The sequence below is a fragment of the Parasteatoda tepidariorum genome, chromosome 6 (genome assembly GCF_982258835.1).
Source record: "Parasteatoda tepidariorum strain Cologne lab strain chromosome 6, Ptep-v5.0, whole genome shotgun sequence".
NCBI lineage: Eukaryota > Metazoa > Arthropoda > Arachnida > Araneae > Theridiidae > Parasteatoda > Parasteatoda tepidariorum.
In genome coordinates this window covers 115,426,346-115,498,434 of record NC_141760.1, presented here as the reverse complement: position 1 = coordinate 115,498,434, position 72,089 = coordinate 115,426,346, and the positions used below count along the sequence as shown (strand labels likewise).

At 29.1% G+C, this 72,089-nt stretch overlaps 2 protein-coding genes across 8 annotated transcripts; one reads left to right on the top strand and one right to left on the bottom strand.

Annotated features, from left to right (window-relative positions):
• Nucleotides 1-20,221: 20,221 nt before the first annotated feature.
• LOC107437940 (USP6 N-terminal-like protein) lies at nt 20,222-51,323 on the bottom strand. Of its 6 annotated transcripts, none has more exons than XM_016050087.4 (14): nt 51,217-51,323; nt 48,701-48,797; nt 45,933-46,083; nt 44,383-44,425; nt 42,134-42,214; nt 39,937-40,044; nt 35,978-36,087; nt 34,669-34,717; nt 33,537-33,602; nt 31,097-31,151; nt 28,936-29,096; nt 28,761-28,860; nt 24,507-24,775; nt 20,222-22,139 (listed from the first exon to the last, which is right to left on the bottom strand). In XM_016050087.4, exons 2-14 carry the CDS (start codon nt 48,702-48,704, stop codon nt 21,624-21,626), a joined length of 1,713 nt encoding a protein of 570 aa, XP_015905573.1. In that variant the 5' UTR covers nt 48,705-48,797; nt 51,217-51,323; the 3' UTR covers nt 20,222-21,623. The 6 variants fall into 6 exon arrangements, with proteins under 6 accessions (XP_015905573.1, XP_087022628.1, XP_015905574.1 ...); XM_087166502.1 differs by having other exon boundaries at nt 51,281-51,321; XM_016050088.4 differs by having other exon boundaries at nt 50,777-51,317.
• Nucleotides 51,324-51,450: 127 nt separating this feature from the next.
• On the top strand, nt 51,451-57,342 carry RpL35 (Ribosomal protein L35). Of its 2 annotated transcripts, none has more exons than XM_016050092.4 (3): nt 51,451-51,524; nt 54,289-54,425; nt 57,091-57,342. In XM_016050092.4, the coding sequence occupies exons 1-3, from the start codon at nt 51,522-51,524 to the stop codon at nt 57,320-57,322; spliced, it is 372 nt and encodes a 123-aa protein (XP_015905578.1). In that variant the 5' UTR covers nt 51,451-51,521; the 3' UTR covers nt 57,323-57,342. The 2 variants fall into 2 exon arrangements, with proteins under 2 accessions (XP_015905578.1, XP_042907732.1); XM_043051798.3 differs by having other exon boundaries at nt 51,451-51,677.
• The last annotated feature ends 14,747 nt before the right edge of the window (nt 57,343-72,089 follow it).

Genomic DNA, 72,089 nt, shown 5'->3' with positions numbered 1-72,089 from the left:
TTGGTCTCTTAAACGGTAATCCATGTCACTGTGGATCAGGTAAGGGAGAATTTTAAGTATAAAAGCCGGGTTTTAAAAAAATTGAGATAAAATGTGCGAGCAAAGAAGGATTACGTACATTACAGGATACGTACATTAATTATGATAATACCATTTAGAAAATACGTAATTGAAAGAATAAATAAATTTTCAAATCGGTTGTGAAATTAGCTTAGTTTTTAAAACTATAGCATTACTGCATTTAATCCAGCCCACCTCAACCCCGGGAACGTGCTTGATCAGTGGCAATTATTTAAAATTTCAAAAGAAAGGAGGTTACAGTTTTGTTTACAAATATACAGAAATATTCATTTAAATATAGTTTAAACAAGAATTTTTTTATAACTATATATGACATAGAAAGTGACAATAAATGAATTTTGAAAAGTAAATTATTAAATAAAAGGTTAATGAAAAATAATTTTTTTTAAATTGTTGATTTCCCTAAGTTTAGATGGTAATGTTGCAGGTAAATAATATTAATTTAAGTTCTCCATTAAAATTCTGATTTCCAGGTATTAAATAATAAAAGAAAGTAATTAAAATGTTGCAATAATAAATAAGAAATTGAATAGAAAAATATATACAATATTTACAACATATAAGTAAGCATTCCTAAATATACATAAATTTTTTTTAATTTAAAATTTTAGAATAGTATCATTATCAGAAAGAAAATTAATAACTAATAATAATTTGGTTTCAAGTGTATTGTTTGTTATGAAATGTTTTTGCAAGATTGGTAGATTAGTAGTAGGTAGTGTCTTGTGAAAAATACTTCATTTAAAGCAAGTAACACTTATTTTAGGTTTTAATGAAATTAATATATTATTCTATTTCATAACTACGGTCATATTTGATTCAACAAATACTTTTTGTTAAAATTCATTGAGAACGAGTATTTATTTTTAAAAAAATATATGTAAATGTACTTCTGTCACATTAAATTGTTCTTTGGTTCCTTCAAAACATTCGTCTTTAACTTATTAGCAGAGTCTTTCCCTCCATCAGTCTTTTTTTTTTTAATTTTTATTTCTGTAATTGAGTTTTTAATTTTTGATCCCATGAAAGCGGCAATTTGTCATCAAAGAAACAAATAAAGAAAATATAATTCTCAAAGAGAACCTTTCAAGTGAAACTAACTCGAAGTTCTTTTTTTTTCTTCTTTTTTTTTTAAGAGGGAATTTTTTTTTTAATACTCTTTCATTCCCTCAGCTGGTTTATTTGAAAAACGAGCAAATTGACCACTGTCATATCTTACTTATGTCTAATAAGAAAGAAAAAAAAACTTTTAAAGAGGAAAGTGAATGCACCAGGCAAAAATATCTATCTATATATATTTCTTTTTAATTTTTAATTTATAAGAAAAAAAATTATGAAGGGAAAAGGTTGTAAAAGGGATCGGTTGGGTGCCGCGCTCCCTAATAACACAGGCCAATTCTATCTTTTTTTGTCTATTGTATCTTTTTAAGATTTTGTCAATTGTATCCTTTTAAGATTCTCTATATTTTACTAATTGTCTGAATTTAAAACTAAATTTAACATAGTAGTGCACTGGAAAAATCAGATTCCCGTTCAGGAAAAAATGGAGGCTTAAATAATTCCCCATTAATTATGTTAGATTTATATACAGCTACTTTATCTCGTAGTATTAAGAACCGCTGGTGTACTTAAGGTGTAGTTTATATATATATATATATATATATATATATATATATATATATATATATATATATATATATATATATATATATATATATATATATATATATATATATATATATATATATATATATATATATATATATATATATATATATATATATATATATATATATATATATATATATATATATATAGCATAATAAATAAATTAAAAAAACACGAAGAAAATTAAGAAAACTACAAGTTTTATTTTTTGCGCATAAGCTGCAAGTAAATAGAGCTCATAAAATAAGTTCAATATTTGATATATTTTGCTTTGGCTATATTGATGCAATATTAGAAAGCACTTTTTTTGCGGATATAATCGTGCGAGCTGATGAAAAGATTATATCTTTTATTTTCCGGATATTTTAAAGTTTTTATACTTAAGGTGTGATGAAGAACATGCACCGAGGCACCTATATTGGGATGGCTAGATTTTTCAATATTGGTCCTAGAATAATCTAGGACCAATATTGAAAAATCTAGATACCTTAATTCTTAGCCAACATTATAAGTCTATAAGGGTCCTACATATAAAATGATATTGGTCCATTATTAAAAGTCATTTTCAGAGTTTGACTAAGGCAGGGGAATACGGTGCAGTTTCCCTGAGCCCCCAAAACAGAGGGGACCCCAAAATCAAATAGAGAAAGTTTATTTTACTTCTCCTTCTTTAATGAATTTTTTATGAACAAGATATCAGTACAGTGTAAAATTCTTCATTACATTATAAATTCTTCATTAATCTATCGTATGAACATGAAAAATCTATGTTTTATAAATCCACTGCTTTCTAGGGCGGTATTGAACTAAATTTTTTCAATAACGATGGACAAATTTGGCCAATCAAAAGCCTGTATTTTTACGCATCGTAAAATGCGATGAATGATACGGACTTCTGATTGGCTTAATTGAGCCACCATAATTGCGAAAATTAAGCATCGTAATTGCAAATTGTAACTGAAGAAGTGACAGATGCCAAGCATTTCTCAATTACAGTCGATTCTACGCCCGATGGATCAGTTAACTTTAATTTTGAGGTATCTTGGTTCTTATCATGAACCTGTTGAAAGGTTCATAAAATTTATAAGAAAAAATTTGTCACAATGCAAAAAATTTAACTAATATTATATAACATGTTTAGGAACAGTTTGGTTTTGACACACAAAATAGCCCTGAGGCAGAATTTTTTCGGGCTTTCTGCAACAAACCTCTCTAGCACTAATATATTTCTGCAAGATACTTTTAATAATAACAAATACACATGTTACTAATTTAAAGTAACAAAATCGTTGTGTTTACAAAACCTACTTGGATAAAATAAATTGCATATAATTTTTTAAATAGAATATGTGATATTTTTTTATTCTGATACTATGGGCGATATTCTTCGTAGGAAAAAAACGCACTAATTAGTTTCTCTTTCGCATTTTGTAAATCATCATCACATTCAAAAAACTAATTAAAAATCGAGAAATTCGTTGCAGTAACTATCGAAAAAATTATCGACGATGAAATTACGCAAATCGAACTCTTTAAAAAGGGGGTTACTCTAATACGCATTTCGTTCCGAGATTCAGTTGTTGTTATAAACATCGTATTAAAGATATAGTATTTTAAAAACTGTGTCAAAAATCAATAATTGTCGAAAATACAATGGAAACTCTACGGCTTTACGATATTATTGGCATAAATTGTGATTTGCATCAGAAAGTGATTATTTAAAAGTGCGATTCAAATTTTTCCCGTAGATATTATATCAGCTGAGAAATAACTCAAATTTTTAAAAAAAAAACGTGGAAATTGGTAGCTATATAGCAATAACTGCCGAAAAGTCGAAAAAAATGATGAAATCGTCGCATTAAAAAAAATTAATTATTAAATAAGCGATGTGAGTTTCGCGTGTGATAAAATTGTTTAAAAAAAACATCAAGGAATTTTTGAAAAGAAATGTGGATATTCGTAGCAATAGCTGTCGAATAAACGATTGAAACACCGTATAGATAAACGATGATAACGGTGCAAACAGTGCGAGTTAAAAAGTGATTTCTTGAATCCGCGATTCCAACTTTGCGTGTCGTAATAATATCAGTATTTTTTGTCTTTTTAAATAATAAATAAATAAAAAAATCACAAGAATATCAGTAATGGTAGATGCGCAATAAAAGACACCGGGATTTATTAAAGAAAAAAAGGGTGGAAATTTGTAGCAATAATAGACGGGAAAAAATGGCCAAAACACTTCATATATTTATTATGAAATCGATGCGAGCTGTGAGTGATAAAATGAAGACCAAAATGCGTGATTTAAAATTTTCCTATGCATAATATATTAAAAATGTTCGACAGATTTTATTCAACCAATTTTATGAAAAAAAAAAAAAGAAACGTATTGCATTGATTCATTCATTCTTTTGCTATAAATCTGAATTGGTAACAAAATATCTAGTTCGCCGTCATAAAATGCAAAAGATGATGTCCTTTAAGAATTAAAAAAAAAATGAAAGGAAAGAACAAGATTTCTAAAATAAACTATATCTTAAACTTTCGTGGTTTTGGAATATATATATTATCCATTTCAAATCTCTCTGACCATTATCGAATTTTTATTTATAAATGCGTGAGAATAATGAGAAGAGAGAAAAATCTTTCTTTTCCTTCCTCATCGCGATAAAGGCATCTTTTGAATATAATTCTGCAGGGGATAAAAATCATTCTAAATTTTTTGCTGAAAAGAAAATCAAAATTTTATACTTTCCAAAAGAAAAATCTTTCTGCTAGAACTCTATTCTACCACGGGACGAAATTGCAGGGGAATAAGTTACTTCCAACTTGTCGGGGAAATATTATCAGGTGTTCAAGCAAGAATTAAAAATATGAATCCGACTTGCAGATTACGTACCATGTTCTGCTCATTCTTTGAATTTAACTGGAATAAATGCTGCAGAATCCTGTACTGAAATTGTACATTTTTTTTCTTTACTACAGGAATTATATAACTTTTTTTTTTCTGTTTCAATAGACCGATGGCACGTGATGATTGAAAATTTCAAAGTAAGTGAACAAAAACTGACTTTAAAAAATTGTTCATGTACATGACACAATGGACCGAAGAAAGAGATTCCCTTTCTCTCGCCGAAAGCACTTCAAAACTGTGACCCCGCACCCCTACTTGAAATAGTCCTACCTCGTTACCATAGTCACAGCCCCAGGTTCAGGCGAATGTCTGGGGGAGTTCTTATTTTAGACAAACTATATATAATATAGATTTACCATGCAAAATTTTTAGTCTCATGACAATGTTATACGTAATTGCAAAATAAAAGTTATATTACTGTACTATTTATAATTTCTCTCTGTTGCATTGAATCTCAAATTATGTATGTTTTTCTTTCTTTATTTTATTTTCATTTCATATCCGTCGTTGAACAACCGACCCAATTTTGGGTTTACGACTACCACTGTTCAACTCCGTAACCTTGTCATTTTGAATCAATCCTGAAGACAAGGAAACTTCTGGATCAGCACCCCCAGAGGTTCTGATTTGTTATGGAAGCATGGAGGACTTATTTAAAAAATTAGATACCCCAATAGTGGCCCTTTATTGTAAATCTATAAAGGTCCTACATAAAAATAAATATTTGGACAGAATATAAAACATTTCTAGGACCTATTATTACAAAACTTATACGCCTCCATCTCGGTCGGATATCGAAAGCCATTCTAAGACCATTGTCTAGAAATATATAAGACCATTACAGGCTTGCAACTAAGGACCAGTTTTGTATTTTCACCTATTAAACCGGGAAAGACTTAAATTATTTTAATAATATCTGTTTTTATAGCTAGCTCCCTAATAAATAATTTACAATACAAACAAACATACCTATAACATGATTTTTCTTTTCTGCTCATGAGTCATTTTTGTTTATTTCACAATATAAAAATTCACCTTTTGAAAGGAATTTTTTTTTCTGTCCATTAAACTTCTGATAGTTCATATAAAATTTTGGTAAAATTATACAGGAGGGAAAGAAAATTTTGTTTAGGATTATTTATTATGAAATAAGAAAATTGCTGCATAAATGCTTTGTCTTAAAACTCTCAGCAGATCCAAATGCCTTGAAATTAATTAATCAATAGAAAAATTAAACCAATTTTTTTGAGAAAAAAAAAATTCAAAAAATCAACATATTTTTTTTATTTCATTAATAAATGCAAGGAACTAATACAAAACATAAGACACAAGTTCTAAGTTGAAATTTTAATTTTTTCGTGTGTAAAAAATATTTAATTTACCATCCGTTTACTATCCCAAATTATCTCGGGTAAACTAAAAAAGATAATATTAGTCTTTGTATATGCTCGCATCTTCATCATCTGCAATACTTTCACTCGCGAAAGCCATATTTCTACTCTTTTTTCTACGTAAATTCATCAACCGTTGTATATACAATTGTACAAAACACGGCCTGCAGTCCCACAAATAGCAAAACACCCAAACAAAAATGGGCAAACTTCCAATCACTGCAGATTACTATTATTTTTGGTTTTGCTTCCGACCGAATAAATACGTGATAAAACAAAACGTATATTGACGCATTCTGCTACTCCCGAGTTTTCTCGGGATAATAAATATTTGCAATATATACATACCCGAGTTAACTCGGGATAATAAATATTTGCAATATATACATCCCCGAGTTAACTCCGGATAATAAATATTTGCAATATATACATTCCCGAGTTAACTCGGGATAATAAATATTTGCAATATATACATCCCCGAGTTAACTCCGGATAATAAATATTTGCAATATATACATCCCCGAGTTAACTCCGGATAATAAATATTTGCAATATATACATCCCCGAGTTAACTCGGGATAATAAATATTTGCAATATATACATCCCCGAGTTAACTCCGGATAATAAATATTTGCAATATATACATCCCCGAGTTAACTCGGGATAATAAATATTTGCAATATATACATCCCCGAGTTAACTCGGGATAATAAATATTTGCAATATATACATCCCCGAGTTAACTCGGGATAATAAATATTTGCAATATATACATCCCCGAGTTTACTCGGGATAATCAGGGAAACGATTAAAAAGGAAAAATGCTATTACTCATTGTACGGCTTTTGAGGGTTATACGATGCGATTTGGCGTAGAAAACTCAGTGATGTAAGAGGTCTTAAAAATTTATTTTTATTCTTGATATTACAGGATGTTAAAAAATAGATTACTTAAGCAGCACTTGAGCTCCATTTAAGAGTGGGCATAGAAGACAAATCGCAAACCGATTAAACTATGTCTTTACAGCATCACTGGAAATGATTTTCACCTTGGTCAAAACGACAAGATTCTGGTCAAAATTTGTGCTTGATGATGCAGGAGTTAAAAATTAGACTGATAAAGCTAGAGAAATGAGCATTTGCGGCTAAAACATTGCTTAGAGCAGGGGTCGTCAAACTTTTTTGATCATCGACCCTTATATAATTTTTGGAAAACTTCATCGACCCCCATAAAAGTAATTTTGGGTTAATTAAAATAAAACTCTATTAGATACGTGTTCGTGCATTTATTTTATGATTTTAAACATTTATTAAAATAATAGTACATTGTGTAACTATAGTTTTATGAAAAATATATTAATGTTGAAATTTAAATACCTTAATATTTATTAAATAAAAAGTAATTTTGAGTAAGTAGAAATAATAAGTAAAGTAACTAAAGATTTATTGCTTATTAATCAATGAGATGGGTGCGCAGGATGTTTTTTTGCAAGGTTCGCTATATTGATTTCAAAATTGGTCAATTTTAAGTTTTGTTGAAATTTGTCAATTTTGTAATTTTCGTAAAAAAATACAAAGAGTGCCATAGTTTTGTGGCGGGATGTATACATTAATTATATATTGCTGCCATATTATTAATGCTTACTTTCTTTTTTTACATGCATTGATAATTAAAATTGATATCTAAACTAAACGAATGGTTTTATCGAAACAATAACTAATTATCCAAAACTATAAAAGTTTTAATAATGACACTGCAAATATTCAACACAGTTTGCAAAGATAGCTGAAACTGCGTATGATATTTGCATTTGTAACGTCAATGCTCGTCACACGTGACATTTGGACAAGCGCACATATGCATATGACTTATAAACCAGAAGTGCAGAGTACGTCCCACTGCGCGCTGGTACGTAAATACTTGTTTCACCCAAATAAATATACGTTTATTAATTTATGTTTTATGAAGAAACTGATATTAAGTCAATTATAAAGAAATTCACAAATTTTACATACTTAGTTAGGTATGTGTGATTGGTGTATAAGGAACTGTTTTTTCTTCAACTCCCAGTCGACCCTTCAGATTCGGATCGACCCCCATTCGACCCCCTGGCTCAGATCGACCCCCATTCGACCCCCTGGCTCAGATCGACCCCCGCTTTTGTTAAATAGACCCCTGGGGGTCTATATAGACCACTTTGGCGACCTCTGGCTTAGAGCATTCGGTTGCCTTTTTTTTTTTTTTTTTTTTTTTTCATCTTTTCACTTTCTCAAAGGTTTCTATTTCGGAAATGTTTTTTAAAATTTTTCGTAGTGAATTTTTGAATTACGTTAAAATTTTTGCAGTAATTTCTTTTTCTATTTTTCATCAAGAATAGTTAGAAATAGTTGGCTAACAGTAATAGTTGGCTAAAAAACTATTCAGGCTATATTAAAATGAGAAAACGTAATTTTTAAAAAATGATATAGCTTCACGTGGTTTACTGAGTGTTGATAAAAAATTTTTCGTTGATTTCATCTTAGTTGCTGTAACTTGCTTTCCGCTATAAAAAAAAATGAATAATAAAAAATAAAGCCCGTTACAACTTATTGCCCATTTGATTTACTTTATTTATCTAGTTATTATTTATTTATTTTCATTCATATATTTTTTATTTATAAATTTTTTTTATTTATTTTACATATTTTTTTCGACAAAAAAGCTGTATATAAAAGGAAAACATGACCCCCCTCTCCTCTAAAAAATGTTCGATTAAATCGTTGAAAATTTCTCTGGCATAGATAACATGAACTATTTCTACCCTGAGCAAAACTATAATCACCTTTTGAAGTTAGAGTTAATAAGTTTTTCACTTTTACCTGAAAACTCAGAGCCGTAATGGCTCAGGGTATAGAGCGTTCGCCTTCCAATGAGATGCGCCGGATTCGAATCCCAGCAATGGCTGGTCAATACGAATTCCGCATCCGGCTTGCACCGACCACTGTGCTGACGTAAAAATAACCTCAGGGGTAGACGGATCCTGGGTTAGAGCCCCCTTGCCGTCAGGCTATCCGTGGGAAGTTTTCGTGGTCTTCCTCTCGATGTAACGCAAATGTGAGTTAATTCAATTAAACCCAAAAATATTGGTTTGGCTGGTCAACGACGGTTATATTGTAATATAATATTATAATACCAGAAAACTCAACTCATAAAAAAAAAATTTAACTGCTTTAAAAAAATGTGTTAAGTTTAGAAATGAAACTATCTAAAAATCAGTGAACATTCATAATAAATAGCGCAAATAATTACCTGTTGTGTTTATGTTGCTTGGTGGTTAATCTTTGTATCTATTTTTTAAATTACTTATTATTAAATCGTCTTTCAGAATTGTGTAAAAGGAAAGAAAGGTTAATTCTAATTCCCTCTTGTTGCAATGTTAGATGAAAAGGACCTGTAGTGCTTTTATATTTGTTGTCTAGTTATAGTATGTACTGTGTCTATCAGAGTAATTGCTAGCACACCAGATATTACTAATCAAGCAAGCATTACTAATCGAACATTAATTAAGCGTTATAAAAGCTTTAGAAAATAAAACGTACAACTTATAAATATCAACGTTGTAAAAAAAGGTATGAAAATAAAGCCATGAAAGAAGCCTACTAAAATTCAATACAAAATAGTAGTCATGTTTTTTTTTTCTTCTTTTTTTTTACGTTTTCTAGGAATGTTTTGTTTAACTGAGTAATTATATTTTTCTAAACATTTTATAACTTATATTTTTTACCTATATTTATATTTTTTCAACATTTTATATCCTGTTTTCACATTAAAATCTTAAACTGTGACGCACTTCATTAACAAATTAGCCTTTCAATTAATTTCTTCTATACGAAAACCATAGCAACCAAAATAAGACAATTAGTCCGCAAACATTTTGCAACTCGTTATTTTAATGAAGATAATTATGTGTTTTTTTTTCTCTCACACTGTATGCAATAATCTTAGTTTGAATGTTTTTGTAGAAATATTTACTGACACACATTAAAACTCTTATGCATAAGTTGTTCGAAATGTTCGAATTCGCGAAACGTTTGGCGAGAGAAAGTGTTTAACCTAAAAATCGTAGCATGGCTCCACTCAGTCTATAGCCAATTAAACGATGTGATTAATAGACATGAGCTTTATTTTCTCCTGCTGTCGTATTGTGGCATGAAATTATGCGGAAAAAGAAGAAGAAAAAAAATAAAGACATAAATGCGGAAACGCTTTTGTTCAGCGGAGTGTGTTAAACTCAATTTAAATGATTATTAGACGCATGCGTTTATGCCATTAGATTCACAATATTCAAAAATTGCTTTTAAGTAACTATTTAAAGATTAGAGAAGTTGTTCTTTTCATCAGTATTATAAGCTCTCTTTTTTTTTTCGTTTATTTAAATCAACGTCCTTAAATGATATCATATGATACAAATTCCTGAATTGTAAAAATAATGTAAATAAATAAAGTTGAGAAAATAATCTATTGACGTCAGTAAATTCGTGTTTGTTCAAAATTGTTTCAAAGCCTATCATGGAATGCCTTACTCACAAAACCTAATGTAAAAAGGAAAAAAAACCTTAATAATGATCTATAATAATAAAATGAAGAGTTTGTGTGTCTGTGCGTGTGTCTATAATATTGGACAGCGGCTGCAAAGGGCAATTTAAGTCTAAAATTTATTCGAAATTTTCAAGTAGTTCGTTCGATAAAGCCGCCTGAAAAATGGATTTTTTTCCCTTCATTTGCTTAAAACTCACCATTGATAGAAATGAGACGGTGCAGACGATTTTTTCTTTCAAGTATTTTAAAAAATATGTCAGTGATATTTGCTAGTTTACAGCTCTCATTGATAAAAAAGGAAGAAAAACAAAGTTGTTTTTTTTGCACGTATTTTAGTTTTTAATTATTTTTTTTATATATTATGTCAAATTAACTAAGGCTCCTAAATCAACACAATGATTAGCACTGGCGGATTACGACACCAAATTTATATTTTTGATATTATTTGAAACCACGTGTTTATTTTGTTTTTAGTTATGCATTTAAAACATGAATCTATGAATTTTTTTTTTTTTTTTTTTTTTTTTTTACGTATTTACTAGCCAGAGTCCGTGTCCACAGCTATGGTGAATTACATGAAAAGAGAAGAGAATCCTATTTAGAAATACCCTCAAGATGTCACTCACACAATAGGGAAGTAAGGAAAGCAGCGAAGTTCATTTCAAAGGAGGGTAGTACTACCTCGCAATCAATACCAAAGCTTCAAAAAGCTTAAGAGTCTTTATTAGATAATATATCCATCAATAAGTCTTGATCAACTTGAGTTGCTTTTGTAAATAAAAGCAATTTTAATTCAATGAAAACTTTTTCAATTCAGATGAAAACGTTTAAACATGAATAAAAGAAACGTTTGTAGTACCAAATGGCTCTGTTAACAAAAATGATTATTAAATATTAATGTCGCAAATATTTTTCATTTAGATCACTTCAATAATGTTCTTTTTTTTCTGCTCAAGAATGGTGGCTGTAATTTCATTAATAACAAGTAATATATAAATAAAAAAAAATTTAAAGTCAATTCCTATCGACAAAGAAAATTTTTATTTTAGTTACTTTTTATTAAATAATGACGATTTCTTCTCCCATATAAAACTAAAATTAATTCATTACATTTAATGAATGAATTAATAGTTGAAAACACTGTATTAACATCATCCACTACAAGTCTTAAAAAAAGAATTTTTTTTGAATTTGAGTGGATGATTAAAAAGTATTTTATTAACGATATTTATTTTATTAACGAAAAATGTGAACAAGATATAGTGTGAACTAATAGTAGCAATTGAAAAAGGGAGTTATTTTAATGCCTATGTAATGATCTACAACATCTTTAAAAATTTATCCCCAGAGGTTCTATTAAATACGATTTTCTCGGGGTTTAAATCATGACGAAATGTCATAAACAGAAAATATAATTAATAACAAAAAAGAAATAATGTTAATGCTATAATGTCAAAGAGGATTCTTGATACGGACGCACAAAGCGTCTCTATAACTTTCCTTTATCAGAAGAAAATCCTTTCAGAATTACGAATAAATAAGTTTTAAAAAAAAAAGTACGTGAGCAAAAAGGACGTTGATTGGGTTTTGCTGAATTTTGTTTGCAAAATAATTATGATCAATGCTTACGTACGATACTAAATTCCCTTTTTCAAAAAAAATTCTTTTAAAATTGCAAAAATAATTAAATAATAATAAAAAGTAATAAAATAAAAAAAGAATTCAGACCGGTGTAGGGAGCTTTGCGTTGGATTTTTGCTTAGATTTGTTCGCAAGGTGTTTATGAGCAATGCTTAAATAACACATAAATCCCTTCATTGAAGAAAAAAATTCCTTTATAATTACAAAGGTAATTCATTTTTAAAAAATTTAAGTATGCCTAAGAGGCACAGATTAAGTTTCTGCTCACTTTGTTATCAAAAGAATTATGAGCAGTGCTTATGTAAAGGTACTAAATTTTCATTTATAAAAAATATCCTTTTAAAATCGCAAAAATAATACAATTTAAAAATAAATTAAAAAAAGAAAGAAAAAGAAAAAAAAAAACTTTGGCAAGAGTGCTGTGTTTTTTGCTAGGTCTTAAGGCCTGTCAGAGAGGATTCTACGGAGAGCGCCATCTGTTGGAGTTTAGAAATACTATTAACAATTCCCCCAGATGAACTCTCATTTCATTACAAATTAAACATTCATCAAAGTTAAATTTTCTAAATGTGAAGTAGCAATATTTTTAAAAAAAAATATTATAGAATTTAAATTTAGATTGCGTCAGCTAAAATATTTGAATTCAAATGTTACACTTTATAGGTAAAAAAGCGGGAATCTCAAATGCATATCGTTCTATCTCTGAACGTATCGTTCTGAAACAAGTTGAAAAGTTAAATCGTTTTTCACCTTAAGAGGAAAGTAGAAATATTGTTCTTTTTTTCCCCTCTCTCTCTCTCTTTTTATTCGAAATAAACAATTTTGTGTTAATTTCGAACAAAATGTTTTGAAAACAAGCTTTCCAATTTAATACAAAATGTCGTTTTACGATGTCGTTGTTTGATACAAATACATTTAGAAATTGAGAATTTGATTGGGGCATTTAGAGTAGAATGATCTAACCACATTGAGTAGGAATGTTCCGTAAGTTTGTAAAAACTCAAAAATTGTATTTTATTCTTCTTTAAGATTTGAACTTTTTTTTATCGGAGTTAAATTTTCTGAAAGAAATATTTAAAAGGTTGATTTACGTGATAATTAAAAAGTTGGATCGATCGATTAATCAACCGCAAAACGATAAACTTCTCAAAAGTTTTCAACTTTTGAGAACTCAACTGAACTTTGAAACTCAACTTTGTACTTCAGACGAAGCACCTTGAATAATTTTTGATCGGACATTCACCTACTAGTATTCAATCTTGGGTTCGAGGGTGACTTTAAATATGGTTATTAGTAACAGCAGACGATAAGCTACGAAATCAGACACAAAAATGTACATTCTCTGATTAAACAAACTTTTTTTTTTGAAGAAGTATGGTTTTTGAAACCCAAAATGCTGCCATCTCTGAAATAGTGTCCCAATAATTGGCTCGGGAGAGCGTTCTAAAGCTTGAACCGCTAAATGATAATTTCACTTTTTGCTTAGTTCGCTATATCTGGAGTACATTTTAAGCAAATTGGAAACATTTTGCACAGAGTTACAAAATTTGTTTATCAAAAAATAATTTATTTAAGAATTACTCGTTAATTTTAATTATTTTATTTAATAATAGTAGAAAATATAATAGATGAAATAGTTTTATTTAATAGTAGTCGAATTATTGCATGATTTTATTGAACGTATTTTTAAATGGCAAGATACAAAATTTGAACGAAATAGGACGAATAGTTCCTGAGAAATCAAATGTTAAATGTTACCTATGACGTTTTTTTTTTTTTTTTTCTCGGCACACAGTACAAAAAAAATTGAAATAGAATGTAGGGAAAAGCTACGGAATGTTTGGATCACTTGGAGTCAGAAATTGCTCTAACAAATATTTAGAGTAAAAAAAAAAAAAAAATCTTTTATATAGCGTTAATGTGAGCCGAGAAGAATAAATTACGTGAATAATACACAAGAGATCGTTCTTTTTAATTTAATTTAGTCTTTTTTTTTTCAATGGTCTGGTCATGAGCTGATACGAACAAATTTACGAAGAGGCAACACAAAGTGGTGGGGGGCAATATGGAGGATTCCGTTGCGGGTATTTTATTTAGTAAAAAATATTACAATAAATGAGTTCGTCCAAACTGACTGACAGCTTCATTTGACTATCATATAATTTTGTAGAAAAATTAGAGTAAGCTACGCTCTGATTTAACGCGTGCCTTTCCTTCCTTTTATTTGAAAATGTATTCTGCTCTGTGGCAGAACCACGACATTGTCACAGAACGTTACCGAGTTAGGTCAGAAAGATTTTTCTTTTGGGAAGAAGAAAAGTTTAGTAATTTTTTCTGCACAAATGTTCGAAAGATTTATCTTTTCTTCAGAATTATATTCAAAAGATGCCTTTATCGCGCATCGGAGTGGAATAATGAAAAATAAGGAATAATAAAGTAAAAAATTTGGTTTTCTTTTCTGCAGAAATTTTCGTTCTAATATTTTTAATGCAGTCGTTACTATTGATTTCCACATAGTTTTTAAAATCCGATATTTTGTATACGATATTATTCGTGACAACAGCCGAATCTCGAAATGGAAACGCGCATTTAGTAAACCCTTTTCATCATCCGGATTCCGTCGTAGATCTTTTTTTTTTTTAATGTGATGATGTTTTACAAAATACGAAAAAGGGAATGAATAATCAGTGTGTTTTCCCCCTATAAAATGCGAGAATATCACCCATACTATTAGAATAAAAAAATATTAAATATTTTGTGTTTTAGTTACTTTGAATTATTAACATGTATATGTGTTATGTTTAAAAGAATCTTCCACAAAGATATCAGTATTAGAAAGGTACGTCGCAGAAAGCTCGAAAAAATTCTGCCACAGGGGCATTGTGCTGTATCATCAAAAGTTTGTTATGAATAAAAAAAAAAAATGATACAAATGTAAATAAAAAAGAATGAAAGAAAAGGGGGGCTGATGAGGAAAGGTCGGAAATAAAAGGCGCACCTTTCTTTAATGGCGGTGCATTGAACCACTTCCTCTTTCTTTATAAAAGAAAGAAAAACGGTGTCTTGAAGGCAGATGAATGACAATGACTCGTGCCTAGCAATACATAACGGTGTGTTCAACGAATCAAAACGTTGACACTCTTCAGTATTAAATAGAATTATTGTTTTTTGAAGGAAAAAGACTCTAACTAATACTCTTTAATAGTTAATTTCTTTTCAGTTAGTTCGTTGCACGTTTAATAGAACACAGTTGTTGCTTTTTTGATAATAAAAAAAAGTTAAGCGAGTTAGTAAAAGTAAAACTAAAATGTAAATTAAGTATTTAGAACAACCATTAATCTTTCATTTTAGGTATCTGTGAAAATGTGTATTCGTTTAATAAAAAGATAGGGAATGATTTCTCGTCGGGTTTTATTTATTTTAATGTACACATCTTGTTCTACACATGAGTGCCCTAGTCGCAATATTTTTTTTTATTTTTTATATTGATTTTATATTTTTTATATTGATTATTGATCACAATATTGATTTCCGAACCATTAAGACACAATCGTAATCAGTCATCTAGTTTTCAGTTCGGGGAATCGAATTTCCAAGCAAGACTTCATATTTTATTTCATAACCGTCGTTGAACAGCCGACCCAATTTTGGGTTTACGACTACTAATGTTCAACTCCGTAGCCTTGTCATTTTGAACACAATTCATAAGACAAGGTAACTCCTGGATCACTAGAGGAACTGATTTGTTATAGGAACGTGGAGGACTTTGAGACTCGACAGATTTAACGTGTACCATTCAATATTTACTACATGGGGAGTCTTCCGCCGGTGGTGATTGTGCCCACGAACTCCTGGACTAAGGTGGCCGTAGAGATTCGATGCATCGGAGTAAGAATGTCGACTCAATGACACATACTCGCAAATCCCTTCTAGCACGTTGGTGGTCGCAATGTTGAACATTGAGCCGTGATGGCTCAGGGGATAGAGTCGGGATATCCTGATGGGTAGGGTGATGGGCTCATGTCCAATAAGTCGTAAGTTCGATTCCCACCGGCCGAAGACTCCCCGCGTAGTACATGGTGACTGGTACACGTTAAATCCATCAGGTAACCAAGTCCTCCATATTCCCCTAATAAATTTTGAGCCGCAGTGGCTCAAGGGACAGAGCGTTCGCCTTCCAGTGAGATGAACCAGGTTTGAATCCCAGCAATGGTGGGTCGTACGAATTCCGCACCCGGCTTGCACCGACAGCAGTGCTGACTTAAAATATCTTCAGTAATAGATGGATCATGGGTTAGAGTCCCCTTGCCATCAGGCTAGTCGTGAGAGATTTTCCTCTCCATGGAACGCAAATGTGGGTGAGTCCCATCAAACAGTTCTAGATGAAGGCAAAATTTCTCCCAATACTTGTCCAAGGAGTTCCCTTGTCTTTTGGAGAGGGTTTAGAAATGCAGGGCTACAGAGTTGAACATAAGCAGTCGTAAACCCAAAAGAATTGGGTCGACTGTTCAACGACGGTCATAAAATAAAATGCTGAACATTTACTGTGTATCATACAAATACGCTGCATTTTAAATTGGAATTTTCCCTATACTTTAAGTTCTGTTTAAAACTTGCAGAATAATATAAAAATAACACATAGTTCATTTAAAAGAAAAACGTGTTTTTTTTAGATTCTTTTATATACAATCTCTCTAAAGAAAAACACATTTAGAGTAGTTGCGTTTTGAAATGAACCAGGACTACAAAGTAAACTAACATTTTTATTTATAAATTATAAACCAATATAAAGTATAGACAACAAAATGACTAAAATTTAGTTGCTTGATTCAGTTTGTTTTGAAATATCGATGCAAATACTTTCGAATGGAGAGTGAATTTTACAAAATGTTGGAGACTATTTCATAATCTCTTTTATTTATCGAGTCTAATGAATTATTCACACTAATTTCACTACCAAGATACATATACATGCATCATCAAGGGTTTTATACCACATACAAAATCCTCCAAAAGTGTTCATTTAATTTTCTTTCTAATTTGAGGAGTTCACACTATTTGTATAGAAGCATACTAATAATTGGCCGCCTTCTTTAAGTAAAGGGGGCAAAATTAGAACATTTTGCTGCTGTTTCACTAATGGCAGCAGTGGCCGCTTTTTCAAAAATAGAACATTTTAATTCATAAAAGAAGGGATGTCTCAAAGTATGGTAAACAATACAAAGATCATTTCAAAAACAATTGTGAAATAAAGTCATCTTTAAAATATTATAAAGTGTTCAGTGATTTATTATTTTTTTCAATGACAAAAATGGCAATTGGCAGATCAGTTTTTTTTATCAACTCCTAATCGCCTCATGACGGGTCTTTATTTTGCCCTATCCTCTTGTTAATTCAGCATTTTTTTTCACTTTTTCAGTTTTTAATTTGTTGAAAGCCAATTTTAATTGGCAAATTTTTTAAGTTTTAAAGACAAAATTAATTATTATCATTCAGTGGGTGGAATTATTTTTAAATCATTCAAATTTTGAATGCCAAAAGTGAAATTTCATTTTCTTTCAAAATTATTAATGAATAGCCTTAAATAAAGCGCTTAAAAAATATATATTACTCTTTATAATGTAAAATGCTTTTGATACGTATCAGTTCTTTTTTTTTTTTTATGCAATAGTTTAAGCCACAGTTAGATCTCTAAAATTGCAATTAAATAACTTTTCACAGAAAATAATAGATCATTAAAAATTATTAAAGAGGAAAGTGAAACGTAAAAATAGTTTAAGATTTTCATCCCCAACCAAAAGAATATTAAATAGTGAATAATTTTTAATTTTTAACCTAAAAAAAGGGAAATTTGAGAGCATTGAGAGCTTTTTGATAATAAATCCATCGTGTATTAAAATTAGATAAATTTTATGCTTATTTTTTATAAAATCTTTTAATTCAATATAGTTAGTTGAAAAATGCACCTCTTTAAAACACTACAGGTTTCTCATCTTTGAGTTTGTAAGCAACACAAAAGTTGTCTGTATTTCTGAGAACACATCAAATAAATAACATTAAAAAAAAAAAAAAAACATAAATGAACTCACACATACATTCAAGTGTAAATGCAGAGAAAAAAAAATCAAAAATTAATAAAAATGCAATGGAAGATAAAAAATAAAACTCTTAGTACACAGCAATGAAGGCAATGTACAAAAAAATGACACTGTCATTCATTTCATAAATAACAAAATACCTAGGAATAGTCATAAAGTCATAATAAGCATTATGCAAGGAATTTTTCCCACATATGATAAATTGGGAAACATATGAATGATTAGAGTAACATAAATTACATTGTAGTAACAGTTATGAGGGAAACAATAAGAGTTCATGACTCAATTGGCAGAAGTCAAAAATAAAAAGATTTTAAAAATACAATAATTGATAGGATTCTTATGAATACTGAAACAATTTTCTTTTTTAAAAAAAATTGACAGAAAAAAAAGTAAGCAGAAACTTTTGAAGCTATCCCCAACAAAGGGGGAAAATACTGAAATCAGTCAGAAACATGACACACATCATTCCTTTGTCAAGATTATTGGCACTAAGTTTTGTATTCTGGCAACACAATGAGACTGACTTATACAAAATGCTCTTAAAACACTACCTTTGAATAATCATAGTGATGCGCTTATTTAATTACATTTATTTTGAAAACAGATCTCGAAACTAATTTGTAAAAAAAAAGTATTCAAAATATAAATCGATTTGAAACAAATATTTATTTTAAAATCAGATTTTAAAAACTAATAAATTAACAAGGTGAAGATCATTGTGCCAACGGTCCATTATAGGACTAATAGATATTAGAAGAACACAATGTAAGGTTTTGATAAGTGAATAAGAAAGATATTTTGATTTTAGCAGGAAAAAAAAAACAAAACAGATGAATCTTAAACAGGTAGCCAGATTTTTCAACAAAAAATAAGCTCTTTTTAAGCATTCAAAAATTTTTTTTAATCACTTTTAAAAAAAATTCATAATTAAGATCTGTGCAGTAATAAATTTTTTTTCTATTGTTTATAGTTCTAAATTTATAAACATAAAATCAATAAAATTCAAAAACATTTTCAAAAACTTTACATAAATTAACTAGTTTCTAGGATAAAATAACTAGTTTCTGATAAATATTTCAGAGAAAATTTTGAAAATTATGCATTTTTTGTAATTTAGAACGACAATTGATACAACAAAAAGAAAGCTCTTTTTAAAAAATTAAGCATTTTTTTTTTACAAACACCAAATCAATAATAATATCAATTTTTGAGCCTCTTCATTGTTCAGAAAAGATGTTTTACAATGTTGAGACTAACATTAGTGAATGTAAATACATCTGCCACATTTTAAATCCACAACTTTTCATGAATAATTCCAAGAATTTTTCATGACGTACCGAGGTTACTACTTTGTCCGACAAAAACACAACAATAAATTTAAAAAAGCATTGTAATAACATTAATAGAAATGACAGGTATAACTGAAACTGTTATATTCTGCAATTTCATTTTTATAGATTTTAAACTTAAAAAAAAAAGAGTAAATAAAGAGTTGAAGCTATAAAATAGCTGAAAAAAATACAAAAGCAGATAACTAAATACAGTCAGATATATCTAGTTTCTTAAAGCTGTCTTATTTCTTCTTATAAGTAAGTAATATAAAAAGTCTAAACTAGAATTTTAAATTAATAAAATTAAAAAAGTAAATATATAAAAAAATTCGGAAATCACAGAAGTTTAAAAGATAATTCACTCTAGAAATGATATTCTTTCTTTTCTTTTTTGAAAGAACACCATAATTTTTAAAGAGCATGATAAAAACATTTGATATTTTAGTAAAATATGACTTTGAGTGGGGATTCTGTTACAAAATCAGATATTCAAACATCAGAACACTGTGATATTGGGGTGGGGGTAAATTCCATTTTAAAAATTAGATTTCTTGGCGACCAAAATCCATGACCTTCCCTGATTTTTTTTAAAAAATAGTTAAAATTATGACTAATTGTGTACTATTGAAATCATAATTTCCAACAATACTGCAGTTAAGATTTTGAATATAGTGAATCATCATTTATTGCTAGGTCCACAGAGTGTTTTTCACCATACAACTGCATATACATAAATTTATATGAAAACAAATATTGAGAGCTGAGATTACCATATTGATTTAAAAAAATACCAGTTCATGTAGCATACGCTATTTTAAAAACATATCTCGGATAAAATCCTAAATTATTGCCTGCATTCATTTGAAAGGAAGTAAAAACAAAAGTAGAACCAAACAGTCAGAGAATTACATATAAATAAAATAAAAAACAAAATTATAAATAATTTTGTTTAATTATTGCTATAAATATTATAATCATTTACATTGTATTCTTACGTCAGTTTCCCCTCACTGACTGGTTGCTTTAATTTTACAAAGTTTAGTTTATACAAGGTAAAATTAAGTTTTCGTTAAAATAAATTAACAAATATAGTAATCTCCATGAAAATATATTAAAAAACACATAATTTTTCTTTAAATAAGGCTTTGGCTGAAAATTATTCATGAACAATAATGACAAGTTATAGACGTACAATCAAAATTTCTTCAATAACACGCCAATAATTAATGAAATAATACGTAATGAAATTCGATAAAATAATAAGCACGAACTATTGTAATGTATATCATACCCAGAGTTACATGTTGACATGTTTGGAATTAAAATTATTTTAAACAATGCTTTGTAAATAAATTACAAATGTGTAAAAATCACTACAAAAATCAAAATAAAATAGACATAAAAAATACATAACAAAAATATTCCATACGTTCAACTAAGAGTTTTTTGGTAAATAAATATTTATAATTTAAATTTTGATTTATAAACAAACGGTAATGGTAAATAATTTTATCTAAATTTGCAAGAACTCAAAATGAAGGCTATATTACTGTCCATACAAAAAAGAAAAATTACTGTTGATATTACATTTTAGCAGGGAGATTTCAATGGTGATTTTGATTTGGACAAAAGTATGTGACAAAAATAGTAGTGATATTTGTAAAAAGCTGAAAATAATAATTAACTTATCCAAATCTAAAAATCATACCTCTTAAAATAACGACGAAGCTACAAGCAACATTTCAAAAAAAAATAATTAAATAATCCCTTAATTATTCATCTCAAAATTCAGATTAAATTTTGAAGATCGTTCGAAATTACTACCTTTTTTTCGTAAAATCACTAAAAATTTTAAAGATGTAAAGCGAAGAGTAAGTAATATAGCCTCGGTTGATTGCCTTGCATACAAACAAACAATTAGGCATTTGGAAGATAATCTAGACTGACATGTATTGTGATTTTGTTTGGATCCTGATTTGTTGGGGTGATGTCGCCGTTTGGAGGAGTGCCGTGGCTGGGGGAGTGATCCAACAGCAATGTGGAGGATGAGGGAGCTTTGGAGAAAGACTCGTAAGGTACGTAAACGCGGATCGCTGCATCGGGGGAATGAGTCCTGGGACCTGCAATGTTGTCGTTCATAGACAAGGTCCGCCTGAGTTCTGAGGGTCGTGTAATTGTTTTCTGCTTAGAGCAGATAATATCACCATGCCTAGTCAAGGTGGTGCTAGGGCTGGAAAACCCTGACAGTGCCGACAGATCGGCAACCGACGTTTGGGATGTTTCTGCCAAAGAATTTCTGGAGCTGAGTGGGTCCACAATTGAACTGCCATTGTCCGTTTCAGCAGCTGCTTTGCTGTTCAATGTGGTCATATTTTCAGAGTCTGATTCATCCCTTCTTTTCCAAACAGGAGATGGAACTTTGTCATTAGTCATCTAAAGAAAAAAATTTGAATAAATGAGTATTTTCAAATCAAAATCATTAAGACAGTTATATTTCACATTAAAAGAGTGATGAATCAGACTCTAGAAATTGTCATATTTTTAGAGTCGATTCATTATATCTCTTATAAATAGGAAATGGACACTTTTGTCATTCATTAGTCCCCTAAAATCATAAAAATAAATGAGTGCTTACAAATCAAAATTTTTTAAACCTTCATCAAAAGTTAGCCAATGTAGATAGATAGTATGAGATATGTAGATGTGTTCAACAAAAAAAAAAAAATTCCATAAGAGTATCTGAGAACTTTCCAATTTTAAAAACATCTCAAACTATAAAGCTTCCCTATACAAAACTTTTGATAAATTGATAAATTTGAATCAGTTTCCTATTTACCACAGCTTTTGAAAATCAACTCAAAAAGTGACTTCAACATGAATTAAAGGTATTTCAGAAGATTTTTAAGAAAGGAAACTAAAAAAACATAACTGAAATAATTTTGGCTTCATAAATCAGATGAATTTACTATATTAATAATCCTATGTATATATATATATATATATATATATATATATATATATATATATATATATATATATATATATATATATATATATATATATATATATATATATATATATATATATATATATATATATTAAAAGAAGTTAGTGTTCTCAAATTCACTGATAAAAAAGATTTCTGTAATAAGCAAGTACCTTTTTCTTTGCATCCCTTGAAAAACTTACTTTCAAAGCAAACAAAATTTGCTTTGTAGAAACTGAGTATAATTTCCCTTTTTTTATTAAATTTCTAATTGGTTGGATTAACGTTGTTATAGTGCAGTATATACTAAGGTATCGGGAGACAACAAACTTGGTAATTTTTTACTGAATTTTTAAAACTTTTTGACGCAATGCAAATTTCTTAATTGAAAACCATTTAGATTCCTAAATAGTAATTGATGCCAAATTAAGAAATGGGAATCTAATTGATGCCAAATTAAGAAATTGCAATGCAAATTTCCTAATGTGTGCCACCAATTAGATTCATAAATATCAAATTTACATCTTTTTATATAAAAAAAACATGAGTAAATTCAAAAAAGTACTAGGCACAGTGTATGGTTTTTTACAAAGCTAAAATATCAATGAAATTAACTTAAATATATATGAAAATATTTATCTGGCCTCCTCTGACCAGTTTTTTTTTAATGAAACTGACAAGAGGGGGGTGGGAGCTTAGGGAACATTTCAGATGCACCAGAGAGACATTATCTTGAGATTTTCAGTTATTTATAAATTACATGGATTCTAAATTTCCAACATAATTTGGGATAACTTTGAATCAATTACCATGTAATATAGTATATTCCTGGGGAAACAGTTTCGACCCACTACTGCGCTATATGTATGGAAACCAAATTACACTCAAAATTTTATTTTGAAATACCATGTATTCCCTGCGGCAGAATTTTTTCGAGCTTTTTGCAACATACCTCTCTAATATTAATATCTTTCTGCAAGACACTTAAAAGTAACAAATATACATGTTATTTATTTAAAGTAACAGAAGCACTAACTTCAAAAAATAAATAATTAAAAAAATCAGATCAAATAAAATAATTATTTTAATTTAATTTTTTTACATTCTAATATTATAGCGATATTCTCACATTTTGTAGGAAGATAACACACTATTTCTTTTTTTGCATTTTGTAATGCATTGCTTTTTTGCAGCAGTAATCACTGAAAAAAAAGAGACAGCGAAATCACTTGAAGCGGACTATTCAAATTGGGTTTCTAAACGCCTGTTTTTATTTTTAGAATCAGTTGTTGCACTAAATAACATCGCATTAAAAATATCAGATTTTAAAAGATATGTGGCAGTCAATAGTAATAATTGCATGAAAAAATAGAACAAAAACGTCTACCGAAAAGAAAAACCAATTTTTTTACTTCATTATTCGTTATTTTTCATTATTCTCAAATGAGAATAGAAAAGGCATTTTTTTTCTACTCCGATGAGCTAAAAAGGCATGTTTTGAATTAAATTTTGAAGTAAAGATAAAAATCTTTCAAAAATTTCTGCAGAAAAGAAAAGCAAAATATTTTACTTCCCAAAGAAAAAATCTTTCTGCAAAGAAATCGGTAACATTCTGCGACAATGTCACCACGGTTCTGCCACGATGCATGTATCCATACAAAACTGTGAGAAATGAATGACAATCAGTTTGAAAATGTTCCAATTCTTTTACTATTAAGTCATTTTTCTGAACTGAATTAATCAATTAATGTTGTAATTGAAGAGAAAATGTCTGAAATTGCTGTTATTGTATCATAGAAAGCGCTGTTTCTTACCAAGTGATTCATTCCCTCTTTTCCGTCATCAGAGATGCCATTGCAGACTTCCCTCTTCTGCTGCAGGAAAGTCTCGATTAATCCGAAAGGTTTTTGGGGTAACTCGTGAGGGGGAGCTCTTCCTGGGTGGTCCAGCTTGTGTTTGTGCAGCTCCTCCATGGAAGCCTGAAGGGCATCTACAGCTGCGTCATCATGATATCCAAAATCTTGCTCGAGCTTCACCTGAAGGAATTCCACCAACTCTTCCATGTTCATCTTCAAAAGTGTCTCTGAAATGTTTACAAAGAATGTTTTACATTTTCTGAAATATTGCATCCTTAAGGGTGTGTCTTGATACAGATTAAAAACAAGACACTGAAAGAATTATGGCACTCCTTTGAAAGCTTATCACATGACATTATAAATATATATATGACACTGTTTGATATTTTAAGAAACTTATTTGATAACCAAACAAAATATATTTGAAAACATTTGATTAAAACATGTAAAAAAAATCATAAATATTCAAAATGACGTTATTGCTTCAATAAAATGAAAATTGTCAACTTTGGTTAGTACAGACAAAAAGATTTCTGCCACGAAAGTGTATAACAATAAAAGAAGATTTGAAATTAAATCTTTAAAACTTGTTTTGTTTCATTCTATAAAGATTTTAAATGCAATATTAGCAAAAATATAGATTTTTTTTTAGCATACGTCCATCCTTAACCAAAATAAAATTAAAAAAATTCAGATTACAGTCAAATTTTTATTGCTTAACTGGAAGGGATAATTTGAAAATCTTGATGAAAATTCCTATGTTAACATTAAATTTTTTTTCCCATTACTCAAAATTCTATAAATTAGTTTTTTCAATTATTCAAAGAAACTTTTGATTCCAGTGTTTTCACTATAGCGCGAGAACCTCGCATTAAAAAATTATCATTGCGAGAAATTCGTGCATTCTATAAATCAATTTCAAAATTCGCGAATTTCTCGCATTTTGGAAAAGGCTTCGAATTACGCCCTTTAGAATAAAATCCGTTTCACTTTTCTTCCTGGATCTTTCATTATTTTCAACATCTGCCCCATTATCTAGCTTCCCGAATTACCAGTATTGTTCAGAACCTTTTTGAACAACAGAACACAACCACGAAACCCCTTTCAGAACACATTTCTCTACAACCATGTGTTTACCGTAGGTAAGGTTTCTTCATGTAAGACGTTCAAATTTTTTATGTGCTAATGTAGATGTAATGTAATGTAAGGTGGACAAATACCTTGTAAAGGCAAAATCTTCTATGATGATGCACCAAAAATATTCAATGCTTTAAAAAATAGAAGACGTTAAAAATGTATTATTATTAAAGAAATGATTTTCTTTTTCAAGAGTTTTTGTGTTTTTTTAGTTTTTTGAAATCTCACTTAACTTTTTGAAATCTCACCCTGTTTTTGAGAAAGGGTGAGAAATTCTCACCCATTTTTTTTCTATGATGAAAACACTGGATTCCTCAAGTCAATTTTTTTAAAGAAAAAAATACTTCCTAATTGTTAAAACTTTCTACATTTAAAAACAATTTCCAGCAAACAGTGCAAATGTAGAATAAAACCAACAGCTTAGGGACAGAATTCATTATTATTATTATTCTGAAAACATTCAAAAAGTAGTAAAAGAGAATATGGTTAAAACATAGATTTTTACACTTCAAAATTCTGTAGATACACAAAGGTTTTATTTCCATTTTTGATGCCACAATAGGAATTACATATTTCCTAGCTTTTAAAATTTCTTCAACTTATTTTTTTAATCATTCTTAATCAAATTTTGATTAAATTAGACTAATTATTTAACTTTTATTACAATTTATAAAAAGCAAATATAAAATATTTTATTCTTTATTTAACAATCAATGCAGCGGCTAACTTTTTATTTCATGGAATATAAATATTTTATTCCATTTTTGATGCCACAATAGGAATTACATATTTCCTAGCTTTTAAAATTTCTTCAACTTATTTTTTTAATCATTCTTAATCAAATTTTGATTAAATTAGACTAATTATTTAACTTTTATTACAATTTATAAAAAGCGAATATAAAATATTTTATTCTTTATTTAACAATCAATGCAGCGGCTAACTTTTTATTTCAGTACTAATGTAAGACTCATTCATTCACGTGACCAAATCAAAAATAAAAATCCATTTATTACTTTTTAATTCTTTATTTCTTACCACAAAAATGCTTCAGTTATACTAATTCCCATTCTTTTTGGAGATTCATATTCGCCAAATTATTTTCAAATTTATATTGACTACAGGGCTTTAATTTTGGCCATGTAATCTTTTGATAAATCACCAAACATGGATCTCTTCCCAAGCTAAGAACTATCTGTTGGGAACAATTCAATCACTTTTTAATTAGGCTGGTCATGGGGGATTTAACACCCATGGTCTGTCCATATCAATATCATTATTCAAAATTTATTATTTAACTTAGAAAGTTTCATTATGGATAAAATATAATTTTGTCTCTCCAGCACTACAAATACTAAATAAAAGTTTTATTATAATTATGATTCTGTTTTCATCTTCAACTGTGATTTTCATCATCCTGTTTTCATCTCAATCTTCATTTAGTCAATTATACTATACAACTCCAGCGTGCCTAATTTCGTCAGTATACTAATAATACATACTGTTGCTTTGAGTGACTGATTCCATTCTGCTCAGATTATAATGATAGATAATTTTTATTTCAAGGTGTAAATTGAAGTTCACTCTCACTTCAGAGATACGAGACACAGAGTTCTGGATAGTCAAAGACTATTAGAAATCATCTTTGACACGTATCATTCTAACACCCCTGTGGCAACCTTTTTTCGAGCTTCTGCGACAATTCTCTCTAGTACTAATACCTTTCTGAGAGACATTTTTAATAGTAGCAAATATATATGCTACTAATTTAAAGTAACAGAAACACTTTCTGTTTACAAAAAAGAAAAAGCCTTCATGCATAGAATAGAATAGTATATAAATTTTTTACTTTTAATACTTTTTATAATATCAATCTGAAATTCTAGTTTAAGTCAGTCATTGCAGAATTTTTTTATTCTCAAAAGAAAATAGAAAAAGAAAATCACAAGCGTTTTTTCCATCTCTGATATGCGAGCAAGGCATTCCTTGAATTATAATTCTGCAGAAAGGGGGAAAAAGTTCTACAGAAAAAAATATTTCAAAAAATGCTGCAGATAAAAGAACCTAAACTTCTTCGCTTCCCAAATAAAAAATATTTCTGCAAGAACCCTGGAATATTCTGCGACAAAGTCACCGCGTCTAACACATGTTATGTTGGAAAATTCTGATTCCTGTTTTATAGTTCGCTAATCTTTAAATAATGGAGTTTTCGAGCAGCAGTGTAAATTTGGAATTGATTCAAAACTTTACTATGTGACAATAATAATTTTTGAAGAATGGCTATCAAAACTTAACTACGAATTTCAACTTGAAATAGGAAATGTTTTACTATTCAATGACAATAATCCAACTTTCCCTAAAATGACTGTGGAGACAAAAATCAGATGTTGCTGGAGTTATATTGTATGATTGAAGATTGTGATGAAAACAGGACAGTTGAAGATGAAAACTGGATCATAATTAATAAAACTTTTATTTAGTAGTACGTATTTGTAGAGAGGACTTTTAAGTTGTATAAATTTTGCATAATAATATGAATTTGGCTTTTGAATATGCAGGTCATTCAAAAGCCAAATTGAAAAGCAATTGAATTGTTCCCAACAGACATTTAAAAGAGATCGATGGTTGGTGATTTATCGAAAAAATAACATAGCCAAAAATAAAGCCAACCCCCCATAATCAAAAGCAAATCGCCAACAAGACTGTGAGAATTAGTGTAAACCATGTTACTGAAACGGGTAAGAAATTTAAAGATAAAGAGTTATAAATAGATTTTTGTTTTCGATTAGGAGTGACAGTGAATGAATGAGTCAGCATTATAATCGAAATAAAAAGTCAGCCATTACATGGATCGATAAGAACATATAAAATTCATGTTTGCTTTAAATAAAAATTAACTCATTGATTTAATTTAAATATAATTTGATTAAAAAAAATAAGTTCAAGAAATTTTAAGAGTTAGGAAATGACTCAGAATCTGAAACCATAGAAAGTTTAGTCCAAGGTGTAATAAAAAAAACATTAGGATAACTCAAAGCTTATTTATTATATTTTGAATAATTGCATTGTTCTTACTTCTGTGCAGCTTCAAAAGTGTGTACGACATAGCCGTCAAGACTGATTCCCCTTCATAAATATAAATATCCCACAGTCTCAGAGTCAGAGTGAAAGGAACCTTAGAAATCATAAATTTCATTATTATTATAAAAACCTTTTTCTTCATAAAAACATGATGAAGAAAGGAACTTACCCTGTCCAAGAAACATTGAAAGAACCATTTTAATGTATAAAGACTAGTATGAATTTCATATTTATCCAAATGTTTTTTCAGTTTGGAAATGAGGCATGTAAGAATCTTATCATGATGCTCCTGAAAGCGTTGCAGCTTAGGGAATCCTGGGATAAAGAATCCTGAAAGAGTACTTTACTTTCAGATAGATACACACCATTTGGTTTTGTTCTAAAAACATGTTTTTTAAAGATATGTTACAAAATAGCAGAGTTAAAATTCAGCTATCTGAACTTATTGGCTACTTCTGTATCTTTTTTTAATGTCTGAAAAATATATTTATTTACTCAGGGGTCAGTCGAAGGTAGATTTATTACCGTTTAGCGGTACCTTCATAAATTCAACTGGATGAAAATCGATAGTTTCAAAAAATACTTTTAAAAAAGCAAGTTCTCATGCAAACCCCATTCTCATTGCAATCTATGAGAGAAAAAAATAAGCTTTTCCGCTAGCTGTCTTTTACAAAAAGGTAGCACGTGTTTGATCAGATAATGCAATGTGGAAAGCCTAACTGGTCGCTTGCACCAAGCAAAATTTTTTTAGCTGAGTTTTTAAAAATTCTAAACATTCAAACATCATCTTAAACACTATTATAAATTTATTCTAACAGATCTTTATTTTTTATGAAACATTTTTTTCTCTGTGAAACTTTTTTTTCCGTTTGATCTAGTCAAAAATGCTCTCATAATGAAAATAACTTTTAGTGCTAGTAATGCTAAACGCATGTTTTTATTAAATTCAAGTTGAAATTTAATGATGGGCATTGATTTCTATGGATTTTTAAATTTGGATACTACTTTAGGCCCAAAATTTCCAATAGCAAAATTATTATTATTACCATATTTTTATGCTGATTTTTTAATATACTTTTTAATTTTCACAATATATGTCTAAATTTTCACAAAATAGGTACCTCTAAAAAAAAAACCTATGCAGACCCCTGAAAGCATTTGTGAACATTCTACATGCCTTTTTATATTCAAAGGGATAATTATTTGTATTAGGGCAGGCGGAAGAGGTTTCCACGCCCCATGCGAAACAGAAGATGGCGCCCTTAAATTGGAACAATTATAGAAAAAGAATCGGAATTAAAGCAAAAATAATACACTTTTCCCCTTGAATTGTCTCTCTGATGAAGTCATATAACTGTATTATAAAATCTATATCAATCCGAAATTTCAATTTAAGAAACGTATCCATATAAATAACTATTAACAGTTTCAAGGTTAAAAAAGCAAGTCGTTAGTCTAATTCAGAAAATATCATTTCAAGTATTCTAGAATAAACATCAAAATTTTTAATAACTATTTAAAAATTTTAATAACTATTTAAAATATAAAGTCAAGGAACAAAACATATAAAATATTTTAAGAATGAATCTATGCTTCTCATTATTAACATAAAATTTACTAAAATCTTGGCAATTATCTAATCTTTACTAATTATATCTTGTCTCAAAATAGCTTTCACAAATTAGAAAGAAAAACTTCCAATAAAATTATATTTAGAAGAAATAGGAGTACTTTCGACATGAAATATTAAGGCCAATAAATTCACATTATAATAGAAGGGCATTTGACACACAAGTTCACATGTACAGTGTCAAAAAAAAAGGATCCATTTTGAAAAAACTTTTGATTTAATTATTAAATTATAACTTATTAGGATTTAATATTAATAGTTTGAAAGGGTGACTTGAAATTTGCTAATCAGTTATTGATGACAATATTTTACCAAATCAGACATAAAAATATACTATTGGAATAAATATATCTTTTTTCAAACCCATTCAGATTTCTAATCCCAGAAATATAGGATGTAGCCGCAATCTGGGAAATAAGGTAGCAAAAGTTTGGTCAGAAGAGCAATTCAAAGTTTGTACCACTTATTGTTAAATTTACTTTTTGCATATTTTGCCATAGTTCAAAAACTTTTAAAAAGAATTTTTTAAAAAATTTGCACACAGTTATACAATTTGTTAATCCAAAGATAATTCCATGCAGAAAAGAAATTAATACTTATTTATCATTTTTTAGTATTTCCCTTAACAATTATAATATTATGAGACTCATGCATTTCAATAAAAATTGGAAGGTTAGAAGTAGTCATTAACAAAACTCACCATGCATTGCATGCTTATCATCACTCATAATACGAGACAAAGCCCAGAATGAATCCTGCAAATAAGACAATTTTAATTTATAGGATTAGTAACAGCTTCCATAAGTGCACTTGTTTCCATTACTGCATTGTTTCATAAACTTAAAATTACTATACACTTCAAATTGTGATCTTTTTTACAAAAACTTTATTTTAAAAATTAAACAAAATAAGCTTAGAAAGATTGTATATACCAGTGCCTACCTAGGGTGTGTAGCCAAATCTTTAACAAAAAATAAGCATCTTTTACGTAATTTTTAAGCACTATATACATTAACAAAATGTAAAATAATTTTCAAAGACTTTACATGATCATGATAAAACAACTAGTTTCTGACAAAGAACTCTTTCCTTGATTATATTAGCCATTATAAAATGATCGAGAGATTTTTTGGTTCAATATCAGAGGGTTCAACATCAGACCTGAAATTGAGAATATCTTGCAAAATGCTGCAGAGTTGCACATAAGAGTGCAAGAATCTGACCAAACCCAGCTCAGTAGACACACACGAGGACTCACAAGTATTTCATCAAACATGTAAAATAATTGGGTTTCATGCACTATGGGCTGAGATACGCTGAAACGGATTGTGGTTGAATAAATTGTGAAGACGTTGGTTGAACAATGTGAAAACTACGCTTTTATATAACATGTGGCAAAAATTGACAAAGTAAAGAAAAGAAATCTCATTTTTAAAAAGGGAAAATTAAGCACTTTTTAAAAACACCCAATAAAAAGGCACCTTTAAGGGCTTTTAATTCAATTAGTACACTTCAATTAGTGAAAAAATACAAAGGATTAGTAAAGCAAACCAGTAGGTTAATAATCAATTATTTTACTTAATAGGCTGTCTAAACTAAACTAAACTCAGTGGTGCAACAGCTCATAGAGGGCCAAGGCCTACTGTGCCCATCTCAGTTTTCTTGATATTGAGCTCAGGGGTGCAGGAGCAGATGTTCCGGTCATGTGGTCAGCCTAACGCGTAACCCCCAGTGTTTAGTTCCCAAGCATGCTTGGTACTCATTTATCGACCCACTGAACGGATGGAAGGCTGAGTCAACCTTGCCCGGCCCGAAGATCAAACCAGGGACCTGTGGCACGACACCGTGAAGAGCTGCCGCTAATAGGATGTTTACAAGTGTTTTTTTTTCCAGTAATAAGTAATAACGTATAAATTATAATAACGTTTAATTTTTTAAAAGTAATAACGTATAAAGTCACTTCCAACTTATTTTAGTCATTTATATTATTTAGTCATAGCGATAATTCAGTGAGAGGTGAATCACAAAAAGGCATCTCAAGTTATATTAGAAAAAAAAAGATGAAAAACAGATCAGCAAAACATGAAAATCAAAGATGGAGACATAAATAAAAAGTAAACACATATTATACAACTTTTTAAAATGTCATTACTGTTATTATTTTGAAAAAATTGAAAAAAATATTCAATTAAAATATTAATTTCAGATATTATAAGGTTGTTGTAATAAACAATATAGTACAAAAAATATCAGATTTAAAAATTATGGAGAAATCAATAGCAATAATAACCAAAAATTCGATAAAATCATTGCCTTAAAAAGTAAATACTTTAGTGAGAGGTGAATCACAAAAAGGTATCTCAAGTTATATTAGAAAAAAAAGATGAAAAACAGATCAGCAAAACATGAAAATCAAAGATGGAGACATAAATAAAAAGTAAACACATATTATACAACTTTTTAAAATGTCATTACGGTTATTATTTTGACAAAATTGAAAAAAATATTCAATTAAAATATTAATTTCAGATATTATAAGGTTGTTGTAATAAACAATATAGTACAAAAAATATCAGATTTAAAAATTATGGAGAAATCAATAGTAATAATAGCCAAAAATTCAATAAAATCATTGCCTTAAAAAGTAAATACTGAAATGCACGATTCAAATTTTCCATATTGTTTGAAATATATCGGAATATTTAAAAACCACATGAAAATCAATTTTAATAACTAAAATTGAAACATTACATCGTTTTACGATACTATCAGCGTAAATTAAGCATTTCAAAAAGTGATTATCTAAATTTTCAAATATTATGTGTAAATTTCTGTAGAAAAGAAAAGGAATTTTTTTTTTACATTTGAAAAAAAAAAAAAAAAACTCTTTCTGCAAGAACTCTGTAATGTTCCATGACAATGTCGCTGTGTCACTGCAATTCTGCCACGGGAGGTTAAATCAATGATCATTTTCTAAAAGACCATGTGATTTAAATCATGATGTTAATATCATTATGTGATTCTGCTGACCCAGCCAAAAGATAGATTTCACCTCAAAAGAGTTTAAAAATACTCTTTTAGTTAAAACTTAATATACAATAATATATAATACAAAAAAAAATAAACAGTGTTCAACTCACTTCCTCATTCATATACATGAGTAAAAGAGCTGCTATCTGACTCATGCCTTGACAATAACCTATTTCCTGAAATGAAAACATTTTATAATGAAATAGTTCAATATAAAGTGAAAAATAGAACTCATGGGCTAAACTAAAGGGTACACTGGAACTAAACATTTAACAAATAAGAGTTTTCTATAGAGAATGTATGTTATTACAGGGTATTTGCTACATTTTAGATTTTCAAATTCATGACTCATTCCAAGAATTTTTCATGACTTAAGGAAGTTACTATTTTATAATAACATAACTGAAATGATAGGCATAACCAAAACTGTTATACTCTGCATCTTCATATTTATAGATTTCAAATTTAGAAAACAGAGTAAAGAAAGAGTTCAAGCAATGAAATAGCTGAAAAAAATACAAAAGCAAATAATTTTTTTTCCTGCTTTATACCAGATACTTAAGATAATTTCCTTGTTCATCGGAAAGGAAAGAAATACTCCGGAGTTTTCTGTTCTCATTTCTCAATAAAAAAAATGACTAGCTTGCTTCAGCTAGAATTTTAAACTGATAAAATAAAATTAAAAAAATTCAAAAAATTAATTTATAAAAAACATGATAAAAACATTTCATATTTTAATTTTTTTTATAATTTACATTTTACATTTTTATTAACGATATAATTGTTAGATAATCTTTTAAAATATCAATCCATGAGTGGGTAATAATAGCACCTCTTTCATGAATTTAAAAAAAAATAAGGCTCAAACTCACTAAATAGCTGCTTTTTTAAAAAAAATAATAATAATAATTTGCTACTCAAAATAGAAAGATAATAAGATAAAAAGTCAGCTTTGGAACAATGAGATGCACTTAAAGTACATAAAAAAGTTTACATTCTATACACTTTTTTAGATACCTTAGTCTCATTAACCTTTAAAAAAGTTGAAATAGTCTTTTTTGGTTAAATGCTCACACAATAATTCTAAAGTGTTTGTTTTATAATATGTGAGTCATAATATATTCTGTGTTATAAAATGTAATCTCTTTTTTTGGAAATCTTTAACTTTTACTCTTCAAAAATATATAGGGAAGTATGGATACTTCTTTTAAATAAAATTATATAAATATAAAGTAATCTTACCATGTTATACACTGAGTAGGCAGCAAGGACATTGAAAAGAGCTTGTTGTCTAGAAAATATCAAAAAATATTTTTGAATTTTATTCATTGATAAAACTAGAATTATGAATAACAATGTTTTAAAAGGTTACACAAAATTACTTAAACAGAGTGTTTTGAATGAATATTTGGTGCTGAAATATGACAATATCATTTAATGACATAAATACCGATGATTCCACTGTTGTTGTTGGCGTAGGCCAACACTGGACGGAAAGGGGTGCAATTGTTTTTGTTTTCCAATGGCCCCATCTACGGCCAAGAATTTGACTTCTGCCGCAGACGTTCATAGGGAGGACATCCCGTTTAGAGGTTATACGTCCCTTCATTCATCCGCAGATCATAATTTTGACCTGAACCAGAGAATAAAAATTCTCCAATTCAGTACCCCAGAGGTATAACTTGTCATAGGAACATAGAGTTCATTATGTTCAATCTATTATTGCTCAACATGGATCACCTACTACTGTAACATCTATGTATTATTGTTCACAATTATTCTATTTATTGATTGAATATTTCAAAAAAAGAAGAATCAAGGCTTTTAACTGGGAATAATCAAACAGCTACATCCAGGAAAAGCAACTATGTAGTGTGATTCTCAGAATTATTCTAATTTTCCTTTCCTAACATTAATAACAAAGGAAAATAACTTTTTTATGTATATATATTCAAACTAAACTAAACTCAGTGGCGCGACAACCCATAAAGGGCCAAGGCCAACTGTTCCCATCTCAGTTTTCTTGACCTCGGGCTCTGGGGTGCAGGAGCAAACGTTCCGGTTAGGTGGTATATATATATATTTAAAGTATATATTATAAATATTTTCTAAAATGATTCTGTTGGAACTTTTTATTTTTTCATCGATGGAGAATGACACGCAACAGAGGACGCATAACTTATTTTTGTGTCACTCTCTATAATTTGTGTGCATTTGATGGGTTATAGCATGTACGTGGAATCACTGAAATACGAATAGATATGTGTGAACTAAATTTTGCTTCGCAGTAAAAGTCCCTTATTTATCAAATAATACCCTAGAGATATTTCAAATTTGGTTTTTATTTTTAAATATTACCAGAGGTAATTTTGCAACATAATTTTCATAAATAATAATAACATTGTTTAATATATACAATTGCATTCTACTTAAAGTAAGAAATTGTTATGATAATTTTGATTAATTTAAGTTGGATGAGCAATTTTATCTTGTTCTTATTATTAACTTGTAATACAGTATGGTTAAACAAATGTGCAAGAAATATACTTACTTAACACTGTATCTTTCTCTGAACATTATATGATTCCTATAAGTTCGATTTACATCCAAATCAATTTGTTTAATATCAGGAGAAAGGAATTTGGCTTTTTCTCTCATTTCCTGTAATTATTATTTTGGGATTGAATTTCTTAATTACGAAAATTTAAATTAGCATATTTCACAAAGAAAATAACTTTAAAAAAAAATTAATATCTCGTTTTTATGTGAAATTGCAAAAACTTAATATTAATAAAATTTTTTAGTTTACTAAAAAGAAAAATTATGCTCCAATCATAATTTTAAACTTTTTTCGAGTTTAAAAAATACTTTTTTTAAAATGTATTTATTTATTTGGTAATGATGATGAAAATTATATATTTTAAAAGATTCTCTCAAAAACAGTAAATACTCGTTATCATTTTATTGGGAAAACTAAAGATAATTAAAAGCTTGTTTAATACTTTTAACTTTTCACCACGCTTGGTGGAAAAATTAGTGCCTCTTAACAATTCGCACTCCTTCTCAGGAACTAATTTAGAAAAGAGAAAACTAAACTCATAATGTTGAAAAATCTATAAAATAAAAAAAAGTCACACTCATATATTTATTTTAATTTACACATCCACAGAAGAATTCCCTACCAACAAAAAAAGGGCAAGGTGCTTCTCACTGAAAAGGGCACTTTGACTTTTGAAAGAGCACTTGACTTTTTTCACTTAACATCCTTAAAATTTATCAAAATGCATTATCAGAGCTCATTCTAGGCAGAAAAAAGGGCAGGGTGCAAAAGTTTAATAAAAAGGGCATTATTATTCGAAAAGGGCAATAATTTCTTTCTATGGGCTTTACACGTTCTATGAAAAAACATTGTCAATTAGTAAAAGTTTTTTTTTTTTTACTTTACTAACAGTAGCGAAGCAATCATATTTACTAATTTTTATTAATAAATTAACATATATATCGAGTTATTGAGCTAATTAGCATAGTAATTTATTTAAAATGCATGCATATATTAATAAAATAATAAATGTATATTTTTAAGTGTCTGTAGTTATGATTTAATAATTAAAATGATTAATAATAATTATGATTTAATGATAGTGGAACAACTGCAAACTTTCAAAGACAAGTGCAACAAGGGGGTGTGATGGCTATTTTTCCATTCCCATATAAATCTATGTATTGACAGCAATGACAAACTAAATAAAAGGAGTTGAAAATTTAAAAAATCCTTTGTATAGTATGGAAAAAAATAAAGAAGGGTTGAGGGAAGAAAGGGCAAAAAGGGTGTGGAGTCTATAACATCAGGGCACTAATTTACATTGGGCAACAGGGTGGATTCTTTTGACTAAAAGGGCAGCAGGGTGCTGCGCCCTGTTTACCCTGCCTAGAATGAGCTCTGGCATTATATTATGAAATAACTGAATTTTATCCTCAACAATTTTTAAATTACCCTCTCATAATATTTCATGAGCATGTTTCAAAAAGTAATTTGTTTTTCATCATCAAAATATGAGAAAAATTTTTAGTTTATAAAAATAATAAAAGGTATATGCTAAAGGGCAATCTCTCTGCAAAAAAATTTTTTTTTAAAGTAAACTAACAAAAAATGATTAATTGATAAATTGCTTAAAAACGTCTTTCTATAATTTAAAATGAAAATTATGAAAAAATGAACATTTAAAGATGCATTTAAAAAAAAAGTATTTATTTGAAAAATAGTTTTAAAATTTAAAACCACTTAAAAAATTTACTAATCCCCCACCCCCCAAAAAGAATATCTGTAACATTATATTTTAACAAATAGTCATTTCAATTATTCTTCAGGTTTTTCTCATAATGAGGCATTTTTTGAAACTTTTGTTTAACGAAAGTTTTCATAAGTAAAGTATGTTTACAATAAAAACAAACCCAATTGCATACAAGGTTTTATTTATACTTTTGATTGCTTCAATAATAAAAAAAAAAATATTTGAACAAAGGGACTTTTTTATCATAATAATATTACGTCAGGCCAATAGCACATATATTAAAAACCTTTAAATATTGTTCCAAATACTATATCCTTTTGTAGTTAGTTACAACCACTTCATAACAAATGTAGTTACCAGCGACTAATTTTTATATGCAATGATTACAAATTAATTTTAAAATGTAGTCACTACTTTTATTCAACGAATTTTGCTGGAGAGTATTAAATTTATTTTTAAAAAAGTTAAAAATAAATAGATACTATGTTAACAAAAGCCAATTTATCAAACAAGCTGATTTTTTTCAACATTTTTTGATAATGAATGAAGAAATGTGAGAAAATTATCAAATACTTGTATGAATGCACAGTGTGCCAAAAAAAGGACCATACTGAATAACTTTTGATCTAATAATTAATCCGATTTTCACATTCTAGTGCTCAATCTTAATGGCTCAAGGGGGGAACCTCAAATATGCTAATTAAAAAGTGCAGACGATATTTTAAGTTACAAAATCAGACACAAAAATTCACTTTATCCAGGGGAAATTGTGAGCCCAACACAAAAATCCTGAAAATTTCTTGAGTAAAATCATTAATGTCGAATTTCAAAAAATTAATGTCTTTATATGATACTTTCACAACATGAAATTCTAAATAAATTATATGCAGCATAATTTAAATTTATATTTATATATAAGTTTACTTTTATCTCTAATCACATTTATTACTCTACCAGAAAAAAATATTTACAAATGAAAGAGATGCCAAGCATAAATTTTAGTTCTTATACTTTTAAATAAAATATACTACCCGAATTATACATAAAAGAGATCGATGATTCCTTGAAACTTCTGTGCTTTGGATTCCCAGAAATTTTTGGATCTCGGTCAGTGAATACGGAAATCCGGATTTCTTTACGGAGCACAATTATTTCTGATTTATTTGAATAAACATACCTTTTTTTTCCAACTGATTCAGATTTTTGACCCCCAAAATACTGAGGGTAGCCGCAATCTGGGAAATATTGTTCCCATAGTTTTGCCAGAAGAAAGAAGTTTGGATCCCTTAATGGTAATTTTAACTTTTTGCGCAGCATTGGTGATAGTTTTGGAATGTAAATAGTTTTCGAGTGAGTGTAAGATCTTTATTTGAAATGAGGATGCTGTGATTTTGTCGCTGAGTTAATAAATCCTCCCTTTTATTAAACATAATAGAATTTTATTGAGTAGAAAAGAATTTAGTATTAATAGTAATAATTAGAATTAATAGCAGAGTTTTCTTAATTATTTAATTCAAAGTCCTTTGAGTTTAACTTGAAGTTTTTTTACATCCTCTGACAGAATTTTTTGAGCTATCTGTGACAAAACTTATATCACTAATATCTTTATGAAAGATTCTTTTAATAATAACAAACATATATGTTACTCATTTAAAATAACACATACGCTGTGTTTACAAAAAAAAAAATAATGACAATAATAATTTTCTTAATTGAACATGTAATATTTTTTTATTCTAATATTATGAGTGATATTCTCAAATTTTGTTGGAGGACGGAAACGCACATTTACTTCTTTGCATATTGTAAATAATTATTAAAAAAAAAAAAATTATTAAATATCATAAGATCCGTAGTAATTACCAAAAAAAAAAAAGAAAAAAGAGATCTATGACGAAATCAAATAAATCGGACTCCTCAAACACCGTGAAAATCAATATCAATAAATGCCAAAAATGCAATTGAAACATTACATAGATTTAAGATACTATTGATGAAAATTAAGCGCATCAAAAAGTGATTATTTAAATGCATGATTCAAATATTACGTGCAAATTTCTGTAAAAAAAAATTTTAATTTCTTAGTTTTCAGAAGAAACTTTTTCTGCGTGAGCTCTGTAAAGTTCTGTGACAATCCCGCCGTGTCGCTGAGATTCTGCCACGGAGGTGTTGCATATTTTTAACATTGAGCATACAAAAAAACCAAGAGAGTACTAACAATATATTTTCCTTCTTGTTCTTTCTTCACTTGCATAACATTCAGCATTCTGCACCATACTTCACCTCGCACAGCATTTGGTATACCTTTATACATACGTCTCTTAAACTGCAAATAGAACATTTAAATCAAATGATTTTATACAGTGATACTGTTTATTCATTTTAATAAGTTAATACATTTAAAACGATAAAAATACACAAGTACTCGGTAAGTAATAAATAACTACACTACAAATGCTCATAACTGCCCACATGGATAGGAAAAAATCCAGTAGATTTTAGAAATAACACAAATTTTATGATAATTGTTGCATTGGGAATTTTAGGGACTTTTAATAGTCATCAAAGTAGAAAAACTGCAATATTTTCCAGTTATGATAAACATTAAACATGCTTGAAATGTTATCTATTATGTTTACTCATAATTTCAAATATTAATAGGCATTTAATTCATCAAAGATCGTTAACATATTCTTTTTAATTAATTTAGAATGAAAGTTCTGAATAAAAATGAACTTAAAAGAAAAAAAAGTTTTAAACTGGTCTCTGGAAACGAGAGGCTCGCTTCATTATGTACTAGTAATACTTATTTAAATATTCTAGTAAGCAAGAAAGAATCTAAACAAAAATTATATTTCAATAATGATATTTTTTACAAAACCTACTCAATTTTAGGGAATTTTCAAAAATGAACAAAAATCAGGAGAATTTTAATTAAAACAGTAGACCAGAAGAAACTGGCAAAATCCAGTAGTCAACTGATAAATCCAGTAGAGTTGGCAGCTATAAACACTAAATGTGCAACTACATTACATGAATATGTTATATCACACCGTTTCTGAAAAATCCCGTCATTCACTTTTAAAAAAAATTATGTGTGTAAGTTTTTTTTATAATTTTCAAAAGATTCTTTAGCTATCACATAATACTTAAAATATTATACAGAATCATTTCAGTTATTTTATCACTAAGCACTTCAATAAACATTTTAAAAGGTGAAGAAATAATTAAAATAGTCTTTTCTAAAACCATTTCTTTTATTAATGCTTTGAATGAAAATCAAATAATCAGTTTTTTTCCCAATGAATTCCAATAATTAAAAAAAATTAGTGCTCAGAACACTGATGTTTCTATAAAAATTATCATATTTGCAAAAGTCATGACTAAATAAGTCCTGACTAAATATGCAACCTTCACTCAAAAAAGTTGTGCATCTAAGCAAAATTGTCGACATTGATTTTGTTCTTAACAGAAAGTAGAAAAGTGCCAATCAAATCATTAGAACATATAGTTTGTCTGAAATAAGTACTCCCCTAGCTGTTTGTCTGCACCCGTGGAGGTGACTATGGTAACAAGATATAACAAGTAAGGGTGTGGGGTCATTGTTTAGTACAGGTTTCAGACAGGACAGGAAGTGAAAGATTTCTGCGGTCTGTTGTGATAGCCCTAGAGTGAAGAGAAACTACCCGCCCTGAAATGCGCTATTCTGGTTTCCATAGACGGCCTCAGACTTTGTGGCAGGGGGGAATTCTTACCATAAACAAACTATATATAACCCTTCAATGATTTAACTTGTTTAATATTATGATTAAAAAATAACAGTGGTTAACACACAACTAGAAGATCTCCAGTTTTATCTTATCTCATGTTAATTTTTAATTTTAATTTCTCAATGTTGAAAAATGGGTTATTTTTATACATAAAGTATAGATATTTAAAAAAAAATTTTATTAATTTTAAATGAAATTACTTCAATTACAGTAGATGAATAATATTTTTTTAAAAGAAATTAAAATGCTTTTAATCTGTCAACATTATAACTAATTTTAAAAAAATAAAAATTTTATTACAAATAACTAAAAAGATTCTTCATATTTTTTTCTAACTTCACTTTAATAAAACTTCCCACTTTATTTATTTATTTGAATAACAAATAAAGTATTTTTTGCCTTTCAAAATAAAAATAATTATAATTTATGTAATTCAGAAATATTTTTTTGTCAATTTTCAGTTATATTACAAAAGAAAAACAAGCATTTTTCTTAAGGAAAAAACTTGTAATTATTATTATTTTTTTTTTTCAAAAATATATTTAAGCATAAAAAATTTGAACTAATAAATAATTTTTCATTTTTTAAAAAATTCATGCATTTGAAATAAAAAATTTATCATTTTATAATTCAACTTTAACTTACCTTTTCTCCACCATAATATTTGTCCCAATTTTTTAACATTTTCAGCCACTTGTTAAGCCTTTCACTCTCAATTTCCCTCACCTACAAATAAAAGTAAAAAGATAATACAACAAAAAGAGATAAACATTGGGGGGAAAAAACTTTAAAATTAATAATATTACAGAAGTTTTAAGTAACAAATTATTCCACTTTTATACTGGACAAATAAAAATAGTTAACCTCATCTATCCTCACGCTCCCCCTCCCCCCCCCAAAAAAAACATGCTTTGTAGGAATGCCGGGGAGAAATGAATTTATGATTTTGATAGAATAATGAGACTATTGTGGAATAATAAATAAAATATTCCACACATAGGAATTATATTACTGATAAACTATATACTATTATATACCATATATTACTAAGAAACTAAATGCAAACACAATAGTTTAGGAAATCAAGGATTGTAACTGGAAAAATTGACAGGCAATTTTATTTTTTGTATATTAATGTTTTTTGGGTTCTGATGTGCATTTTGCAACTTAACTTTTTCCAGGAAATATATTTTTTTCCAGAAAAATTTTCAAAATCTAGTTTCTTGCACAAAATTTTTCCTTAATTGAAATTTTTTTTATTTAAATTTTTTGTATATTGTTTTTTGAGTTCTGAACTTGAATCCACATTTTGCAACTAAAAAATTTCCGAAAAAAAAAAAGGAAAAAATTGTCAAAATCTGGTGTTTTGCATAGATTTTATCTTCAGTTAAAAAATTATATTTTTTTGACAGCATATCTGAAAATTATAGAAAATTTGCTACAAAATTTGAACCTATAATTTGACTAAAAGGTAATAAATCAAAGAATTATGAGCATGAACAAATTACTATAGCACTGAAATGATGCCTGTCTTAGTACTTAAACCCTAATTAATAGAGGCTTGAAATTTTATAGAAATATTTTTAATTATTTTTTATATAATTTTAATCGATTAATTAAATCTAATAATTTCATAGAAAATTTTATAGAATATTTTATTTAGATCTCTAGCAATAAATGAAAAAAATAATTCTTAGTGCGGAAGGGAGTTCCCCCCCCCCAAAACCATAATTTTTTCTTTCCTAAATTCATAATTTCCAGGGTGTCAGAAAAACCTCACTCCTTCAATTATTATTCAATTTAACTTTAGAAAAACAAGAGTCTTCAACTGAGGAAACTTATTAAAATCAATTACTAATTACAATCACTAAAATCTCCCAAAACTCACTATTTTTTGTCTGTCTTTTTTCATTTTTATATGATTTTTTCCAATATTTTTAAACTTCTACAATATAACAAAAATAACTTTAAAATAATAAGGATCCCAGTGGCAGAATTTTTTCTTGCTTTCTGAGACAAACTTCCCCAGCATTAATATTTTTCTTTAAGTTACTTTTAATTATAACAATTACTAATTCAAAGTAACAGAAATGAGTTTTCAATCGCAAAAGTAATATTTTTTTAAATTCTAATATTATAGGCACTTTCTCGCATTTTGAAGGTGGAAAAATGCTCTCATTATTTTCTCTTTTGAATTTTGTGAATCATTACAAAAATTAAAATTCATAAATGAATTAAAGGATAATAAATTGAATTTGCACATAAATTAAAAATTGTAAAATCTATGTAGCAATTCCAAAATAAAGATCGACGCCAAAATCACACGATTAGGACTCTTTAAAAAAGAGATACTCAAATAAGTGCGTGCAAAACATGGTGTTCCTTAAAGAAGAAAGAAAGAACATCATTTCTAGAGTGAACTATCTTTTAAACTTTTGCGATTTCTGAGTTTCTCATTTTATATTATTAATTTTAAATTCCAGTTGAAGCCAGTTATTACGAACTTTTTTTTTAATTCCCAAATAAAAATAGAAAAATCACAATTATTTTTTTTCTCTCTGATGAGCATGATCTTTGGAGAAAAAAATATATTTTTCTTCGAAAAATTATGCAGAAAGAAAAACCAAAATGTTTCCCTTTCCAAAAGATAAATCTTTCTGAAAAATCTCTAGCGTTCTGCAACAATGTAGTCGTAATTCTGCCATGGGGATAATGATTAACAATAATAATAAAATAGGCTGAATAAAAGTATGCAACCTAAACTAATCAGTGGAAAAAATTCTAAAGATTTTTTTTATTAAAAACTAAATAAAAACTTTCGATTTATTTAAAATACAATGTAAGACCTTTTAATAAATAAGTTATTACGCTAAGTATGTTCAAAAAATGATTACCTTTGTTTCATGGGCTGTTAGTTTCTCAGGAAGACGATGATCGCTGAAAGGAAATCAGCATACTTTCATTAGCTAATATAAAATTACTTGTTTTTTTTTAAAATGATACAAAATTTAATCTCTGTGTTAAACACTTTATATTTTAGAGAAAAAAAATTCCCTGACTTCTAGATATACCAGGTAAATTTCAATGAAAATCCAGACCCTATTTTATATACACCATTGTGCTATGTATGGATATATATATATATATATATATATATATATATATATATATATATATATATATATATATATATATATATATATATATATATATATATATATATATATATATATATAATTTAGTGCCTGTTAAAAATCTGTGTAAAACGAGCAAATTATGATTCTTTTTTAAATCATTGTTATTTTCTAAAATCATTAAAATTGTATAATTAAATATCAACCTTATTAATTATAAACTTTAAATTATCCAGTATAATATTATTACCATGTGCACATCCATTTTCGGGCCAATCCTAGGTATCTAACATATTAAACGCTCTTCAGTATTGCAGTAAGAATGTGCCATAAGAGATCACTTTATTTACGCTTCTGTTTTCATATTTTGTAATCTGCCAATCGTATTACAAAAATATTTTAAATCAATCTTGAAAGATTCTGGTACGTTAAGTTCATCTGAATTCGCTCCTCGCCTTACAGATTTCCTTTCGTGTTTTGTTATATATTTCCTTTACTTATTATGTTTTTTATTTTTTTGCTTGATTTGTTTTATTTCATACATAGTTTTCTATTACTGTGTTCTATTTTTGTTTCATAAATTTTTTTGAGTGCTCCTCACACTATTATATTGAAATATTTAGCTTTGGCTACATTGATACAATATTAGAAAGCACTTTTTTGTGTAGATATAATCGTGAGCTGATGAAGAGGTAATATCTTTTTTCTTTATTTTGTTTTCTGGTTATAAGTTTAATACATTTTTTTCTTCCTTTTTTTAAGATATATTTAAAAAAATTTTAATGTTTTTTAAAAATATTTATATTTTTATAATTTTTCTTCTTCTCTTTTAATTAATCTTTATTATTTTCCATGTTTTCTTAATATGCAAGCTTTTATATATAGATAGATAGATAAATACATGTGATAAACAAGACAAAACAACCTCTGTGTGAATCCGATAGATGTCACTCTTAGATGTCTTAATAAAACTATTAGAACTATTTCGATGGGAAAGATAAATGTAAAGGAAAACCTAGATGGTTAAAGTTTGAGTCTTCGTGACTTGTGTTTCAAAAAAGTTGTAAGTGCTTAACTAACCTGTGTGGTTTGAGAATGAGTCTGTGTGACTCATGATTCAATGTTAAAGCTTTGTTAATTATTAAAGGATAAGTGTGATCGTTATCGATTTTGAGTGACTTAATCAATGGTCATCAACATTGTCTTACATACATACACACTACCCTACAATAATGGAAGGAACAGTTTGTATCATCTGCAAGAGTTATTAATTAATATTGGATGTAAAAATAAATTTGAAAATAACAAACTGTAAAAATCCATATCTGTCAGTCACGTGATAAACTTCAAAGCCTGGATCTTCCCATGGATAGATATGGGAATTATCACAACGTCCCAATTCATATTTCGTAACTATGGTGGCTCTCTCATCATCATATGCTTCAGACAGGTAATATCTGCCTATCAATAAGAATTAACATTTTTAAAACAATACATGAACAAATTGTCGAAAAGATATGCATTTATATAACAAAAAAAGTATGTCATTAATATTATGCAAAAATTGCACTGTTTTTTCAATTCAAAGAATATAACTATAAGTCAACAATAACCAAACATGTTTTTTCTGATAACAGTTCTTTTCTCCTCAATAAAATCTATAATTTAATTTATTTTATCTACTTTCAACTTACAGGGTGCATAACCAGATTTTTCAACAAAAAATAAGCACAGGGTATCTGCCACATTTAGGGATTTTCAAATTCCTGACTTTCTATGATTTATTTTAAGAATTTTTCATGACTTGACAATGTGACTATTTTCTCCGACAAAAACACAACATCTTCATATTTATAGACTTTAAAGCAATAAAATAGCTTAAAAAAATAAAAAAACAAATTTTTTTCCTTCTTTTTTTTCTGCAGAATTATATATACTGAAGATACTTTTCTAGTTCATCAGAAAGGTAAGAAATATTCCCGATTTTTCTGTTCTCATTTCGGAATTAAAAAGATTTGCCAATGACTGGCTTGCTTCAGCTGGAATTTTAAATTGATGAAATTAAAATAATAAACAGCAAAAATTCTGAAATCACAAAAGTTTAAAAGATAATTTGCTCTAGAAACAATATTTTTTCTTTCAGTTTTTGAAAGAATATCATATTTTTTAAAGAACATGATAAAAATATTTTATATTTTAATAAAATATAGCTGCGAGTGGGGATTTTGTTACAAATTCAGATATTCGGAACACCATGAAATTGGGGGGGGGGGGTAAATTAAATTTTAAAAATTAGATTTTTTAGCGACCTAAATCCCTGACTTTCCATGATTTTTATAAAAGAAATAGTTAAAATCATGACATTTCACGACAATTTTTGCTCAATACGGAAATTTATGATTCTCCATGATTTCTCATGATTTTCCAATTGCGCAGATACCCTGTAAGCACCTTTTAAGTACTTTTTAAGCATTCAAAAAATATTTTTAACCACTTTCTAAAAAAATCATGATAAGGATCTGTGCAGTAATAGAAATTATTTTTTTATATCATTTAAAGTTCTTAATTTATAAACATAAAATCAATAAAATTCAGAAACATTTTCAAAAACTTTGCATAATCATGAGAAACTAGTTATAATTTCTAATAAATGTTGCAGAGAAAATTGTAAAAAATCTTGCATTTTTTTTTGTAATATAAAATGACAAGCAATATGGTAAGGAAAAAATCTCTTTTTAAAAGATAGAAAATTAAGCCCTTTTTACAAACCCCAAATAAAAAAAGCACCTTTAAGGGCTTTTAAAAAACATAAATCAAAAATAAACACTTTTTAAAAATGCTATGGCCTATGCACCCTAATTTGCACATAAACTATTTCATAGCCAGATTTGATGCAGTTCCAAACACGAAAATTTTGCATAAAACCTAATTTTAAGACATTTGATAAAACAATAAAAACTATTTATTTTCAACATTAAAATATTTTCAAAATAATTAGGAGTCTTTCTTTTATTTATAAACATTTTCAAGCACATCAACATTTTCAACATACTTTATTTATTAAAAATGATCCCACCAAAAGAAGATAGCTTAAAGAAATTTAGTGTAGCTGCTGTAGAGAACTTTCCAAAAAAGGCAAACAATGATATGTTGTGGGCAATGTTAAGAAGAAAAATAATTTGAAAAAAAAGAAAGGAGAAAACTTCTGACTAATGTGTATAACAGTCTATGCACGTGAGGCAATATTAAACCTGTTTACGAGTATGTTTATTAATTTTCGATCGCTGGCTTTCTCGAGTCCACTTTACAGTTTCTGTTGATGGAAAGCCACACAAATTCTGAACAGATCAGTTCAGATATAGCTCGAGTGCCAGAATGTGACTATTTGTGGCAGATATTGAAAATGGTACAACAGTGAGATTGTGGACTGTATGGACAAATGATTTGAAATTTTGCATGACAAAAAGTTTCTTAGAAGAGCTAGGAATGATAACTTCTAGTAATTTTAATGATCAGTTTGGACTCAAAATTAATTTAAGTTCAGGATTCTCACATCGCGAATCAGCTATTTCATCATAGTCCACTGCCATATCGATAGAAGGGTGGGCAAGAAGCATTGAACTTATTCGGCCTAAAAATCATTTAAGTTCTTTCATTGTATTTGGTCTTACTCAGTGAAGTTTGTTGTTCTTAAACTGCTCTTGACTTTTCAATAACTCTTTAAGTGTACTTAGCATTAAATCAGTATAAATGCTAAAAACAGCAAGAGGAAATAAAAAATATTTGATACATTTCACAAATAGTGTAAAAAAAAAGATTAGAAGAATAAGAGATTTGCTTATTTTGATTGTTGAAATGTATTCCAAAATAGATGTTTCTGGAGAATATGGGGCTGTCTAGATATGGGACTTTGAACTGTGTAAAGATAAAAAAAATTTTACACTAAAAATAGTGTTATGAATTAAGAAATTTCTGGAGATTTACGAACTTTATAACAAACAAAACCAATCAATGTGGGTTATATTTTTAAAAATTAAAATAATGAATACATTATGAATGATAATTAGAAAATACTCACTCATTCTGCGTTCTGTAGAAGGTCAGCATTGGTGTTAAAGGTTTGTTCAATTTTCATCCATATAAGAATGTATTAATGTAACACATTGTAAAAGCAACTAAAAAGAAGAAAAAGAGATACAGTATGTTAAAGAACAATGCAACAATCAAACTGCAATGCAAGATATTTTAAGCTAATTTTTTCACTCTATCGTATAGAAGGAGAAATGATTCAACACGTTGAGTACACATCATATTCCTCAAATTAACCAAGTTATAAAATAATAATATAGTAGAAAACCATTTATCCAATATCCAGAAAAAAAATTGCTTGGTTTTCCTGCCATTTTGAACTAGAATAATCGAAAGAAGAAAAAAAAAAAAAACAGAAATTTGACTCACTCATATCATGGCAGGACATATCAGTCAAACAAAGATGAAAGAAAAATATATCTACTTTACTAAGAAAATGTAAAAAAAGTGAAATAGAAATATGAAAATGATTAAAATAGAGTTTATTCAATAAGAAAGTAGGAATATTGTTAAGCTGAATTTAATCATTCAAAAAATAACCTGGAGAATTTTGTAAATTATAATTCAGTAAAAACCGTAGCATTTTTTTTCTTTTCCACTGTTCACAATAAACTTCATACTCAATAAATTAGTTCTTTCTCTTCATAAATTTTAAGATTAAGTAAGGGATTTTTTTTAATTCAATTGATCTTATAATATGCTGCCTTTCAGAGCATTTTAATATTTATGTTAGGGCCTTTTTTAACTATCATTTCCTTTTGGAAATTTACAAGTGTTGTTTTTATTTAGATTAATAAGCTTTCCTTTTATTTTATCTTTAAGTTATCTTTTTTTTTAGGCATGAAATATATTTTAATCATTGGTTTTGTTTTGCATCAGTCAATTTGGTGACTTTAATTAATGTTCAAAAAATAAATATGTGAACTGAAAAATAATTTTTTAACTTGTGAAATTTGTAAATGCTTTTATTCCTTTAAATGTTATATTTTCTTTTTAAAAAAAAAGTTAGGAGTTCTAAAAGTTCTGTTTTTCTTTATTTTCAAATGTGTTACTCTTTTTCATTGTAATTTGGGTTTGATATCATATTGAAGAACAACACTTTTCAGCCGATCCAGAAAACTGGGAAATTCAGACATCAGAGATAAAGATATTCCCGACCATGCTGGGTAATTGGTTCTCTACTGTAATATTAAACCATTAAAAAAACCTAAAAATAACATTAAAGAATCCATTCTCTCACCTGCTACTTTGCAGGGCTGCCAACATTTGAAGAGGTGCATTCACAAACAAAACATTTTGAACTAAGATAAATATATATATTAAAAATAATTCACTCTTTTTTTTTTCCCCCTTTTTCTCCACACACTAAAATTAAACGATTAAAAAATATACATCTAACAAAGTCAAGCGAATATATACTTAAAACAAAAATTAGATGAAAAGAACCTTCTTCTGCGCATTATAATAACCTTCTGATAAGGAGAAGCACAAAATGAAAATTTAGTAATGTAGTGAGCAGAACTATGAGTTCGATACAATTATCAGTAAAAAAAGTGTGATTTAATTAAAAATATTATGTGCATATCATGCGAGATTTAATTAAGATTCATGCGAGATTTAATTCAAAATATTATGTGCCATCAAGTTATAACCCAATAATAAATAACATAGTTGAAAGGTCTCACTAAAGAGGATTGAATGCTGGAAATTTTTTAATGTTATGATGTAGTGAATGTTTAAAATTTTAAATAAATATATTTTAAAAATTAAAAACCTTTTTTTTTTCGTTGAAGCAATTTAAAAAGAACATGATATTTTAAGCAATATCTTCTGAATTATATTTATTCAATCTTTTGAATGATATTTATTCAATTTTTTATACTATTAAAGCATTTAGAATATCTAATATTAATTTCCTTAATTGTATTTTATTCCTTGGAACAAAGGGTGTCTATTTCAAAATTAATACAGAACTAAACGCAATATTTAATTATACAGTAATGATCCAATTCGAACTAATACACCAAAATAAATAGAACTTAGTGGGTAAACTAAGTTTCCTTACGTTTATGATACAGAACATAAATCTTCTCCCCTAGTAAAAATCTTATGCTGTACGAAGTTATGTATACTCAAAACATCTGTAATTCCATATCATTGTTATTCCTGGTGCCATACTAAAAACTAAACTATATCAAGAAAATCTGATAAAAACTAGAATACCTATTCATTCCAAACGATTTCACACTACAATGTAAACTATACATATAAAAGATTACGTATTACTCAAAACAATTCACTTTCCAAGTGGATTAGAATACTCATCATAATAAACTCTAGAGCGAATACATTTTGATGGCAAGGAAGCTATATGACAGATAAAATAAAGTCATTCATTACACATTTTAAAAACACTCAATGAATGTTCAAAGCTTTACTTAAAACCAACCAATGATATTTTTATCTAATCGTAAAAAAACTTCTTACAATAAATCAAAGTATTACCTATAAAAAAGAAAAAATTTCATTCTTTTTAAAAAAAAATTTTATTAGCTTATCGCAGAATTACCGGAATATTTGTTTGTTTGTTACGCTTTTGTCTGTCTGTTTCTGCCTCCTTGAATTATCAATCAGTTTAACAGGCTGAAAGTGATGTTTTAGCATTACAAAGCTATAAGCACAGAACTTTTTTGAAGGACACTTGTCGCTCAAATTTGTATTTATATTACTCAAACCTTAAAAAACTGAACGTTGAACAAGGAGTTAAGTTTTGGTGTCTGCCATACATATTTAATTGTTTTTCGTGAAAAATGGTATGTTTAATTTAAGATAATTCTCGTTTCTTATTAATATGAATTATTTAATGTTCTTATATTGGATTGTCGTTTTTTTGTTCTCTTTGCCACTTTAATGATGTTTTAAGATTATACCTGAGGGTCTATAGTCTTGATCTAGATGTGATCATGGTATTTATTGTTATATTCATGCATTTTTTTTTGTAAAATTATGCACATAATGCTTCAGTAATAATTATTGAAGTTTCTTAGGGTTTAATCCATTTCATAATTCTCACTTAAATTAACCCGTAGGAAAAAATTATAATTACAATTGATGTGGTTTTGCGAAAAAAAATTCTCACTATTTTGGTGCCTTGAAACGTGCAAAACGTCTAATTCAGGGGCTCTAGTTCTGTTAATTGATAAGCAGATTTTTTATTTTATAAATTTGTGATACCAATGGGTTGATTGAAGTTGTAAATTGTTTGATTTCTAGAGGATATCTACATTGTTATTAGGGCAAGCTAGTTTCTAATTGCGCATTTAGATAATCACTTTTTGATATTTCATCGTAAATACAAGCATTTTTTCGCCATTTGTTCGTTTCGCCATTCGAAATTTTAATACAATGTTTATGTCAACAGCATTAATAATGTCACATAGCTTCAGGTTTATTCTTGTATACTGCTCTAGTCTAAAAGCAATCAATGATTAACCCCAACCTATTCCTATTTCTTTCCCATTCATTTATTATTTTCTCCTCCCTAATTGCACATTGACTCTTAATTTGTAAAAAAAAATTAAAAAAGAAAAACTAGTTTTGCCTTGTGCTAATAATTTTAACATGATCATGTATAGTATTTGTAAATTATTTAAAAAAAATTGTATAATAATGCTTTAAAGGTGCACATTTTCTAATATTTGACTATGCATATTAGAAAAAGATATCCCTGTTTTTCTTGTTTGAATTTACCTAAAACTTATTTTTTTTTAAATTTGTAGCAATTATATGTTTTATTAATGTTTTGATGGAATATTTATGTTTCCCTAAACCACCAACAGGCATTCTTGTATAAGAGTTTGGGAAAATTATTCAATCACTTTAAGTACTCAATGCCTATGATTTTTGTACTCAGTGTTAGAGCTTACGGTTTATAATGTAGTTTAATTTTTATTTTGCATGAATTCTTATCTGAAATTGTTAGAAAAATTTTGTGTGAAACAAAATTTCTAATAGTGTGAATTTTTGCAGAAGTCAGTTGATGAATTTTTTAAAATTAGTTTGATCGGTTTAAATATCAAAACACAAATATTGCCGCATAAGCTTTCATTTACTAATTATGAGTTTGCACTAAGAAATTTCTTTTCTTTTTTTAGGTAAAAATTTGAAGTGAATGTAATATGGCTTTTTTTTTTCCTAGAAGCAAGTAGTTCTGCAAATAGAAATTGTTTGCTTTTGTGTTTTTTTTTCTATGATGATGCAGAGTATAACAGTTTTGGTTATACCTATCATTTCAATTAGTCATAAATTTGAAAATCTAAAATGTAGCAGATAACCTGTATGACCAATGTTTTAATTTTCGAAACTAGGACTAGGTGGTAAATCGATGTATCATGAAATATTGATTGATTGTATTGGCATTAAGGGAAAGTCATGTCAGCAAGCCGATGTAATGACTTTCATTTTAAGCAGTGCACCAGAAATCTGATTTAAGTTGCTGGTGTAAAACAACACTCGCAGTTTAACGTGTGACGGTCCTTGCCCATGCTAAGACTGTCGCCATGCTGGCAAAGATTTCGTCCAGCTGCATAGATTGTTGATTAGCAAGCATTACATAGTTGATTAACAAGCCTGTCTAAACGATGTTAGATCGGGTTTTAACGTTTCTTGTATATAATTTTCAGTGAGACTTGCTACTTGTGGATCATTTTGTTTTGCATTATTTCGTCACTTCCCCCCCCCCTTTTATGCGGGATTGTCTGTCGGGGGGTTTTACAATACATGTCAATTATTTTTGGTAAACCTACTGTTACTTTGCATACTCTTTTTGTATTTAACTTTTATAAAAGCTTGGTTTTTTGTTTTAAATTTATTTAGTGGACGCAAGTATGATAATTTGATTATTCTTGAACCTTTTTAGTCGTTTTTTATTTTTAGAAAAATTAAAGCAAAACCGACATAATTTAATTTGCTTAATTGCTTATTAGTTAAAACAGATTTTTTTTTATAATTAAATAATAAGTTAAGCAATGTTTTGACTCTCTTTAGTAATCTAACAATAGTGCTTAGAAGGAAGAAGAAAAAAAATTCTTAAAATTCTTTCACTACTTGTTTGTTTTATATCTTGTTCAACAGTCAGAATCATTTTTAAACAATTAAGTCTTTAGTCAATTTTTTTTTCAAGAAAGTAAATCATAGTTTATTTTTACATCTATTTAGTACACTAATTATTTTTACACTAATTAATACCAGTATTTACCTCCCACAAGGTTAAGTAAGGTTTTTTTTTTTTTAAAGAAAAGGCAAGTCTTGAGAGGCTTTTCTCACTATTTTAACATTTAACTGTAAAACATCTTATGTTAGTTCAGATTTGCCTTTCATAAACAACTTTAAATCATCTTATAATGATATGATTTAAAAATATAATTGAAATATAAAGTTTAGGTTTAATAATGTTGCCTCTTCTGTTCATATCCACTAAGATTCTCTTCAAATACTAAGGGTACCTTTGTTTTTAAAAAAGTTACCTATCTTTTCTGCAATTGTGATTTGAGCTTACTAAAAGATTTCTTTTAATAGGCCAAGGTAAAGACTAAAGAACTCCGAGGTAAGAAGAGAGAAGAAGTAATGAAGCAGTTGGATGAGCTGAAACAAGAATTAGCATCGCTGCGAGTTTCTAAAGTTACTGGAGGTGCAGCATCAAAATTATCTAAGATGTAAGTTTGTTTATTTTTCAACCTCTAGGTGTCTTTATTTTTGATCAGAGTACTTGTAAACTGGAAAAAAGAGTGCTTATTTTAGATTTTCATTTTTTATAAGCCTTGAAGGTGCTTATTTAATTGGGTGTGTTTAAGATATTTTTTTACTTACCTATTTTGTGAAAGTTTACGCATAATTTGTGAAAATTAAAAATGTCTATTAAAAAAATCAACAGAAAGATATGGTAAATTATGTTAAAAGTATTTTGTGAACTGGACAGAAGCATGCTTTTCACATTGTTCTATTAAACGTTTTTTTTTTCATCCGCAATGTAAGTTCCGCCTATCGTTTTACATGTTTGTTGCCCTATGAGAGATTCTTACAGATTCTCTGTGAGATTCTTACATTCTCATTTGAAGCTCTGCTGCCTGTAGTAAGATGTTCTAAATTACAGGCTTCATTTTCCACCCTCTGACATTGAACCTAGAAACATCTTTAATCCTTTTCTAATGGCTAATCAGGGGTCTGTTTAAAAGAAATTGAAAGAACCCTTCACTAATTTGTTTATCTTCATTGTTGTTTTGTTAATCGAATAAACCCTTCCCTGGGGGGGTTCTTTTGCGAACATCATTTGTACATTCTTATTAATATTAAATCTTTTGTTTAAATTTACTTAATGCGTAACACATTGAAAGTGATACATAACTAAGTTGTGTTATTTGAAATATGTAAATTGAAAATATTAGAAAGATGAGTAATTTTGTTTCCATTATTCGTCCAAAATGAATATTCTGTGTTGAGTAGTATAAGCTAAATACCGAGTATTTGTATGTTGCATCTCTAATTTAGTAGCAGTAATCGTTGAGCAGAATCTTGTGTCTATTTACAATTTAAGAACTTCTTGAAAAGGTTTTTTGCAATAGCAGGACCCTATTTGCACGAATTCACAAAGGTAGGGCCCTGGTTGAAAGAATGTGACTAAACGCTTCTTTTATATTCACAAATTATGAGTAGGTTTTTTTTTTCCCCTTCTAAATTTTCTTTGTCGGTCCAACAGCCCCTTACAGGCCTAGGCTGCCTCAACCGCTCATAGCCTCCAACGCCTCCTGTCCATGGCGACTTTTTTCCAGTTGTTAATCTTTATTACTTTGAGATCTTTAGTAGTGTCATCTAGTTGGAGGTCTTCTTCTGGCGCGAGATCCAGAAGGATTTTAAAACGTGATTCGTACTGCATTGTTTTCTGGACCTCTCTAGATATGGCCAAGCCACCTGAATATTTCCCTTTTTTTTTTTTTTTTTTTTTTTTTTTTTTTTTTTACCATTTTAAAAAATTTCGTCGAATGAGTACATTTCCTTAAAGAAGTTTCGGGCAGATTATTACTTGCTTGAATATAAATGTCAATAATATTAAAAGAAACCCTCATCATCATCTTTGACGGATTGGGTGCCTATTTAATGGGAAATCATAGCTGGAAAATATTGCAGTTTCTCTATTTTGATGCGTATAAAAATCTATAATTCCCTATGTGTAAAACATTTTCAACAATTGCCATGAAATTTATGATTTGTAAAATCTACTGCATATTTTTCTATCAGTATTGGCCCACCCCTGGAGGGGTAGAGGTAATGTGCAGCTTACACTGTTAATCCGGAAAATGTATTAATCATAAATTCTATTTTTTTTTAAAGTAAATATTGAAATAAAATAATTTTACAGTTTCATCTAGTTTTATTAAATAAAAAGCCCAAAAGAATCTCAGTTTTTACTCTTTAAAAAGAAGTTTTCACATACATACAGCGCCCGATGACCCGATTAGCTTGTATTTTAAATTTTGGTTTGACCGTTACGTTGTTGCCAACTGTGAAGTCTTAGCTATCTTTTCTGAATTGAGCGTCTATTACTATTCAAGATTGCAGGGCTCGGTGAATGAATCGGCTAATTGTCGATTTTAAATTAAATTGAGATTTCTCGGGAAGTTCTCATTTTAGTTTAATTTAGATATACATTCATTTCTATTGCTTAGTCATTCCAAATTCCTATTGCTTGTTCATTCCAAAGGCATCAAACATTAAGGCCCAGGTAGAGGGGGGAAATTGTGTAAGTGAAAATCTTGAAACAGCTTCCATACACTTAAGATGAATTTGTTTTTTATGAATCAATGGTTGAACGTGGTGCATAGCTTTTCCCAAATCCGTGTTGATTTTTGTCATCATAAAACATACTTTTACATTGTTCTATCCAACATTTTCACAATTCATTCGACCACAATCCATTTGGTCATGTCGTTGGTCCACAAGCGTTTATCATTTTACCTGTTAGATGAAATACTTGTGAGTCTGCTCATGCATCTACTGAGCTGGGGGTGATAGGATTCTTGCACTCAAGTAAAAAAATAAAATTAATCAAAATTATTTTTCAGCACTAGTTATTAAATGTATTTTCTGCAAATGTGCTAATTTTTTTTTTACTAGAACGCTAACATTTATATCAAAGTTATCATATTGGCCACCAACTTGACTGAATGGGTCGTGGTATATGACAATTCAGTCATTTAATAAAGTTTTAGTCTTATTTTTGATAAATTTTTGTTTTTATTTAGGCAACCATTTTCATTGTTTTCAGCTACTAAATGCTACTATTTTTTTCATCTGTGTTATATACCTTATCTTCTGTTATTGCAGTTACATTGTGAGAAAATCCATTGCAAGGGTTCTGACTGTCATCAACCAGAACCAGAAGGAGAATTTGAGGAAGCTGTACAAGCAAAAGAAGTACAAGCCTAAGGATCTCCGTCCTAAGAAGACCAGAGCAATGAGAAGAGCCCTCACTAAAAGACAACAAAATCTTAAGACTCCTAAAGAACAGAAAAAATTGAGAGTTTGGCCAATGAGAACGTATGCTGTTAAAGCTTAAATAAATTAATTCATCTCCTTTGTGTCTTTCATTCTTTTTAAGGCACACTTTCACTACTGTTAAGCAGAGTTGGTTAGGTTTGTCCACGGTTTAAACCGTCTTGCCCAGAACCTATTTTATCACAATTTTCTAAAAATATTGTGAGAAATAAGATTTTTAATTTTTGAACAAGAAACACTTTGTCAAGTGGTTTGTTTAAAAAAAATTAATTATTTTTAATATTGCATTATTTATTCTTATGCAGAAACATAATTTATCAGTATTAAATGCAGAATGATTCGTATTTAAAGGCTTTAGTTGTTCAATGAATTGTGGAGCTTCCTATTATATTTTATTATTTTCCTTTAATAAGTTAGAGCAAATTGTATCAAATTTTTGTTAATCAATGAGGTGTGAACAATGATGGCACATATAAAATGTTAGCTTTTTTGTCAATGTTTAAGATTTCGGACACTTTAAGACAATGAAACCCTTACCCTGTTAAGGCTTAATCACTTATCTTATGGATGTTTTTAGTTTTTCCGTACAAATTGGAACACTACAGTGTAATTTATTTCTTTTCACCTTTTAAAAGCCCATTCTGTAGGTATACTCAGTTTCATTTACTGAAATATTATTTGTAGCTTTGCCTAGTGAACCTCACTCAAAAGCACGGTTATTATACAGGATTTTTTTTTTTTTACTTCCAGATTTGAGCTTCTACGCTTACCCCTATTATTGAACCCACGAGTTAATCTAAGAAATCATTTTTGCATTAATTCGTAGTCGTTTTCGCATGTTTTTTTTTTTTTTTAAATTGAAGCAATGTTATTTCAGTTCCCCTTTTCCTAGTGCTATAGTCGATCTTGAATGTATGATTTGTGCTTTTCCGCCCCATCGATTACTCTGGGCACGGATAACTGCATGCAAGACAAACAATACATGCCTAATTTTTTTCTTTACCTTACTGATTTTCATTACTTTTTGTTATTGTTGCTTTTAAAAATTTCGGTCCTATTAAGTTTAATGATGTTAATAAAATTTTTCCTTGTTAAAGAACTAAGTTTTAAATTTCGCTCTTGTTCTTCAAAATATGAACTTTAAATACAGAGGGCTTTAAAAGTATTTTTTCTACTGGCTTGATTTGGGAAAAGGAGAAGTAAATGAAAACTGATTTTACATGTAAAGGATAAGATGATTGTTAACTTTTTTAGAAGGTAATTGTTTTTGTGGTTTTATTTCCAATAATTAAACTAAGGATTGGATAAATTGCAGTTTCATTTATAATTATTTAACATGTATTCACCAAGATCAGGGTTTTCTTCAGTAATTATCAAAACTAAGAGTGTTATGTTGAAGTAATTCACGAACATAATTGATGGAACATTTGTAATTTTACTTGTATGTTAGTTTCAAAATAGTTGTAATTATCCTTACTCCAAAATGGTTAGTTTATAACAATTGTCAAAAGATTTTTTTGGACGTGACTGTTAAAACGAGATACTTAGCGTTTTAAAAGGTGCTTAATTTTTCCCTTTTTCAAAATGAGATTTTTCCTTAATTATGTTGATTTTCACTTCGAATTATGTTCACGTTGTTCTATTCCGCGTTTTCATACATAATTCAACCCCAATCTAATAGGGCGTATAGTCAGTCCGTAGCGTATGAAATCGCCATTTGTTTTACAGGATTCAAAATTGCCTAGTTATAATATTTTTTTAACTAACTTAAGAATATTTTTTGAGTGCTTAAAAGGTGCTTATTTTTTGTTGATTAATTTGGCTTCAATTGTCAACCCTGCCTAATTATATTTTTAGTAGATTTGTTACATATTAAAAGAGTGTAGACCATTGTTGAACAGCCGATTGAATTTGCAGCTGCAAATGTTCGACTCCATACCCTTGTAATTTTTTACCCAATCCAGAAGACAAGGGAATCCATGGATCAAGTATTGGCTGAAATTTTGCCTTCGTGGAGGACTTTTTGATGGAACTAACCGATACCTCCTAGAAGGGAAGAAAGCCGAAGGACGCAAAACGATGACTCATACAGTTAGGCTCAGATTTGCTGATCACTTCTGACGATGAAGAGTTTTTTTTTTTTTTTCTTTCTGTTTACACTTTTTCGTTACTCTTCTACTAATTTTTAACTTTCTACAAATTATTATTTTTTTTTTGTCTAGATTAAATGTTCATAAATTGTGTAAAAATGATTAACAATAAATCAATTCTAACAAAAATAACTGCTGTGTGAATGAAAAAATAAAATCTTTTTAAGCATTAAATACCAGATTTATTTTATAAATTGGAAAATTTTATCTAACTTTTGGTTATAAAATGTATGGATTAAAAACAAAGAAATATATTTTTAAAGGGATTTTACACATTTATTATTATAGTTTTGACGTAAGACTAATAAAGGGATCTAATTTTTATAATAGGATACTTACATTTTTGGATTTTAATGATTATGTTTTGCTTGTTTTTAAAACTAGAGCATACTGTAAAATAGAAATTTAGAAAATCAAATACAGTCTTCAAACAGGGTTTAGATAGAAAAAAACATGATTATAATTTGTATTTTTTTCCTGTGGGAGTGTGATTGTTAGAAGTGGTAAACTAAATTAAAGTAAGCAACCTTAGATAACAAATATTTTATTAAATAGCAAATTCAAAAGATGATAAATAAATTGAAAACACAAATTTTACTGAAATATGTTAAACTTTCAGTAACATTTAAAAATAATTCTAATGTCATTTTCCTTGAAATGCATCTCACATACCTATAAAAAATTAAAATATTATTTATATGTGCATTTAAAATAAATATTATATACTATATTCATGTATGAAAAATTAATAGAATTTTGTAGAAAAATTAATAGATTTAAATTTCATAATCAAATAGAAAAAATTTTGCTTTAAGCAGTTACAATATATTATGGTCAAACAAAAATGTCTTAAGTTTGAGCAAAAATTTTATAAAATTATTAATATTTTTATAAAATAAAACTCTAATAAAAATAGCTATATAGTTCAGAGCAAAAATTTAATAAAATTATTAATATTTTTATAAAATAAAACTATATATATAAAAATAGTTATTTTGTCATTATACACAAAATTTATTACAATAGTTTGCGATATGATTGATAAGAACAACTTAATTATTATAATTAATTTATCCACAATTTAAAATAATTTACTCTTAGTAAAAGTATAATAAAGAATCATAATTAAATTTTAAAAAATACTTTATGTTGGGTAACCCAGGAACTGGTATATATCGTCCAAATGGACTTAGCCTGTGCCAGATAAAGAATAAAAACTTTTACTTTTTACAAGTATTACATGTTGTCTTAGATTTTGAAGTTATTTCTCATCTATTATATCAACTGCAGTTAAATTTTTTTCAATAGCTAATTATATGCCAAGTGTAAAAATAGTAAAACAAGATAGATGTTTCTGGGTTCCTGACTCACCGTTTGCCTTCGTTATGAAAAGAGCAAAACAAACATTGCTTATAAGTTATTTACCTTCCAAACGAAATTGTGAAAATGAACAGTCTACCTCTAGTGTGGTCAATTCACCCAATTGCGATACAATACGCAATGAAACTGCATCTGAAACGGTGTCAAATACTTTAAATCTTGGACTATACGTAAATGATGTCAGTGACATGAATCGAACACTAGTCTACAATTTGATTAAGAAGCCTAATGCTCCTGAAGCCAACTATATTTTCCCTACCTCTGAAGGTAAAAGAAAGTTACGTTTTCAACGTAAATGGCTGAATGAATACAAGTGGTTGACGTATTCTGAAAAGTTGGAAGCGGCTCTATGTAAATATTGCGGTTTGGTTCTACTACCTGTGGCAATGCAAAGTCCAATGTTTTCAGGAAATGCAAAGTAGAGTATAATATGCAAATGATTAGAATTTCAGACCCGTAGCGCATGCGTATGCTGAGCAGCGCCCTCTGAAAGGCGGATAGATCCAAATAAATAGACGGCTGTAGCGAGGCGTGTATGGTTATCTGCTAGTGGTAAACGTTAGCTCAGATGTTACTTATGCCTCTTCGGCGAAAGAGAGCGAGATTTCAACAACTTACGGAGTTTGAAAGGGGGAGAATCATCAGCCTTCGTGAAGCTGGATTGTCTCATCGTGCAGTAGCCGCTCGTGTGCAGCGTAACAGCAGCACAGTGATGCGTGTTTGGAAGCAGTGGACGGACGAGTGTCAGAAAACTCGGAAATCCGGGAGTGGACCCCGAAATGTCACGTCAGCTCGCGATGATAGACACCTGGTCCTCATGGCGCTGACCGGCCGTACCGCTCCCTCCCTCTAGACAACTGGCAGCACAGTGGTCAATAGCTGCAGGTGTTTCATTGTGTGCTTCATTAATTCGTAGGCGTCAACTGCAGCGTGGACTGCGCGCAAGGACTCTTTTATACATGATCACCATCACGCTAAACCATAGCCGCCTGAGGCTACAATAGCCAATCAGCATGAGGACTGGCGTGCTGATTGGCAGCATGTCATGTTTTCTGACGAATCCCGCTTTAATTTGTGGTACCATGATGGCCGCATTCGTGTCAGACGCTATGCCTGTGAACGCCACATTCCGGAGTACATTATCGAACGCCACAGTGGACGAACACCCGGAGTTATGGTCTGGGGTGCCATAGCATATCATGGACGATCTCAATTGCTGCGAATTGTGGGTAATCTGAACAACAACCGGAACATCAGTGGAGTTTTCAGCCCCAAGCTGTTCCTTCCTTCAAGCCTTGCCAGGCGCTGTATTTCAACAAGCAATGCCCGCCCTCATATTGCTAGGACTGTTCAATCTTTCCTTGCATTGCGGCAGGTACAGTTTCTTCCTTGGCCTGCGTATTCCCCAGATACGTCACCGATTGAACATGTGTGTCATTTCGTTGGTCGGTGCCTCGCTCGTGATCCTCGTCCTGTTACTTCTACAGACGAACTTTGGGTACGCATGCAAACTATATGGAATGTTCTTCCTCAGACAGACATTCAAAATTTGCTTGACTCCATGCCACGTCGTGTAGCAACGCTTATTGCGGTGCGCGGTGGCTACGCAAAATACTGATTTCGATCTCTTCTTATTGTTTGTTTGCTTTGAAAGTTTAATCATTTATTTGTACCACTACCACTCAACTGTGTAGTAAATTTCATTCAATTATGACGATTCCTTCATGGTGCTGCAATTTTCACAAACGGGAGTTTATTTATAAATATTAAGGAATAAAAATTCAAATTATATTATCAATGTTTAAATTTCCTTATAGCCGTAATATTTTAATTTAGAAAGAAATTATTTATGTACTTATATTTATTTCATTTAATGCCCATATTAAAAAATCATTATAATTGAAAAAGGTTTAATTCTAAAAAAAATGACACATACGTCATCTCTGCTAGAGTTAGCTAACTAGAAAATAATTCAGGTTAAGAAGAGTTAAACACTATATAGAATACAGTTATATTCTATAAGTTTTACAATTTTTCATTCACGTCAACAGGGTGCTCTACAAATGGGGATCTGAAATCTGGAAGTAAAACAAACACTATATTCTTAGAAGAACAAATAACTGGTATTCATTTAACATCCATGAGTGGTGCATCTTGCCTACAGTTTTTAGAGAGTTACAGGTGTGTGTAGAACAATTGAATGAAATGTTAGCTAATGAATTAACTGCTAAACGTCATAGTCCTGAGATAGAGTTGCAGGTACATAAAGTATAGTTTTGAAAGAAATATTTATCACTCTAACAGAAACTAGCAGAAAAACTGCTTGAAACATTAAATTTTCACGTGCTTATGTAAAAACTGAGATGTGTTTCTATCCTGAAATTTTATGTAAATAAATTAAACAAGTTGCGATGAGTGATATTAAGAAAAAAAAAAAAAAAGAAAAAAAACGTAACACATTCTTGAAAAAAGAAGGAAGGAAAAAAAACCGAAGCTTTATGCATAATATTTATTATTTATTTTTTTCAAATCTCTTCTTAATGTACTTCATGAATATTCAATTAATCATTTACGTAGTAATTTTCTAAGAAAAATTATTATCGCAGCAGAATTACATAATTGGGTTATAAAATATTATACAGCTAAAATTCTGAAAGCAAATACAGAAGAAGAAAATATATATACACAGAATTCAATACAAACATATGTACCCTTGTACTATGTTATCACTTTGTTGCAGAATACTTGATTCAACAGCAGCAGACGTTCTCGGGCTCTGTGGCGAGGAGAGTTCTTACCTGCATTATAACTAGGTCTGCAGGTTTGTCGCGGCGCGAATTTCCGCAATGATTTCCGCGAAATTGTCATCTTTTTTCCTAAAATCCACGAATTTCTCGATATGTCTTGACTTGCGCGAAAATTGCGTAAAATTTGATTGTTATTTATTTATTATTTTTATTAAACAGAATTTTTTATTTTCCTGAACCTTAAATTGAACATGTAAAATTGATTAGATATTTAGGGGAGTGAATCAATAGCAAAATGACATGAAAATAGTTCAGAGATAAGAGATAATCACAATCTTGTCAACTAAGGTGGTCTTTCTACACTTAGGGAGGGTAATTACCTTCCTGAAGTCAGTAAGAGTACAAAAGAGAAATTGGAATCACAAAAGAAGGAAAATATTATAAATCAAATCTTTGACAGAAAAATTGTTATACATGCTATTGCACTGGACAATGAAATTTCTACTACCTTTCTACATATCCAGTTAATTTTTCCTAGGCGGAATCTTGTGATTTCTTAAATATGGATCAGTTTCTTAGATGAAGGGAGGACTAGTAGTTAGTAGGGTCTTGTAACTAGTAGTTTGAATGCAGAATGTTTGAGTTTTCACAGCAATTACTTCTTACAAAGCAACGGTCAAGGAATTGTGCGTTGGTGAAGGAAAATTGATCGAGTTTTGGAAATTAAAGACCGAACGTTCCAAAATTGGCAAAAGTGGCGTTGATGCAGAAAGATCGTTTTCTAAGTATAAAAATTTATTAACTGATGAAGGACAAAGGATAAATGAGAATAATCTGACAATGTACACTACTTTGTACCAAAATTCTGTTCATTTAAATAAAAATATTAATATTGCTTAAAATTCAAAGAAATACTTTGTTGTGCATCTTTAAGCTTTTTTTATTATTTGCGCAATTTCTGTCTTTTGCATCATTTATGTAATAAATTTTTTTATGTTTAGAATTTGTGTAATTTTCAAAATTTCCCGCGATTTTTCCGCGAATTTCGGGTCTTTTTTCCCGCGACAAACTTGCAGCCCTAATTATAACTTTTTGAATTATTTTCGCTGCGCAATCTCAATATGTTAGTGATTATCGCAGGCAAGGTGTCGAGAGAGTGTACTCGCCCTCCGCAGAAATCCATCAAATTATATTTTGTTCTTTATAGTTAAATTTGTTATTTTAAACAGTTAAAAATTTTAAATTTCAATATTTGTTTTTTATGTACTATATTGAATCTACCCAATCATAAACTATATTTCTTAAATTCTGTTACGAGCATCGATTTTACTACGAAAAGCTATAGGTTTATAAGAAATAAATTATTCAAAAAAAAAAATTCTAAATTTTTTAGAGTAAATTTGAAATTATTTTCATTAATTATTAAAAAAAATTCAGTACTTGCAAAAAATAATTTAAAGAAATCATTAAATGAATTTAAAGAAGTCATTAAATGATATTTGAAATATTTTGGTGAATATTTTCCATGGTTTTACCCACCCTCCCTGAGAAAATTTTTACTGATGCCCTTGTGGAAAAAACCTTATAAAACTATGTTTAATGATTATGTAGATCAAAACATTGAAGAGTGTATTGGTTTCTCTTTAATTTGTTTTCTTTTCTTGAAGGAAAACTTTTACTTTGACCACCTAACCTGCCAAGTCTCCTGTTTTTTAATACAAAGACTTATGTGTTTTACAACTATCTCCTGTTTCTCCGTATATTCTCAAATTTCACCGTATTTGTTGAAATTTAAAAAAATAGAATGGCTATAAAATATCGACTGATGACATCCTCATAGATGGTGCCAGTACTGTAGCATTTTGAGTGTTTATAATTTAAGTATTTATAAATGATGGTTTAAAAAAAATCTTCTTTAGATAAAGATTTATATACTTATTTTTCATTTCGCTATATGTAAATTCTTATATTATTTTCAATTTTGAATTTCTCTTTTTGATTTACATATTTAGACATGATGTGTCAAAACTTTACTTGTCGCTGAAAAAATGTCAATAGTGAAATTTGTTTTTTTTTTTCTCTCTCTAATGTTGACATGTATGTACCTGTCTGATTTCAATACTATTATTTAAATTCAATAATTTTCTTTCAATTAGCATAAATATTCTTAAATTATGAGTAATTATTATATAACCAGTAATTTATTTTTATTTTCTTTATCTTTAGTTTATTAACAAACTTTTTTTTTTAACGAAAAGTTCATCTTATAAAAAGTTTGAAATATTCATGGCTTATTAGTTTCGTTGTTTGTTGTTTAATTTTAGAAATGTATAAAATCATTTGAATTGACAGAGCTTCAAAATCCGAGAGAAGAAAATGTATTTTGATTCTAAACAAAGTTATTTTCTAAATAATGTTGTGAAATAATTTAAACTTAACATAATTTGTAGTTGTATGCTATAGATTTCAATAAAAAGGAATATTGACGTTAATGTTGTCGTTTCTTTCTTTTTTTAAAAGAAATAAAAGTATTCTTAAGACAAACTTTTTATAATACACTCAGGGTATTTGCTCTTCTGAAAAGTCATAGATTTCGGTATTGAGCAAAATTTGTCATGATTTTAACTGTTATTTAAAAAAATCATGGAAAGTCATGGATTTAGGTTGCTGATAAATCTAGTTTTTGAAATGGAATTTATTCCCCCCCCCAATGTTCGGAATATCTGAATTTGTAACAAAATCTCCACTCAGTCATATTTTATTAAAATATAAAATGTTTCTATCATGCTCTTTAAAAATGATGTTCTTTCAAATGAAAGAAAAAACATTTCTAGAGAGCATTTTCATTTAAACTTCTGTGATTTCAGAATTTTTGTTATTTATTTTATATTTTATCAACTTCAAATTCTAGCAGAAGCAAACCAGTCATTGGCGAATTTTTTTTAAATTCCGAAAAGAGAACAGAAAAATCGGGAGCATTTCTTTCCTTTTTGATGAACAAGAAAAGTATCTTTAGAATATATTTCTGCATAAAAAAAAAATGTATTTGCTGTTGTATTTTTTTCAGCTATTTTATTGCTTCAACTCTTTCTTTACTCTGTTTTTTAAATTTGAAATCTATAAATATGAATATGCAGAGTATAACAGTTTTAATTATACGAATCATTTCAATGAATGTTACTATAATGCTTTTTTAAATTTATTGTTGTGTTTTTGTCCGAAAAAAGTAACTTCGTTAAGTCATGAAAAATTTTTGGAATTAGTCATGAATATTAAAATCTGAAATGTTGCAGATACCCTGAACACAATCACTCCTCTATAGTTTGTCTAGTGTAAGAACTCCCCCGTCACAAAGTCTGCTGCTATGGAAACAAGAATAGTGCATTTCAGGGAGGGTAGTTTCTCTTAACTCAAAGGATAGCACAATAGACCGATGATTCCCTTTCTCTACCCTCATTGTCCTAAACGATGACCTCACACCACTACTTGAAATAGTTATACCTTCTTAAAATAGTCACTGCAGCGGGTCCAAAAAAATGGTTAGGGGAGTTCTTCCTTTGGACAAACTATATCAGACTCATTAGGAAATACGCTGTGACAGTCATTTTTATCTTTTGTTTAACCCTTGAATAACCAATTGGTGTCATTTACTAACCCCAGAACCGATTTTTCGTGAAAATATTTAATTAACAAAAATTGTAGTACTTTCAATATTTTTCAGATGAGCTGAGTTTTGTTCTTTTTTATTCTACAGTTTTGAAGTCTTCAATTTTTATCATACAAAAAAAACCAAAAAAAAAAAAAAAAAAACAGTTAGGAAATGCTGATATGGGATCACTAAATGAGTGATGAAGTAAAAAGTATTTTGAGGATTTCTAATATGATTTTACCACAAAATTCAAATTTCGAAATATAATTTTATAACAGTCGTTGAACAGCCGAAACAATTTTGGATTCACTAATATTCAACTCCGTCGCCTTTTCTCCTAATCAAGAAAGCAAGCGAACTCCTGGATAAAGTATTGGGAGAAATTTACCTTCGTGGATTATATATTAGTGCCAATTTTATCGTTAACTCAAGCATGTTTTTGACAGTTAATAGGGAGATTTCGCAAATCTACGTTAGATTTCTAGTAATTGCGCATGTGTCAGTTCTGGTTAAATACGCATGCACCCGTGAAAAAACATCAAACATTAATTTTAATATTAATAATTTAATATTTCGTTTATTTGCTTGAAAATATTAACTAAAATTCCGGGCAAAAGAGAATATATGTATTTCTTTCAAGGAAAATATGTTGAATAAATTATGAAAAAGATATGCAATTATAAAAAAAATGCATTGCTTTTTCTCATAGAACTGATGAATTCAAAATGAAATAACCGAAAGTTGGAAGAACCAATGTTCAACTCGGTAGTCTTGTCATTTTAAACCCAATCTTGAAGACAAGGGAACTCCTAGTTCGAGTGTTGGGAGAAATTTGCCTTTGTGGAGGACTTATTTGATGGGACTAACCCGCATTTGCCTTACATTGAAAGGAAAACCACTATAACCTCCTAGGGTTAGTCCTTACTGTGGTCGGTGCATGCCATTTTGAGGCCGCTCTATCCCCTGATCCATCACGGCTCTAATAGGTACTAATTGAAATAAAAAACAGTTACGAACTAAAAAGCAAAATTAATGGAGAAAATGTACTTATCTTTAACGGTGAACCGTAAAAAAGTATCTTACTGTGATGCTTTATCTTGGTAATGGGCATCATGGTAAGTGGTGTAGTTTTAATGGGTATCAAATATACTCATATAGGTAAGGTACTAAAACCCTTCGTTCCGCAGTGGATTGATCGTTAAGACACGGTTCCCAGTAGATCACCGAAGTCAAGCATCACAGGCTGCGGTCAGTGTGCGGGTGGATGACCACTTTGATTAGTCTGCGTAGGGACTGAGGGCGTGCGATATTGGTCCTCGACCGTAAAGTGCTCGACTTCGCGTGCAGGTCGTCGGGTTACCGAAGTGGAGATGCCACCCCCTCTGCAGAGGATCAAAATTGTGATGGCATGTCTTCCGATCATCATCAGTTGTATAGGAATTTACTACGATATTTTTCCTTTTCTGCATATTTTTCGTATTTAATTGTCAAAAATATTTTTTCAAATTTCCACGACACTTTCTTTAAGAACTATGTTCAATGTAGTTTTTTAACTTAAAAGATTTTGATCTATTTGAAAATCAAGACATAAACTAATGAGCGTTTTTCTTCTATGACTCTCCACTAGGGTTTGTTGAATTAAATCAGATTGATTTAAATCGAATGATTTTTAAAAAAAAATCATTGGATTAAAATTAACTGATACAGTAAACCCTCCGTTAAGCTGGCATTCTTAGGACCGAAAAAAAAAGCTGTATAGTACCCTTACGGGAAGGGTACCCTAATAACGAAGTTTAACACTGTTAATTGTTTTTAGAATATTTTCAAAGTTAAGACACGGTTGCCTGGTTATTTACAATATTATTTACAATAACTATGTACAAGGATATTTATTTAAACTTTAAGAACGATAAAAAATATGTAAAGAAGTTAGATATAAATACATAATTCTACAGATAAATGAATATAATTTTGCTATTAGCATAAATACTAAAGTCAGACATATGATACCGAATAGGAGCTTTCAGTCCTCAGTGGATTCCAATTATTAGGTTTACATCCCCTTACACCTACCTATTATTTGATAGGAAACATGATTAATACCTTCTTGAAAGTAAACCTCCCTCGATTCACAGTTAAGTCATGAGGACCTATGGAGTTGATTATTCACAATTGATCAGCTATCAAGTGTCTGAATAAGTGTGTTATATGAGCACATCAAAGATTATATTTCTGTTCTCTTTTTTACCCCAGCTGAGTTAAATACAGTCTTCAAATTGAAAAGAAAATTAAAGAAATTTTCAATGAGAAAGAAGCACTGAGAGCATTTAAGATGTCATTTCAACTTGAGGGGTCTCATAACCTGTGAGATGAAAAGATCAAAAGATGCCACTGTTCGAATGGAGCAGTATCATTTTCTCTCTTTTATTTACAAAGATAAGGCAAGGTGACAGGAGAAAGATTGATTCTTCAGTATTGAAATAGCATAACAATATTTTTAGTAAGGCAGAATATTTACATGTTTTAAAAATGGCGAAAAGTTGCATTCCCCCCCCTTGCAATTTAAAGCAGAAATAGTTTTTTTTTTTAAATTTAGAAAAAGTAGTGTCCAATTTGAAGAGATAGAAAATAACGTTTCAGGGCCAAAATGACTGTCCGTGTCCGGTTTCGGGAGTGTCCGCTTCGCGGAGAATGTACCACATAATGTCCGTATTGAGAGGCATCCGTTTGTGTCCATAACAGGAGGTTTCACTGACTGCATATATATGTATTGATTTAAAAAGTAAATAAACAGTGTTTTAAATTATTGATACTTTTATTATTTTCTTTTCGTAGTTTTAAAATTTATTTTAAATAAATTGCTGCATTAATTAATTTTAGTTAACGAAATTACTTTCTTTTTTGGTGCGTGTTAAATTCCAACACATTTGAAATTACACTTTTAAAAATATTTCGATTCTTTAGATTGAAAGTACAGATTAAAGTAAACATTTAATGCTGTCTTAATATAGACTTGCGTAGCTGTAGAAATTAATTAATAAGCATGAATTTTTTTCACAAAAAAATACAAATAATGTCAATTAAAATTCTACCTTTTGTTTGAAAAAGCATGGAATTAAAATCAGCATTATATTTTATTGTGAAAAATGTATACTTCTAAAGTTCGAGGTTATTTTAAAAATAAAATACCCTAATATGCCAAAAATAGGGTTTTAATTGGGTATAATATGAAAAAAACACAACTACTTCGATTTAGTAGGAACAACATATGACGCAATGCTAAACGAATGGAATTTAGTTGTTGTTTACTTAGTTATTGTTATTAGTAGTTGTTGTTATTTGTTTTAGTTGTTGTTGTTTATTTAGTTGTATTTAGTTTCAATAACTTTTCCTTATAATGCAATAAAATCTGGCGAGCAGCTATTTAAACGATCGAACACATCGTTTGTTTATTTGTGGCTTGAAGTTAGGCTCGCAGAAAATGCCGTTCATGGGTTAAATTTAGTAGGAACAACACAACCTGTGACGTAGGCTATATTATACCCAATTCTCTATTTCATCTAGTCTTTAAATTTCAATCATGCATTTGTTTCAAAATGGTTGCTAAGCATTCAAAGCTATGCATTATAATAGAAAATTGTTTTATGTATTGTAATAAAAAAAAATTGTTATAGCTTCTGAAATATTGTTGTAATATAGTTTTAATATTAATTTAATTTTGATTAAACATTCATAAAGTTATTTTTAATCATAAATCAAAGTTCTTACAGTGTATTTGAATAAAAATCAAAAAAATCTGATTCAAAAAAAAAAAAAAAAATTAAAAAAACCACAAACCCTGCTCGCTACACGTGAAAGCATGCAAAGTGTTGCCATAGGTCAAGAGTTTTGCTCTACTCCACCTCTGTAGCCCATTTCGATCGCCAATAACTTGGCATAATGTTTAAAAATGAACCAGAAAATTTCCCATACATAAAATAAATCATTTATAAGATATGATGCAATAATTTTAAAATTTTATTCTCGAAATACTCGAACAAAGCATCTTTAAACAATGCATAATTAAGAACAAAAAATTTTTTGTTGTTGTAGTTCATTTACTTGGCACTAGAGCAGCACAATGGGCTATTGGCGACGGTCTGGGAAACATCCCTGAAGATGATCCGAAGACATGCCATCACAATTTTGATCCTCTGCAGAGGGGGTGGCTCCCCCGCTTCGGTAGCCCGACTGCCCGCGAAGTTGAGCACTTTACTGTAGAACAGTTTAACGAGGACCGATACCGGACACCCTCGGTCCCTACGCAGGCTGAGCCAGGGATACTTCGGTGATCTTCCGGGAATCGTGTCTCAACGATCAGTCCACTGCGGGACAAAAAACATTTTAGATGCTAACCAGTTGTTATTCTCAAATAATAAAGTAATTTTCAAAACCATGAAAGTTAATTAAAATAATTAAATTAGCAATATGGTATAACAAATTAAAAAAAAAAGAAATTTCAAAATGTATGAATTATTTTGTCACACTCCACACAGTTATTAAAACATCTTTCAATGTACCTAAAAATTTAATTGGAAGGTTGAAAAATAGATGTCGCTTGCCTCGTTAAGTTTTCCTGGTGATAAACTATTCAAGTTATGAAGACCGGCCTGTGTAGGGGTCAGGGAACTGGCCTTGCATCAGAAAGTTTCTGGGTTCGAATACCGGACAAGACATTCTTTGCACTATCTGTCCTTACTGTGGGAGCAACTTTGGCCCACCTAATAGGGTGCCCCTGGAAAAGTGGCCAACAAATCTGCCCTTCAGATGCCTGTATGGCGAAAGGTCATTCACCAGGTGGGCATGAACAAAAATTCAAATAATTGATTTTTGCATCATAATCAATCATTACTGTCTGTAAGC

Coding starts and splice junctions, on each gene's coding strand:
- RpL35 (XM_016050092.4), top strand. Junction 54,426..57,090: donor GCATCAAAATTATCTAAGAT/GTAAGTTTGTTT, acceptor CTGTTATTGCAG/TTACATTGTGAGAAAATCCA.
- LOC107437940 (XM_016050087.4), bottom strand. Junction 42,215..44,382: donor TAACAGCCCATGAAACAAAG/GTAATCATTTTT, acceptor TTTTATTTGTAG/GTGAGGGAAATTGAGAGTGA. Junction 22,140..24,506: donor AAGAGGGAATGAATCACTTG/GTAAGAAACAGC, acceptor TTTTTTCTTTAG/ATGACTAATGACAAAGTTCC.